This window comes from Phaenicophaeus curvirostris, chromosome 1, assembly GCF_032191515.1.
Source record: "Phaenicophaeus curvirostris isolate KB17595 chromosome 1, BPBGC_Pcur_1.0, whole genome shotgun sequence".
In the NCBI taxonomy this organism is placed as follows: domain Eukaryota; kingdom Metazoa; phylum Chordata; class Aves; order Cuculiformes; family Cuculidae; genus Phaenicophaeus; species Phaenicophaeus curvirostris.
Window position 1 is genome coordinate 206,007,227 of NC_091392.1, and position 60,948 is coordinate 206,068,174.

General features: G+C 43.5%; 2 protein-coding genes and 1 long non-coding RNA gene across 6 annotated transcripts; 2 read left to right on the plus strand and 1 right to left on the minus strand.

Moving 5' to 3' along the window:
- The first annotated feature begins 8,067 nt into the window (after window positions 1–8,067).
- TMEM123 (transmembrane protein 123) lies at window positions 8,068–32,942 on the plus strand. Of its 3 annotated transcripts, XR_011339726.1 has the most exons (7): window positions 8,072–8,165; window positions 15,336–15,407; window positions 19,060–19,125; window positions 23,495–23,686; window positions 25,854–26,007; window positions 27,171–27,260; window positions 32,808–32,942. XR_011339726.1 is itself a non-coding variant. In XM_069883553.1 (6 exons), exons 1-6 carry the CDS (start codon window positions 8,102–8,104, stop codon window positions 27,193–27,195), a joined length of 570 nt encoding a protein of 189 aa, XP_069739654.1. In that variant the 5' UTR covers window positions 8,068–8,101; the 3' UTR covers window positions 27,196–29,145. The 3 variants fall into 3 exon arrangements, 2 of the variants coding, with proteins under 2 accessions (XP_069739654.1, XP_069739653.1); XM_069883553.1 differs by lacking the exon at window positions 32,808–32,942 and having other exon boundaries at window positions 8,068–8,165; window positions 15,339–15,407; window positions 27,171–29,145; XM_069883552.1 differs by lacking the exon at window positions 32,808–32,942 and having other exon boundaries at window positions 8,073–8,165; window positions 27,171–29,145.
- Window positions 32,943–34,951: 2,009 nt separating this feature from the next.
- On the minus strand, window positions 34,952–46,365 carry BIRC2 (baculoviral IAP repeat containing 2). 2 transcript variants are annotated; one of them, XM_069883444.1, is made up of 9 exons: window positions 46,215–46,352; window positions 41,982–44,065; window positions 41,772–41,871; window positions 40,496–40,574; window positions 39,886–39,937; window positions 38,643–38,885; window positions 37,026–37,280; window positions 36,845–36,886; window positions 34,952–35,697 (listed from the first exon to the last, which is right to left on the minus strand). In XM_069883444.1, the coding sequence occupies exons 2-9, from the start codon at window positions 42,910–42,912 to the stop codon at window positions 35,504–35,506; spliced, it is 1,896 nt and encodes a 631-aa protein (XP_069739545.1). In that variant the 5' UTR covers window positions 42,913–44,065; window positions 46,215–46,352; the 3' UTR covers window positions 34,952–35,503. The 2 variants fall into 2 exon arrangements, with proteins under 2 accessions (XP_069739545.1, XP_069739546.1); XM_069883445.1 differs by lacking the exons at window positions 36,845–36,886; window positions 37,026–37,280 and having other exon boundaries at window positions 46,215–46,365.
- LOC138735431 (uncharacterized) lies at window positions 46,313–55,011 on the plus strand. Its single transcript, XR_011339721.1, has 3 exons — window positions 46,313–46,731; window positions 47,687–47,832; window positions 54,751–55,011. It is a non-coding gene; the product is annotated as an uncharacterized lncRNA (long non-coding RNA).
- The last annotated feature ends 5,937 nt before the right edge of the window (window positions 55,012–60,948 follow it).

The window sequence follows — 60,948 nt, forward strand, 5'->3', positions numbered from 1 at the left end:
GACCACCTAGTGTTCTCTTTGAGATAATTTTTCAGACCATTACTCAGTCCTGATATGAAAAGATCCAGTTTTTTTTAGCAGTGAGATATCCTCATGACAATAAGGAAGATATCAATTTGTCTACGAAGTCAGAATGATCAAGGAAGAAATCATTCCTCTTACTTGTGTTTGCTATGGCTACAAAGCAGAATGCTGGTATCATATCACTAGTTCAAACAGCTCAGAGTTCACACATATTGCCAATCATGTTAAGGATGATGGATAAATATTGGTCAATAGTTTCCACTGAGCTATTTGCTCCCACAGTACAATGTCTAGAGCGTAGAAGCACTTTGGATGTGGGATCCTTCGCACATCCTCTGTGTATTTAAGCTGAGGAATGTGGCCACCTATTTAGAAGCCTCTGACAATGATGCAGATCTTTGCTGCTTGCTAGGTCATTTCAACCATTTCTCCAGGTTCTCTCACACAACCTTAAAGCACTGGAAAAGCCCACACAACTTTCACCCCGCATTACATTGCTCATCTTCATTTTTTCACTTAATATTGGGTTTTTACAAAAACACTCAACGGTGCTTAGGGTTCCAACATACCTATGACTTAAAGCACTAATCCTAACCTTTGCATGCCAGCTTCCTGAGATCTTTATTGCCCTGTTACCTCTTCACTTTAAACTGTGCTGTAAATCTTTCAGCCGTTAAGCATGTTTCATCATGTTTGCACAGTATCTCCAATAACTGGCCCTCAGTTCTGTTTGTTTGGCCTCTTTGTTATTACAGGAGAGGTAGCAGTACAAAATAATATTCTCCTCTCTCCTCTAATTTAACCACGTTATAATTTGGGAACACTAACATAAGTGGTAATCTCAGTTACAAGCTACAGACCTTAGATGTCTTAATCAAAATTCTCATGAGCAAAAATGACTAGCAATCTAGATGACAGCCAAGAAAATATCCCAGGTAGTACCTTGGCACTAGATTATTTAACAAGCTAAAAAATCACCTAGCAAGAAGTTCAATATGAATATCCTGGAAGTGGCAAATTAGACCAAACACACTGTTTCAGAGAGGATCCTGTCTCTAGAGTATATTTGCCAGTCTGACATTCCTCCAGGCAGCCTTAACTTCTGCAAGCTAACTTTTCACTTGTAAAATGGTGCCACTATTTTTCTTTAAATGAAATATCTTACAATATAAGCTACTCATTGATTCTGAGAATACCACAGCTCTTTCACACTTTCAATCCCATTTGTTATAATGTGCACTCTTGAGAAGAGTTTTCTTTTACCAAGTAAACTATGCAAAGAAGCTGCATAAAAGTAAATAGTAGTTTAATAAATCAAACCTTAAGTGTCAAAATGCATTTTTCTGAGTAATTTAGAGAGCTGAAACAGAAATTTTGCAGCTATTATAATTTGAACACTGGAAGTTGTAAAGTTTTTATTATAGCTCATTTTCAACAGGCCTGTGCTTAATGTAAGAAAGTTATTTCTGCTTCTAGGATTTGTGCTATTATCCATTCAAACCACATTCTCCCATTGAGACCTTATCTGGAGTATTGTGTCCAGTTCTGGAATCCCCAAAAGAAGAATGATATGGAGCTGTTGGAATGGGTCCAGAGGAGGGCTACAAAGATGATCAGAGGGCCGGAGCACCTTCCATACGAGGACGGGCTAAGAGAGTTGGGGTTGTTCATTGTGGGGAAAAGAAGGGTCCAAGCAGACCTTATAGTGACCTTCCAGTACCTGAAGGGGCCTATAAGAATCACACAGAATCACCAGGTTGGAAAAGATCCACAGGATCATGAAGTCCAACCATTCCTATCAACCACCAAACCATGTCCCTGAGCACCTCAGCAACCCGTCTTTTAAATACCTCCAGGGATGGTGACTCAACCACCTCCCTGGGCAGTCTCTGTCAGTGATTGACGAACCTTTCTGTGAAAACAGTTTTTTCTGATGTCCAGCCTGAACCTCCCCTGGCACAGCTTGAGGCCATTCCCTCTTGTCCTGTCCCCTGTCACTTGGGAGAAGAGGCCAGCACCCTCCTCTCCACAACCTCCTTTCAGGTAGTTGTAGAGAGCAATGAGGTCACCCCTCAGCCTCCTCTTCTCCAGGCTAAACACCCCCAGCTCTCTCAGCCGCTCCTCATGAGACTTGTTCTCCAGTCCCTTCACCAGCTTCGTTGCTCTTCTCTGGACTCGCTCCAGAGCCTCAACATCCTTCCTGTGGTGAGGAGCCCAGAACTGAACACAGGATTCGAGGAGCGGTCTCACCAGTGCTGAGTACAGAGGGAGAAGAACCTCGCTGGACTGATTTATCCCAGCTTGATCCAGTTGTGAATTATTTTATTATTATATTTTGGAAAACTTTGGTTCTTATCTCTCCTATAGGCTCAAGTGTTAACTTTGCATTGCCAAGATGCATGAACTAAAGCTATCCTTGCTAGTGTTTCAGTAAAACATGTTGTATGTTCTTGTATTTTCCTGATTAGAAATCATTGCTGTTAGCTAGCAGTTGATGTCTAGGAATAAAAAATTACATGATTTTTAAAGCAAGGTGTCATCTATTACACATTTGGAATAAGACATTTTGGGGTGGGGAATAAAATCTCTTTTACAAGTTGAATCCATGTACAGCAGACATCAAGCTAAGTACAGGCTGGGAATGACTGTTCCAGGTATACTTTAAATTAATATTACTCAAACACCTTGAGAGAAGACAGTTCATCAAGTATGTTAACTAGGAGAGATGACAGATTATAGAAGTGAACTTCTGTGGGACAGCAATGAGTTAATAGTTGGTGGGTTGATGTGTATGGAAAACTATAGCGGTCATAAAACTTCTACTGTGTAAATACTGAGTCCACAGTTTTCAATACTGAGTGGAATTAGTACTTCTGGTTCCCAGGTTTGCCTTTGTAGGTCTTTCTTGGGGCTCAGGTTTCAGACGTGAATAAAGACTCTTCCTTGTTCCAGGTGTGTGTTTCTGGTTTTTATTGATCATCTTTGTGAGTTAACACTGCCCTGGAGCTGCTGAATGAAGAGTCTTCCTCATTCCAACTGAGTGTTTCTGGGGTTTATTGATTATCTTTATGACTTAACACTTCTCTGGAGACGTTTGGTTTCACCTGCACCATCTCCACAAAGTTGTCTGAACACCTCATGGAAAAGCTACCCTGACTTAAGAGACCTCATTGGGAGAGGTCATTGGGAGACCTCATTGCTCTCTACAACTACCTAAAAGGAGGTTGTAGAGAGGAGGGTGCTGGCCTCTTCTCCCAAGTGACGGGGGACAGGACAAGAGGGAATGGCCTCAAGCTCTGCCAGGGGAGGTTTAGGCTGGACATTAGGAAAAAATTCTTCACAGAAAGGCTCGTTGGGCACTGGAACAGGCTACCCAGGGAGGTGGTTGAGTCACCATCCCTGGAGGTGTTTAAGGCATGGGTGGACGAGGTGCTGAGGGGCATGGTTTAGTGTTTGATAGGAATGGTTGGACTCGATGATCCGGTGGGTCTCTCCCAACCTGGTTATTCTATGATTCTATGATTCTATGATTTAATGATTGGTTTTCCTGGAGGAAACTCAGACTGACAAACGTGGTAGCTTTCTATCCTGTCCCCTACATGATATTGGACCTACACTATAGCCTTGTTTCTGAGATATCTCCTGCTGTTCCCTCCCAGCTGGGCTCCCTGGATCAGGCTCATCGCCTTTCTTCAGTGGACTCTGCCACTATCACCATCCTGCCTTCCTCAGGTCCTGTGGGACTACAACCTGGTTGCTGAGTTCCCGTGCTGACCCTCAGCACCCAGATCTTCGGCACTGTGGGGTAGCCCCATTCTTGCTGCTCCCTGACACTGAATATCATGTACAAAATCAGGAAAAAAAGAAAAAAAAAATGTCATCAGTCCTAGTTTTAGGTTGGAATCTATATGGGAAATCATCAATTACACCACGTACCATAAGGAGATTATAACTTCCACTAAATTTTCCCCTGGATGTTTCTTTGTCAGCATATAAGCAACTCCCAACCACCTCCAGATCCACTACCAGAAATTCACCTCCCACAGAACAATAAAAAACAAATGGAACAAGATCACACCAAAGCAATCAACACGAGACCTTCCAACACCCCTGCTTTTACGCAGTAGAGCTTCTACTATTTTGCAATACATCTCAGTTCCTGTTAACTCATCTCTTCAACAAGTTATGTAGCTACCTCCCACAAGCTTATAACTTTTTGTTCCATGTGTCTAAACTCCTCTCTTCCTGCAGCTACACGAGTTGAGCAATGTTAATTAGGCTATTCCAAAATAAATTGCTTCCAATCTGTTCTAAGCCTGATGTTCACTGGAGTTGTGCAAGAGGACTTACATAATTAATAACTTTATCCTTTAAAGATATACTACTTTAATAAAAAATATTCTTTCTCACTATAATCTTTGCCTCTATAACCAAACAGAGGCATTTATACTTAGCAACATATGGTTTACTAGTATTTCTAAGTTTTACTGGAGTTAGGGTTGCTGTAGATATTGCTCCTCCTGCCATCATAAAGAAAAGTTTTGGAGGATCATCTCAGAGAATTCACAGGAAAAAGATGCATGTTGATCTTCAGGTAGAATCATAGAACAGTTTGGGTTGGAAGGGAGCTTAAAGATCATCCAGTTCCAACACCCCTGCCATGTGCAGGAATACCTCCCACTAGACCCGACTGCCCAAGGCCCCATCCAACCTGGCCTTCAACACCTCCAGGGATAGGGCAGCCACAATTTCCCTGGGCAATCTGTTCCAGGGCCTCCCCACTCTCACTGTGAAGACACTCCTCCTTATGCCTAGTCTAAATCTGCCCCTCTCCAGTTTATAGCTATTGCCCCTTGCCCAGTCACTACAAGCCTTTGTAAACAGTCCCTCCCCAGCTTGGTTACGAGAACCGCACAGGAAGCAATGCAGAACAAAGGCATGAAGATGCCAGAAGTATAACGTACACACCTCTTGTCACCAAACGCAAACTATGGGGCCTAATTAGGCTAAAATAAAAAAATAAATAAAATAAGGCTGGGTTCAACGGGACTTTGAGCAACATGATCTAGTGGAAGGTGTCCCTGACCATGGCATGGGGGTTGGACACAGCCTGCTGGTGAGCTCTCATGCCAGCTGCTTTCCCTCCCTCACTCAGATACATCACGATGAAACGCCATTGTGCAACAGTGAACATAAATGCAGTGACACACATTAAACATTCCACTGTGGCTTTGATGAGGATCCTAAAATTAGCCACACTAAAAGTATTTTTCTCTAACTTACTAGAAAGCAGTCTGTAGCAGCATGTACTTTTCCTTCCTTTGAGAAATAATATTCTACTTGTCATCCTTAAGAACATATTAATAAATTCTCTTTGAAATTTGAATTTTTAACATCAACTTTTTGTTAGAAGTACACAAGAGAGATTTGAAACCATTTAACATGGTTTTTAACTTTCACTTTTCCCTATCACCTTTGTTGCTGGTGTGGCAATTAACGATGTATAAAATTTTTCTAGGTTGACAGGGAAGCTTCAGAATACCACTATGGTGTTAGCTCTGGTGATCTACCAGCTTAAAATACAGCCAGAGCCTGTATGACAAGTGTGAACTCCTTGGGCAGCTGTGTTACATGAGTTTCAGCCCAAGGAAACTATTTCATCTACAGCAAAGATGGGGAGTGACCACTTTATCGAGAAGTCCAGGGATAGGACAAGGGGTAACGGGTTTAGGCTGAAAGAGGGGAGATTTAGATTAGGTATTAGGAAGAAATTTTTTACTGTGACAGTGGTGAGGCACTGGGAAAGGTTGCCCAGAAAAATTGCGGCTGCCCCATCCTCAGTGGTTTTCAAGGCCAGGGTGGGTGAGGCTTTGAGCAACCCGATCTAGTGGAAGGTGTCCCTGCCCATGGCAGGGGAGATGGAACTGGATGATCTTTAAGGTTCCTTCCAAGCAAAACCACTCTATGATTCTATGAGAACACTGATAACTGGGTGTAGCTCAGATATCAACAAAGAGGATAAATCTTCACTGTTGAGGTCTCAGCAGGAGTTGGGGGTGTCTCAGCAGAAGAGAGAGGGACCAGAGAGGAAAGAGGGGTCACCAGCAGCAGAGAAAGGGGAGATGCCAGAGAGGAAAGATGGGATATCAGTGGGAGACGAGGTGGGGTTGGCTAGGAATGATGGGATGATGGCGAGAGATGTGGAGTCCTGAAGGGAGAGAGGGGGAGATGCCAGCAAGAAAAGAGGGGATGCCGGCAGGAGATAGGAGGAGATGGATGGGGAGGAAAGAGGGGGATATCAGTGGGGGAGAAGGGGGAAATGCAGGAGAGGAAAGATGGGACACGGGCGAGAGATGGGGGGGTATCTCAGCGGGAGAGGGGGGACCTGGAGAGGAAAGTAGGGGACATCAGAGAAGAGAAGGCTCCGAGGAGATCTTATAGTGACCTTCCAGTACGTGAAAGGAGCCTACAAGAAAGTTAGAGAGGGACTATTCATAAAGAGTTCTGGTGATTGGATGAGGGGAAACGGGTATAAGCTGGAGAAGGGCAGATTTAGACCAGACATTAGGAAGTCCTCCTCTGATATATACATGAAGGAAAACCGAAAAAGCTTTAGGAAGCTTGACATGAGCCGGCAACATGCACTCGCAGCCCAGAAGGCCAACTGTGTCCTGGGCTGCACCAAAAGAAGAGTGGCCAACAGGGCAAGGGAGGGGATTCTGCCCCTCTATTCCTCTCCTGTGAGACCTCATCTGGAGTATTATGCCCAGTCCTGGAATCCTTAACAGAAGCAGGATATGGAGCTGTTGGAACACGACCAGAGAAGGGCTACAAAGATGATCAGAGGGCTGCAGCACCTTCTGTATGAGGACAGGATGAGGGAGTTGGGCTTGCTGGGCACTGGTGAGACCGCTCCTTGAATCCTGTGTTCAGTTCTGGGCCCCTCACCACAAGAAGGATGTTGAGGCTCTGGAGCGAGTCCAGAGAAGAGCAACAAAGCCGGTGAGGGGGCTGGAGAGCAGGTCTTATGAGGAACGGCTGAGAGAGCTGGGGTTGTTTAGCCTGGAGAAGAGGAGGCTGAGGGGAGACCTCATTGCTCTCTACAACTACCTGAAAGGAGGTTGTGGAGAGGAGGGAGCTGGGCTCTTCTCCCAAGTGACAGGGGACAGGACAAGAGGGAATGGCCTCAAGCTCCGCCAGGGGAGGTTCAGGCTGGACATTAGGAAAAAATTCTTCACAGAAAGGGTCATTGGGCACTGGCAGAGGCTGCCCAGGGAGGTGGTTGAGTCACCTTTCCTGGAGGGGTTTAAGGGACGGGTGGACGAGGTGCTAAGGGGCATGGTTTAGTGTTTGATAGGAACGGTTGTACTCTATGATCCGGTGGGTCTCTTCCAACCTGGTTATTCTATGATTCTATGATTGTTCAGCCTGAAGAAGAGAAGACTCCAAGGAGATCTTGTGGCAATCTTCCAGTACCTGAAAGGGGCCTACAGGAAAGCTGGAGAGGGAATATTCATAAAGGCTTGTGGTGATAGGATGAGGGGGAATGGGTATAAACTGGAGAGGGGCAGATTTAGACTTGATAGAAGGAGGAATTTCTTCATGACGAGGGTGGTGAGGCACTGGCACAGGTTTCCCAGAGAAGCTGTGGCTGCCCCATCCCTGGAGGGGTTCAAGGCCAGGTTGGATGGGGCTTTGAGCAGCCTGATCCAGTGGGAGGTGTCCCTGCCCATGGCAGGGGGGTTAGAACTGGATGATCTTTCAGGTCCCTTCCAACCCAAACTATTCTACGACTCTCTGACCAGAGGGAGAGAAGAGATGCTGGAGAGGAAAGCCGCGACACGAGAGACGGGGAGTCCCGGCGGCAGAGGGCGGGGAGATGCCGGAGAGGGGACGACAGCAACAGATGGTAGCAACCCCAGCGTGACACGAGAGATTGGAGGGGGAGGTCCAGGCCGAGGGGAGGGGACCCGGTTGCCACCGCCCCCGCCGCGGGCGGGACCAGCGGGGCCCCCTCCCCCCCGCGGGACTCGCCGCGTCCCGCCCAGTCCCGGCTCCGGCGGCTCCGCCACCGGCCATGCGGCTCCTCGCGGGCGCTTGGTGCACGGCGGCGGCGCTGCTGCTGCTCGCCCCGGGCTCCCGTGAGTAGCGGGGATGGGGGGAAGGGGAGGGCAGGGCGGTCCCTGGCTCCTGGCCCCTGCTCCGAGCCCCGCGGGGGCTGAGGGACATCCCCGGCCGTGCCTCGCGTCCACGCCTCGTGTGGCGAAGGTGGGAGGGAGAGAGGAGCGAGGGGTAGCCGGGGCTGCGAGGAGATGCGGGGGTTTGCTGGAATTCGGTGGCTTTTTTCCCTCCCCGCTCTCTCAAGTAAGTTCTTGAAGCCCGGCTGCAGCGAAGTTGAAGTTTCTGCTTAGGGAACCGGCTGCCTCCGGCCTGGCCAGGCGCACACTGTCCTGGGTGGAAAACTGGTTGGCTGGAGGGCCCAGAGGGTGGTGGGAAAGGGTGTGAAATCCAGCTGGAGGCCAGTGACAAGTGGGGTTCCCCAGGGCTCAGTGCTGGGTCCAGCCCTGTTCAATGTCTTCATCAATGATCTGGATGAAGGCATCGAGTGCACCCTGAGCAAGTTTGCGGACAACACTAAGCTGGGTGGAAGTGTCGATCTGCTGGAGCGTAGAGAAGCTCTTCAAAGGGATCTGAACAGGCTGGACCGCTGGGCAGAGTCCAATGGCATGAGGTTTAACAAGGCCAAATGCCGGGTCCTGCACTTGGGGCACAACAACCCTATGCAGTGCTACAGACTAGAAGTCTGACTGGAAACTGCCTGGAGGAGAGGGACCTGGGGGTGTTGGTTGACAGCGACTGAACAGGAGCCAGCAGTGGCCCAGGTGGCCAAGAAGGCCAATGGCATCTTGGCTTGTATCAGAAATGGCGTGACCAGCAGGTCCAGGGAGGTTCTTCTCCCTCTGTACTCGGCACTGGTGAGACCGCTCCTCGAATACTGCATTAAGTTCTGGGCCCCTCACTACAAGAAGAATGTTGAGGCTGTGGAGTGTGTCCAGAGAAGAGCGATGAAGTTGATGAAGGGGCTGGAGAATAAGTCTTACATGGAGTGGGTGAGAGAGCTGGGGTTGTTTAGCCTGGAGAAGAGGAGGCTGAGGGGAGACCTCATTGCTCTCTACAACTACCTGAAAGGAGGTTGTGGAGAGGAGGAAGCTGGCCTCTTCTCCCAAGTAACAGGTGATAGGACAAGAGGGAATGGCCTCAAGCTGTGCCAGGGGAGGTTCAGGCTGGATGTCAGAAAAAAAAATTCACAGAAAGTGTCGTTGGCCACTGACAGAGGCTGCCCAGGGAGGTGGTGGAGTCCCCATCTCTGCAGGTATTTAAAAGACGGGTGGCTGAGGTGCTCAGGGACATGGTTTGGTGGTTGATAGAAATGGTTGGACTCATGATCCTGGAGGCCTTTTCCAGCAGTGTGATTCTGTGTAGAGCAAGATAGATATTCATACAGCAGGTAGTGTGTGGGCTGCATCAAGAGAAGTCTGGCTAGCAGGGCGAGGGAGGGGATTCACCCCCTCGCCTCTGCTGTCATCAGACCCCACCTGGAGTCCTGTGTCTGGTCCTGGAATCCCCGATATAAGAAAGAAATGCAGGGGTTTTCTGAAATTCTGTAGCTTCTTTTTCCTTCACACTCTCTCAAACAAGAGCTGAGGTTGCACCCTGCACATGGTCAGATTCTCCAGAGCAGACCCATAACAGAAACAAGGGGTCAGATGCTTCATAGTCAGGGTGGATTTAAAGGAGAAACAATAATTAGAAAACAAAAACAAGGAGTGTTTCAGGTTTGGGGGTGTGGGAGAGTGCTTGTGCAATACAGGGATGCACAATCACACTGCACTGCTGGCATTGCTCACCCCAAAGTTCTCCCGTGGCTCCTCTCTCTTCCATCAGCCTCACCCGTAAGGGTGAGCAGGACACGGGGAGGAGGCGTGAGGCCCTACCAGAGATGCTCCCCAAACCCTGCAAGTGTCCCAGAGCACGGAGCAAAGACCTTCCCCTGGCATGTGTCCAGAGGAGCTACAGAAGCTGTGGTCTCTAGAGGGTTCTGGGCTGGAAAGAAACACTTCCCTTGCCTTTCTTGATGCTGTTTTCTCTGAAGCGTACACTGAATGTGGCTTTTAGTAGCTTTAGGTTCATCATGGCTTTCCTGCTGGGGCAGATGATGTGCTTTGATGTGTTTCTGTCCAGCCCTTGCAGCAATGCCTCCTTTTAATGACCATTTCTAGTGAATATACAGTATCCTGTGTTCTTGTACTTTGCCCCAGCTGGTAGAAGACCAGATGCAGGGGATAGTTGTTGACATGCACTCAAATAAAATGAGGTATGCAAAAGTCTGAGCTGTCGGGGTTGCCTTTTCAGAAGATATAAATGCCCCATAGTGCCCATTTTTCAAAAAGACAGCAGTTAGACACCAAAAAGAAGCTGCCATAAATAATGTTGGGGGATATCAGTCAGTCCAGCAGGGTTGATATGCTGTTGTTTAATCTGATGAAGCTATAATATTGATTTTTTTTAAAAAAAAAAAGTGAAATGAGGAAAATTAACAGCTTTATTGCTAAATTATCGCTAACCGTTACTGCTTTACTAAATAATTATGGCCTCCATTTTACAAGGATTGACGGCCATTTTGTTTGATTTAAGACTGGCCCAATCTGTCTTTTATCATGCTGCTTCCTGTGTGCATAAACTGGTTTAACTCGGCGTAGTCAGTGCTGCCTCCTGGAGCAAGGATGATCTTGTCTAACTTTTGACAGTCAAATGTCATCCTTCCTCTATACGCAAATTTGTTGTCTAGACTCTAATTATAATATGCTGAGAGAAATGCCCTTTTAAGGCTCAGCCTAATGTATCGATTCAAGTATTTCTTTTTTTCTGCCCAGTTGCTCAGAAACTTCCAGGAACTACGGCTGAGATTTGTGCTGGTTTCAGCAAAAGAGCTTCACTAATGAACACTACAGGGAAAGTGTGAAACCTATTAAATACTGTGACTTGAAAAGAGTGAAAGTGGAAGTAGATTTATCGTCACTGATTTTTGGGCAGGCTGGTTATTTTGGTGTAAAGCTCTTCTTTTACTTTGCTGGAAAGTTTAATTATATGTGTCGGTCAATCCAGTGCAAGAAACATCAGCAAAATGTTATGGTTTAGGAAAAATCCTTCCCACTGTTATGTAAAATCCAACTGGCTTCCTGGTATCTGAAAAATAAAGAGAATCCATGCTCCCTGGAAGGAAGCTGCCCCTCTGCTTCCTGCGCTGTTCAGCGAAGATAATAGCTAGGAACATCTTCCAAGAGCTTACCTGTGTACAGAACTACTCAAAATTAAGCACAATGAGCAACAGTAGCCTCCAGACCTGAAAAAAACAAGCCTGGCATTTTGATTTCAATGTATCTCCTTACTTCTCTTGGATTCTTGGATGATGGCAAAAGGATTAGTACTTTTTCTGTCTCAAATTGAGCAGGGTTTGGAATTGGTTATCTGAGTCCATGTTATTTCCTCAATCATCTACATAATGGTGTTTATGCTTTCTTTTGCAGAACTATGCAAGGAGGTAGATTTCACAATGTTAAGGCACGAGGATGTGTCCAAAAATTTGTTGAGATAATCCTGCCTGACCTCTGTCTCAGGATGAAGCAATAACTTTCTTGGTAGCTTACAAATGCCACTTAAAAATAGATACCAGAAGACCTTGTTAGGCCAAGGGGAAAAAAATACAAAGTTTCTAGACAGCAAGATCTTGAATTTATATTCTGTCAAAATTGCCTGGCTAATGTTACAATAGATTTGGGGTCAGGTGGTTTGTTTTGTTTTAATCTGCAGAATTTGAGTTTCATCCATGTCAGCGGAGAAGAACAAGTATCCTGATGATGGAAACTGTCTAGGGGATAGTTATAGTCATGTTGCTGCTCTAACATCTCTGCATTAGCCATTCCAGCACCTCAACTTTTACTCACTGGAGTTGCTGTGCAAGGTGGAGGTCTTTCCATTGGACTGTGTGTTGTCAGTGCCTTTTTACTTTTTGGTTTTTAAATCAACAAAAGCAGAATGACTTGGGTATAAAACTCACCTACTTACCTGCTGTGCATCAAACTTGAGAAGATGCCCAGGCAGAATTCTTTATATGACTTTTGAAATGTCCCCAGAATGAATGTGTAAAACTGTGCTTGGTAAAAATGTGAGTTTATACACTAATATCTTTCTGCAGTATGAGGTTAAGTTAGACTAGATATAAACTCTGCAAGTCCTTAGAGATGTGTTTATCTTAAATATGAATGTGGAAGTGAGCAAATTGACCTTCATTGCATGCAGGGAATTCAGTGATTAGTGCCACTCATAGGTGTATGCACCTTCTACCAGGCTTCATTTACAGAGAATGGTGATTTGGCACGTGGCTGAGCTGGAGACTATAGATTCCTGACATTAAAGGTTCATGAGTATTATCCACTGTGTTGATTTTTGCAGCATCTGGCAACATCGCATCTGTTTAAAATCTTGTTCTCTTTGTTTTCAACAAATATCAGAGCTGTCCCCATCACTTACCTTGCATCTGTGTATGTGTTTAGCATAAAAACAGATCATCGGCTCCTGTGTCAGAATGCTGCTATTTGAAGCAAAGTGGCAGCTGTAGAGCTGGAAGAATTGGACTGATTTTGCCCTTTTGAAGGTTTGCTTATCAAAATTGACTCCAACTCATGACTTCTTACGCACTAGAGCAACAAAACCACATGAGGGCTTGGAAGAGCTCGGCATACTGAACTGTGCTGTAGTATTTCACAGGAAGCACGCTTGCTTACAGATACACCCCAGGCAGCCACAAGCAGTTGTTTTGAGCTGCCTTTGCACCTGACCTTAAACAGAGAAAAACAGCATTGTGTGACAAAAATGCTGTTGATCCCCTCTCCCTGTCCTTTTCCAGTAGGTGGTGCTTTGGTGCGTTGTTTTAAGATGGGTGTTTCCTTGATTCAGTTCTGTTTCGGCATGAAAAATGAGCAGAGAGATCTTCTTTCTTATTTTCATTTGTTCTCCTCTCTTTCCTCTGGATCACAGTGGGACAAGCATCAGTGCAGTTTCTTGACTCAAGATTTGGAGACCCAATATTGCAACTAATCATGTGTCCCAAAATGCTTTGCCTCTGCTTGTGTGCACGACCTTCCACGCTGCAGCTGTTTGGTGGCTTTCTCCTCCCTTCCTTCCTGTGCTCACGCATCCACCTGGGTCAGTGTAGACCTCTCACCCTTGCACTTCTGCTTCCTGGAGAAGGCCAGAAGCCCTCACTGATTTGCTTTGGGCCAGTTGCATTGCACAATCTGTGGTCTCAAATGAGAGTCTCCAGTTGTCAGAGCCGTTGCTGCTTTTCACTTTGTCTTAACTCAGGATGTCATTCCTGCCTCCCTGGCCAAGGTCTTCTGCTGTCCCAGCAGTGATACACATGACCTAAGATTCGAAACCGCAGTTGGAGGATAGAGAACAGTTGAGGAATACTGTCATTTTAAGATTTTCTTTTTCTCACCTGTCCCATTCACTACCATGTATTGAAATGTGGCATGTGCTTCTGCAGTACCTCATATTAGAATCATAGTATGGCTTAGGTTGGAAGGGACCTTAAGGATCATCTAGTTCCAACCCCTGGCATGGGCATACACCTCCCACTAGATCAGGTTGCTCAAACCTCATCCATCCTGGCCTTCAGCACCTGCAGAGATGGGGTATCCACAACTTCTGGGCAACCTGTTCCAGTGCCTCACCACCCTCACAGTAAAAAATTTCTTCCTAGTATCTAACCTAAATCTTCCCCATAGCTAATCTAAATATCCCCAGTATTAGGATGTATTTCTATTCTGGAGCAACTTCTTTTCATCCAAATTAAGAAACTCATCAATGTTTGCAGGGGTTTTTGAGGAGGGGGAAAAAAATTTTTTTCTCTTTTAAGCTGGATGAGGTCCTTGACATCTTTCGAAGTGTACAGTCCGAGCTGATTGCAACTAGGAGTAAGCAGTTCGGTCCTGTCTTCCTTTCCACCTCTGGTTCCTGCCCGTTTCTTTCATCTAATTCTACAGGGAGCCCATTCTGCTGGTTCAGGCAACAAAAACCATTGTGTGATGGTTGGGAGGTGGGGAATGTCAGTTTTCTGTTGGCTTAGCTTCCTCAGTCAGATTATTGTTAAATGGGGGGGCAGGGGCTAGCTCTGATGTAAACCACTTTCTGCAGGATTGGGTCCTTCTTAAGGAAGCTTAGTTTAGCTGTGATCCACCCTCCTTTTTTTGTTTGTTTTCCCTAAGCTCCCTAATTAAACAGTCCAACTGTCTTGCAGCACTGCCCTCAATCTTGATATTGCCAAGGTCAGATATAGTGAGTGGTTTGTCATTTGTGTTTGCAAACTTTAACATTCTGAGATCTGCTCCAAGGTTTTGTAACTACTAAAAAAGTGCCCGATTTCTGTGGTACTTACTTCAGGTTATTTGCTTGCCTTTAGCAGAATATTGTTACAAGCAATCAAAACTAAACTCTGCTTGGCAAAGGCAGAATCCACAACTGATCCTGTTGTGTGCATGTGAATGCCAGAGTTTTCATTCTGTGTGGTGTATCATTGAATTTTGCCACTTATTTGTAGGACTGAGGACAAGAGTAATCAGGCCTCTATTAGTCTTTAGGGTGTGATGATGCTTTACCTGAGGTTTGATCCTTCTCTGTCTCCCACTCTCCACCTGCCAAATGCACAGTGGATGCAGTAACATGCTGTTAGTCCCAAACTAAGCAATGCAATATCTTAGTGGAACTTTTTGTCTTACCATGCTGTCCGTGTAGGGGCAGAACAAGCACTCATCTGCCTGAAAAGGCTTTGCAGATTGCAGAGGAAAAGATTCACGTGAGAAGTTCTTTCCCTTCTGCTGTAGGTGATGCGAGTCGTACGTTAGTACTGAAGGAAGGTGCCCGATTTTCTCCTTCTTACTTCTTTCAGTCTACTTTCATCACAAGGAAGAAAAGAACTTGGGATGGTGATGATCCAAAAGATAAAACTGAGCATGGGAAGGAGTTCCAGTTCATTTGATGGTTGGGTAGTGCAAATATTGTAGATTTTAATGTGCTAAGAGCAGACGGTTGTGGTACCATGTTTCAACATCATCATTATACCAGACTCCTGTCCATGGTAGTTTAGTCATTTATATGTCTAAAGCAAGTTACAGGTGCTGTATAGACCTTTTTTTTTTTTGCTTCTCAGTAACAAAGTGCCTAAATCTACCTTACTTTTGGTTTTTAAGTAGGAAATGAAGAAACAAACAACTCCAGCCAGACTGCACCCTTTTCTACAACTCCAGTCCCTAAGTTGCAAGGTAACAATCTTGGGATTTCTGTTCCTGTTCCTCAGTAACATTGAGAAAAGCAGTATATATTATTTTATGCCATAAACTGTCCTGTAATAGTTTGCACTTTATTTTATTTTATTGTGAACAGCTGTAGGGCAGGAGGGAGGTTCTTCAGTTGTTCCGTCTCTTCCAGGACAACTAAAGATATTTAAGAGGAGCTAATGAACAGCAGAATGCAACTCAGTCCTCATATCCTTAGGTACCCTGGAGCAGCAGAAAGGAGAAATAAAATGGGAACATCTTATGTATAGAACTAGAAATACCTGCCAAAATCAATTTATGTTTAAAAAGAGAACCACCAGCTCAAGAAGTCTGCTAGGCTAGAATTGAGTGCTCTTGAGAGAAAGGCAAGGCACTTTTTCAGTTGATCTTTAATGCTAAAATGGATTCTAAGTCCACCATGTTTGAGCTTATTGCTGAAGTACATGTGTATTCCATAGTGTAATCTCATTTTGACTGTGTTAAGCTGTACACCTCTAAGCATGTGCCATGCAAAGGCATACTCCTTGAGTCATTTTTGCCCCGTACTGCTTCACTCATCTCATTTGCTGTTGGCCAATACGTGGGATGTACAGCAAATATTCTGCTCAGTGACTAACTCTGTCTTGTATTAATTGCATCACTGACTCACACCCAAATTCCAGGCAGAGTATGTGGCTTCTTTTCACCTGTATGAGCATGCAGTCCCCATCGAGATGTGTTCCCACGGTTGTAGAAGTAAGCACTCCAAACTTGGGGAAACCCAAAGCTGTGTTCTGGTTCCAGGATTGGTCCAGTGTGGGAAGGGTTTAGCTCAAGGCATATTCATGGCTTACGCCAGTATAGAAGTCAGCAGTACTCAGTGTTAGGTCCAGCTGTCTATGATTATACCAAAGAAAAAGCAAAGTAGTTTCTTCTGCAGTTTTTCCCCCGTTTTTGGTGGGTGATATGAAGGTGTAAGCTTGTTGCATTTGTTCTTAAACCTGAGCTTGCTCATAGCGGATATGCAGTTGCAAAGAGAGTTAACAAAACTATTTTAAACTAGACTTTTCCAGTGATAAGAACAGCAGACCCATTCAAAGAAAATACATCTACTTTTAGATAATCACAGAATCACACAGAATCACAGAATAACCAGGTTGGAAGAGACCCACCGGATCACCGAGTCCAACCGTTCCTACCAAACACTAAACCATATCCCTCAGCACCTCGTCCACCCGTGCCTTAAACACCTCCAGGGAAGGTGACTCAACCACCTCCCTGGGCAGCCTGTTCCAGTGCCCAATGACCCTTTCTGTAAAGAATTTTTTCCTAACGTCTAGCCTAAACCTCCCCTGTCGGAGCTTGAGGCCATTCCCTCTTGTCCTGTCCCCTGTCACTTGGGAGAAGAGGCCAGCACCCTCCTCTCTACAACGTCCTTTCAGGTAGTTGTAGAGAGCAATGAGGTCACCCCTCAGCCTCCTCTTCTCCAGGCTAAACAACCCCAGCTCTCTCAGCCGCTCCTCATAAGGCCTGTTCTCCAGCCCTTTCACCAGCTTTGTTGCTCTTCTCTGTACTCTCTCCAGAGCCTCAACATCCTTCTTGTGGTGAGGGGCCCAGAACTGAACACAGTATTCGAGGAGCGGTCTCACCAGTGCCGAGTACAGAGGGAGGATAACCTCCCTGGACCTGCTGGTCACGCCGTTTCTGATACAAGCCAAGATGCCATTGGCCTTCTTGGCCACCTGGGCACACTGCTGGCTCATATTCAGTCGGCTGTCAACCAACACCCCCAGGTCCCTCTCCTCCAGGCAGCTTTCTAGACAGACTTCTCCCAGTCTGTAGCACTGCATAGGGTTGTTGTGCCCCAAGTGCAGGACCCGGCATTTGGCCTTGTTAAACCTCATGCCATTGGACTCTGCCCAGCGGTCCAGCCTGTTCAGATCCCTTTGCAGAGCCTCCCGACCCTCCAGCAGATCGACACTTCCACCCAGCTTAGTGTCATCCGCAAACTTGCTAAGGGTGCATTCGATGCCTTCATCCAGGTCATTGATGAAGACATTGAACAGGGCTGGACCCAGCACTGAGCCCTGGGGAACCCCACTTGTCACTGGCCTCCAGCTGGATTTCACACCATTTACCACCACTCTCTGGGCCCGGCCATCCAACCAGTTTTCCACCCAGGAGAGTGTGCGCCTGTCCAGCCCAGAGGCTGACAGTTTCTCAAGCAGAATGCTGTGAGAAACTGTGTCAAAGGCTTTGCTGAAGTCCAGGAAGACCACATCCACAGCCTTTCCCTCATCCAGTAGCCGGGTCACTTTGTCATAGAAGGCGATCAGGTTAGTCTGGCAAGACCTGCCTTTTGTGAACCCATGTTGACTGGGCCTGATCACCCGGTTCTCTTGCATGTGCTTCATGATAGCACTCAAGATCACCTGTTCCATGACTTTCCCTGGCACTGAGGTCAGACTGACAGGCCTGTAGTTTCCTGGGTCCTCCCTGCGGCCCTTTTTGTAGATGGGCACAACATCAGCCAGCCTCCAGTCCAGTGGGACTTCCCCAGTCTTCCAGGACTGTTGGAAGATGATGGAAAGGGGTTTGGCCAGCACATCCGCCAGCTCCTTCAGTACCCTAGGGTGAAATGGCAGCTGCGTTGCTGTTGTCATGTCTGAAGTTTTTACTTTGTTTTACAGCCATGCCAAAAAGTGATAGAGCTGCTGTGAGTCGTGTAGCACTAGCAATGTGAAGAGTAATTCTTCAAAGAAAAGAGTAATCACAGAATGGGTATAGACAACAGTTCAGAACAAAGACAGGGAAGTATAGGTGGTGATGCTTTCAGGAACAGGGATTACTGAACAGATCACTCGATCTTTGCCAGGAGGAAGAGACAACCTGTAAGAAACATTGAAGAGGGATGCACAGTGAGATCAGAAATGAGAGGGAGAGGGTGCCTGAGAATGTACCCTGAGAAGCACCATGAGTAGCAACAGGGGGGAAAAACGGAGAACTGGAAAAGTAGAAATGAAAGAAAGAAGGGAAGGACAAAACCGTTAAGATTGAGACATGATATATATCCTAAATCTTTGGGTACAGGTACATTCTTAGGACTCCTTTTGAGCAGAGACAGCATAAGCCCACAGAAAGCTGTTTTGTGGGGTATTTATGTCCCTGTTTGACACAACTACAGTAGTTTCCTAGTCTGAGCCCAGTTTGTAACAGAGATGCAGCAGAATGAAAGAAAAGATTGAAGGATGGGGAATGGAAATGAAACAGAGGAATAAAAATCAGAAAAAAAAGCCCCATAGTGCTTAAGTAGGTCAGGCAAATCAGTGACAGTATGCCTGAAACAGCAAGGGGAATAGAGCATGACCTAGAAGTGGAAGAGAGCAAAAAGAGGAGATGTGATGAATCCGATGCAGATCATTTGGCCATTGCTGTCCATGCAGTCTAAATTTGTTCTTGCTGCACTGAGATTGGGAAGCATTTTGCAGAGGGATAAAACCATCTGCTTTGGAATGGAATAGTCTCTGCTTTATTCCCACTTGTAGCCTGCAAACATAGGCATCCTGAGGACACTGTTGTGTTATGGGTACTTTAATTATAGTATGTTAAAATGAAAATGAATACTATTTCTTTTCTTGTTTTCTTTTTTTCCATGAAGGCAGTAGCAGTTCATCCAATCTTACTGTTATATCATCCACACAATCTACAACAACATCTGCTGCAGGTATGTATCTGTTCATTTGTCCGTTGCTATGAATCTAGAAGCTAGCTCCAGATCTACTTCAGATTATACCAAATTCTATAGAAATACCCATCAAAAGTGGGTATTTGAGAGAGGCGTTATCATTTTAGGACTGGCAGACAACATATAAAACAACTCTGAAGTGAAGCTGTATTGGTTTTCAAGGTTAGGTAGCACGCTTCATTAGTAGAAGCAATGGCATTTGTGTTGCCATAGAAAAATGGGAATCAAGAGAAAACTTCAAGGAAGAATTGAAATAAGTAGGTCTTTTTAAAGTTCATTCTTTGTCTCTAAGCAAACTTCTTCCATTTTCATGAAGTAGAGAATAGATTGTTGTGCAAACAGCGCATGTCTTCACAATGAATAGATTTAGGGTATAATGGAAATCCTGAGGACTTGAGTTTCAAGAGTAAGACTCTGTTTCCTTTTAGCTAAGATTAATGGCACCTTATACAATAAAAAATATTCCTCAGAGATCATAGAACAAAACAGTGGTGTGCAAGTTGAGACGTGAATGGCAGATCTGGGACAATCTGTGACAGATACTTCTGCATTGTCATAGCACTACTGTCTTTCCTTCACAACTTGGCAAAACAATAACAGGTAAAAATCATTTCCCAAGGCAGCAGTGTTGCAGTCATGATGCTCCAACATAAGTAACTTACAAAACACATCTTTAGAGAAAGAAGAAATAGCTGTATAAGATCAACGAGTAAACTTTGAAAGCAGATATTTAACCTGGGACACAAACAAACAGCTCATCCACTTGTATTTGCAGTGTTCCAACTGTTGGCTGTGTCAATATGAGTCTATTTAAAAAGGAAATTAAAAAATTTATTTTCTGGAGGAACTTGCATAGGCATGTTTCACCACATCAGTGAAGACTGGGTAAGAATTAATGTCATGCAGTTTTTCAGTCTGTGATGCACAGATAAAAGGTTGTATCTCAGAGGGAAAAAAAGCATGCATGAACTGTGTCCCTTTTGTTCTAAGAGCCATGTGAAAGCAGGGCAGAAATTTTGTGCCTACCCTAAGATTTGTGGAGTTACATGCTGATCCCAGCTGTGTCACTCCATTTCCAGTACAACTCTCACTTTGTGTCTCTTTACCTCTGAGCTACCACAGCCAGAAGTTTCTTCTTATTAATTTAAGAATAAAATACTCACCAGGAAAAAAAAAAAAGTCACTGCAAAGACTTTTTTGGTAGCTGGGAAATGGTGCAGTTTCTCATTCCATTGCCTGCAGTATACCAGTTTAAGCATGTCTGACTTGGAAAGTGGAGAGATTTTTGTAATCCCCTTGTTGCCTTAGGGCCTTCCCCATGTGTAAAGCTATTGTTAACCACAGGTGTTTCACCCACCCTGTGCTCCAACCCTGACTTTGGGTTTCTTAGAGAGGTTTGAGTTCTACCGTGTCTAAAAGATAATAGTAAAAAAGAGGCCTGAGCCCTTTACTTGTTGGCACGGGACAGACAGCTAAGCCTTGCTTTGTGTGATTTGTGATTCACATCCTGCTCTTTGTTGTTTCAATTTTTTTTGTTAGAAACTTCATAGATTTTAAGACAGTGTTCATCCATTTTGATTATCGGTCTTGACCTCTTCCTAATAAAGTCTACTGGAAATATGTACTTAATTTTGCTTGAAGTCTCAGCTTTTTTTTTTTTGGAAGTTTTTTAAGCAAAAGTCTCTTTCATTCAAGCAAAATCCATATAAAGGAGAACATTTATTTTAGATAGAATATTCAATAATAATTGCTTTGTATGTTATCACAGTGCTGATGCAATTTGAGTAGTTGTGTTCATTCTTGTTGAGTTGGAACACTAAGGGAATAGTGCATGCTGCTAAGAATTATTGTCTTTACGCTATATATGTAGTTTGATTGATGTTTATACTATAGCTATTTAATTCTTAAACACAGGTAGCATACAAAGTAAAATACCTGTCTCTCTTAAAAATAAAGCATCATAAATCTGAATTATATTGATGGCTTTTGAAGAATAAAAATTAACTCGGGCAGTCTGGGCTTGTTTAGCGTGATATTCAGTTGAGCCCAGCTCATCTTTTGGGGGAAAAGTAATTAGGGAAATAAAAGATAAAAGGGAAAAGTTGCTAGCAAATATTCTTTCATCTTAACTCTGTTGGTAAAGTACTACTTGTGAGATTTTTCAAAGACACAGAAGAACAGATTGGTACCCAATTTATGTCAGCTTCCCAGATTCTCCAGCTTCCCACTGATGTTTTGAAATGACTAGTGCTAAATACATTGTGAAAGATAAATCTGTAGGAGATTAACCAGATTTTACTCTTAATAAAAAAGTTGCATCACCAGGTTCTGTAATCTTGATAAAGTAAGAAAAAAAGATTGCTAGTAGGAAAGAGGAGGAAATAATGTGCAGATTTGCTGAAATTCCTCATGATAGCTGCTTAGATATTTTTTGTCCTGGCTCTGGTTTTCTATGGGGTAATTTAATGTCCATGGACTAAGTATCATCTTTGTGTAATATCGTTTAATAATGTTATGTATAGAATAATTGGCCATTATATTGCTCAGAAACACAAGCCACTATGACGCTTGGAAGTTCTGGCTTATTAAAAAACAACAAACCCAGAAGACTGTATCTGGTTGACACTTCCACTCAGATTTGTCTTTCTTTTCTTTTAGTATCTTTTACATTAGGACTGGAGCAACTAGGGGTGGGTGGTTTCATGTCATAAAACTGTAGGTGGATTCCACGTAGATGTTTCCTTGCTTATTTCCTGCAATGAGAAAACGTTTGATATTTATTGGTCGTTATGCCTTTGGGGAGTTTATGTGTCAGTATTAAAATGTGGCCTGAATTTTATCTGATGTATTTTACACATGCTTCATAGAGGAACTGAATTTCTAATTGTAACAAGGTAAGCACATGAGTGTAGTACTCAAATTGTTTCATCTCAGTGCCAATTTCAGAATCTTTCCTATGGTTGTGGCAAAAAAAAAGATAATGTCAAAGAACAGGAAAATGAAAAACATTTACTATGGGGACTGTATTGGGCTGTCTCAGTGGTTTTAGTGTTAAATATCTCAAAAGAGTGATGTGTAGGCTGGTTCCTTTCTGAATGCTTACAATGTTGTAATTTGGGGTTTTTTTTTCAAATTTTTGGTGTTCACATTCGTACTGGAGGCAGTGAAACTTAAGTCTTGGTATAAAGACATCATTCGCTGTGTGGTTGCTCATGTTTTCAACCACACTTACAGGAAGGTTATAGAAGTATTTTAAGTGCTGTACAAAAAAAACCCAGAAATTGAAGGTCAATTTACTGTGGAATTGAGATGAAACTGCCTGTTCTTCAGTTGTTCTAGTTTTAGGCAATTTCAAGAAAACATAGGTATATTTAGACATTTAGATGTCGTGTTTAAAATTAACACAGCTTGTGTGAAGTTATAGAAATAATACAGAAGTAGACCGCTGTCTAGTTAGTTCCTTGTTAGAAAAATGAGTAATTGTTGTTAAGATCATTCTAGCTGGCTGCCTTCTAATAAGTTTCTAAGGATTTTCTATAAATACCAATCTCTATTATTCTTGAATTTTACTTTGTGGTATTTTTATTCTGAACAGTTCATTCCTGCTTTCTGAGAAAGGAAGAGCAAGAGCTCAGTAAAAGCAGAGTAAAAGTTAGACGTTGAGTGTCAGTTAAACTTGTGAAACGGCATTCCAGGCTTTTTAGCCTTGGCAAGACAGCTTGCTACTATATAAATTATACAAGCCCGCGTATTTACATTAGTCAGGGTTTTATCATGTGTGGAAAACCTTTTGAACCTTATGTTTAACATAGATAAATTCTCACTGGTAATTTTAATATACATGCAGCCTTAGTAAAGACAGTGTTTCATTCAAAAGCAAATTAAAATTAAATAATTACTAAAATTAGACGAGGTGCATTCTCATGCAAATCCATTCTTATGAGAAAAGTTTAATGACAGTTTGAGTGCTTCAGATGGGAATTTACTCTTGATGCAAAGTTTTACCTATCTTAAAATACTGTAACACATGATTCTATTGAATTGTGTTATAAAAAAAGATGACCCTTGTAAAAGTTATCAGATATTATCCAGGTCTTACAGCCTTTCCTTTAAACCATTCCAAACGTCCTTCCCTTGAGCCCCAGAAATCAGAAGTGAGGCATTTCCAAAGGAAATGCATAGAGGAAGAGTTGGTATGCAAGCCTGGATATCCCTGCAGTGGCATTTTCATTGTTCCTCTGTCATTCTGTTTGGGTATGATAAATGCTATCTTGCCGAATTCCGTGAGTACACAGTTGATTGTTTATATGTATTTTTCTGTGTGATCTCGCAAATAAAAATTTCCCAGGTTTATCCACCAGTACTGCTCATCTAGCCAGTACCGGTCAGCCCACCAACACCACTGCGCCTGTTGCCCAAACAACTCAGCCCACAAAGACCAACCAGACAACAAGATCCACTACACCTTCATCTGTTACATCTTCACAACTCAATATTACAGTGGTGACCACTTCCAAGATTTCTTTCACTTCTGTAACAGGTGAGTCCACATTTCAAGAAGCTCATAAAGGTTTGATTGAGAGCAGCCCTGCAGAGAAGGACTTGGGGTTGCTGATTGATGAGAAGCTCAACAAGAGCAGGCAAGGTGCAGTTGCAGCCCGGAAGGCCATCTGTGTCCTGGGCTGCACCAAAAGAAGTGTGGCCAGCAGGTTGAGGGAGGTTATTCTGCCCCTCTGTTCCTCCCTTTGAGACCTCATCTGGAGTATTGTGTCCGGTTCTGGAATCCTCAACGCAAGAAGGATATGGAGCTGTTGGAACAGGTCCAAAGGAGGGCTATGAAGATGATCAGAGGGCTGGAGCACCTCTGCTATGAGGACAGGTTGAGAGAGTTCGGGTTGTTGAGCCTGGACAAGAGAAGGCTCCAGGGAGACCTTATAAGGGCCTTCCAGTACCTGAAGGGGGCTACAAGAAATCTGGGGAGGGACTTCTTACAAGAGCATGGACTGATAGGACAAGGGGGAACAGCTTCAAATTGGAAGGAGGAAAATTTAGATTAGATATTAGGAAGAAATTCTTCACATTGTGGGTGGTGAGGCACTGGCACAGGTTGCCCGGGGAAGCTGTGGCTGCCCCCTCTGTGGAAATATTGAAGGCCAGGTTGGATGGGGCCTTGAGCAGCCTGGTCTGGTGGGAGGTGTCCCTGCCCATGGTAGATGGGTTGGAACTGGATGATCTTTAAGATCCCTTCCAACTCAAACTATTCTATGATACTGTGGTTCTATACCTGTTCACACATGTTGTGCAGTTGTAGAATTGTTAGTTTTACAGTAATATAACAAAGAAAGAAGGTAGCTTCGTGCTGAAAAATGAGAGTATAGTGGGTTCTTTTGTTAAGTTGGCTATAATCATGTTCCTCTGAGCACCCCACTTACTTAAATAAGGCTTCGCTTAAACTGAAAGACTTGACAAGTGTAGGGGAAAAGTAAAAGTAAATTGTGAGTGGTCTGAACCAGCAGACACCAGCAAGGATATTAATAATATTAGGAGAAAGCCTGGCTTTTGAATACAATTTCTGTATTTGGTCATCTCTCCCTTCAACAGCTTGCTTGAACTTATCTCCAATACTTCCATTTTCACAGCTGACCTGTAGCTCAAAATATATTTACTAGCTTGGTAGAAAGACTTGGGAGTTCAGTTAGCCACATTTATAGTAATGTTATGAATTTTTTCCCTGGTGGTTACTAAATACAATTTGACAGTACCCTCAAAGACAAAAATACTAAGTGTAGAATTCGGTATTTCCTTGCAGTTAGCTGCTTGTTCGCACCATTTCACGCTTTTACTTCTAAATGGATCGGGGTTGCCCACAAGATATTGAAGCATTATTGGGTTGGGGAGCTGTAACCATCAGAACTTTTAGTTGACCACGTAAAGCTCCCTTTGGCAAACACAGAGACAGACACAAACTGGATCTTTTGATGGGAATTTGTAGCAGGTAAAAACAGTTTTCATATGGAAACTGCTATGGCTTAGCTGGGAGGTGGTGGAGTCACCTTCCCTGGAGGAGTTTAAGGGACGGGTGGATGAGGTGCTGAGGGACGTGGGTTAGTGTTTGATAGGAATGGTTGGACTCGATGATCCGGTGGGTCTCTTCCAACCTGGTGATTCTATGATTCTATGAGTCATGTTACATGTCAGTGGTTGTGTTGGGCTGCAGAGCTGATCTCAGTTGGAGAGAGGGTACAATTCCGAGACACAAGGTAAAGCGATCCAACTGCTTGTCACCACTAGAAGTATTTTACTCCCACCACGTAGCTGTACTGATGATTTGGTGATTGTTGGACCCTTCTGCAGGCTGATTCAGTGTGCTTATCTGGTTAAAAGCAACTGCCTTTTCTGCTTGGGTTAATTTCAGGCTATTTTAGTGAGTTAAATGGGCTTGTGGAGAGTATGAAAAGCACTAGAACTGGCCTAAGAAGGGCAGGAGCAGCACGTGTAGAAGGAGGAAAGAGCAGGGGAGAGGAGGGGGAGGTGGAAAGAAGGTGGAAAGGGCGCTTAGCCAGTATCTTGCCAGGTGATCTATGTTAAATTTGTCTAGTTGGATCTTTAGATGATATGTCAATGGGGAGGGCAGGATATAGAGCAGTCCCTTGAAACACTGTTTTGCAAGCTCTGTACAAAGTGCCTTTTGTTGCCTTCTTTTTCAGCCACGTCAAAATCTGAGGCTGTCGTTACCAAACCCTCCAGATTTGATTTGGGCAGTTTTGTAGGTGGCATTGTGCTGACACTTGGAGTCCTAGTTGTACTTTACATCGGATGCAAAACTTATCACTCTAGAAGAGGCATTCAGTACAGAACCATGTAAGTTCCCAAGGGGTTACCCCTTGTCATTTCTTTCTCAGGGGGAACAAGGGCAAACAAAACAACAAGAAGGAACTCTAATACATACTTTTCTTTGATGTACGTTATATTAAAAGATGTGACTGTGATATTTTGGCTTTTACCACTTCAGCTATTCCTTATTATTGTTATGTCTCTCTTCTATGTGGGTTTTTTTCTCTGATCTATTATATAAAATCATGTTGTAATTTTACAGGATTTTTGTCCTTCAACTATTCTGTGAATAGCTAACGTTTCCTTGAAAACATTTCCTTGGAATGTTTGCTGCAGTTCATTTGAAGTTCACTTACGCTAATTTTTAAACAAGTCCTACTCATACTAAGCTTTAAGCAAACATACACTTGATTCTGATTTAACCTGTCTCTAAGCAATCACACAATTCATTCTAACATTCTGTAAGTAGACTTATTTTAATCTCTAACAATAATTCAATCAAAATTCAACTGTTGCCATTCATATGCAGCTCTACTCAGTTTTCTTCCTGGCTTCCATACTTGCCTCCTTGTCCCACATTTAGTTTAAGAACCAGAAATTCTTAAAACAGTTGCTTTTCTTTTTCCTATTCAACATCATCCATCTGAGTTGAGAAGCTTGTTTTAGTGAGGTGATGTCATTATACTTGTTGGGGATGCTAGTGTTTAGGCCTTGTATTTTCTCTCCGTCTTTATTCCTGCTTGCTGGTCAAGGAATTCAACCAGTCCCTGCTGCATGTGTTTACCCGTAGTAGTGTTCAATGGATATTGAAGAATTCAGATCAACAGTATATTTAAAATGAAAGAAACCTGTCACTGAGCTTGTAAACTGGCTGCTGCTACTAGATATAGGTAAGATAGATAGGATAAAAAAGCCCAAGCAAAAGCAGACCTAAAAATACTTACTTGAATGAAATGTGAAGGCCAGAAGTTAATAAGGCTAGTGATGCTGGAGGAGTGTTGACAATTAAATTGTTCTGTTTACTTCAAGCTTGTCTCAGAGAGGACTGCAGCTCCCAGATCAGTGTGTCCTTATCCCTTCCCAGCAAGATGTCCCTTGTCCACAAAACAAAACCTTCTTAGTAGCAGCTGGGTGGTGGTTTCTCATGTTGCTTGTACTTCAGAACATTAATTACTGTGTTTCTGTTACAGTGATGAACATGATGCCATCATTTAAAGAGACTTCAGTGAAGAAGAAGTTTTGAAAACCATCCTATCACAGCTGTTGTAACTTAATTCTGAGTGAGTTCCTTTTATACAGATGATCACAGTCTCTAACCCATTCTTGGATGTGATCCTGCAAAATGTTTGGAAGCTCTTTAGACATCCTGATTTTTTTTGCATTGCCATTCATAAGAAGAATAGGAACTCAGCACTTTGTAAAGACAGTATTTTCTTTTTTTCAGTATTTGTAACCAGATTTAAAGAAAGACACCCATTGAATCATTTTAAGGTACACACACAAGTTTCTGAAATAGCAAATTACTAGCACAGTGGATTGCATCATTGCAGTTTTAAGTAACTTCAATTATTTCTCACATATTGTGTAAATCCAGTATGTTCCATGATGGGTACAGTAGCTTAAATAGGATACCTTTGACACCATAGTTTTTTGCAAGTAAAATGTTTTCTTTTCCTAATATTTCACATTAAATGGTGTTCATTTTGAAGTTTGTTGTGAACTTTAGTTTAGAATTTTTTTTATTTTGAACAGTTTGGTTAGTTAATTCTTATTAGGCTATAAAAGGATATGGTTTGCTAACTGTATAGAAAGTGAAAATGACTACTCTAAACTTCAGTCATTAGCTCACCAGGAACCTGCAGAGACTTTCCTGAATGGGCTGTACAATGAGATTGGCTGCATGAAGCATGGACAGACTGGAGATATCCATCCACAACCCTTTTCTCTAAGTGGGTCCTTATAACAAAACAGACTATGTGACCCATAGTTTCTTTTTTGCAGCCTGTCCTAATGAAGTATACGCAATTGAAGATAAAAATGGAAAAAAGTAATTGCGTCATCATAAATATGGTAAAATATGAAAAATGCTTCTGAAAATTGGCTTTTAAGTTGAATGTAGCAATGACTCTTAGTTTTTATTTTGATGGAGCTGTATGCAATGTTTTCGCAGCATTTGGTAAGCGTTGAAAGTTACACAGAGAAGTGGAAAATCTGTAAGACAGCTTTTTAGAAGAATATATTCTGCGTTTTGACAATTATTTTCAGAACTTGGTACAGCTGTGCATGTGTATAGAGGTCAAAAGCCCAGTGAAGGCAATGGGGCATGTCCCAAAAGGCCTTTAGATGAAGGCCGAAATACACTGGGAGTCCTGTGCAAGGTGGCTGATGCTGCTTCTGTATCACTTCTGCATTTACACTGAGGTAAACCTGCTGACTTCAGTAGATGGGCTTGTGATTTACACTGGAGTAAGGAGGAAGAAACACGGGTCTGGATCTCCTTATGTCCTGCTCAGGCCCCACCTGTCGACCTCTCCCAGGTGAAGAAGGTCGGTTTGGTGGGACTTGACCCTCTTAGTTACTGTTAGCATGAGAACATCATGCAGAGCACAGAGGGAACGTGGTGACAGCTGAGCAAGGTCACAGGACAAACGATGTAAGTCTGTCTAGGGGCCGGGGTACAGCGCATCAGGGGAAGGAAGACTACAGCTCTGGCACAGGTTAATTTTTTTAATCGATCAATGATTTATTTTGACATGCACTGTCAACAATAAACTGACTGTATAGATGGTTTTTTTTCCTTTTCACATGGAGTCGTAAAACCCTTGTGTCTGAGGCACAGCCGACTCCAGCAAACAAGGGCTAATGAGGAATCTTAATAGGACCAGCCACACACATAAAACGGGTAGCAGGGATTTTTTTTTTTTTTTTACTGAGACTGAGGCACAGGAAGAAGAGTGACTTAAAGTAGCTTTTGTGTTTTTTCTTAATTGCATTGTTTGGTGGAAAACTTTGTGTTTTGACTTGAGAATTTGGAAACAATTGTTCCATAGAACTGCAGTTCTTTACTTTGTAGAAAGTAAGACAATTAAGTACAAGGCAGTTACTGTGATTGTCTCATCTCTTGTACAAATTAATAAATACAATTAAATCTTGAGAGTTACTGTATCAGTTACGGTTGGATTTTTATTTTATTTGGCAGTTTTATAAATCCCTCAACCCTTTCCACAGTCACAACCACTGAATAAGAAGTGTTCGCTGTCTTTACTTTTACTTTGTAGTATACTGGCCCTGGGGCATTTTTGCTCTGCTCAATCATTTCTAATGTATTTTGTAATCTTATTACTACAATAAAGCAAAATTATGTGCTTAAGCTTTCAGAGGTGACAGTATAAATATAAAACCTGACCTCCTATCAGGTGTTTGGATAGAGGACAAAGTGAAGTGAAATTGCTAAATCTTACCTCTAACTTTACATTTCCTTTCCAACAATAAGTGAAAACCCAGCTTTAAGTTACACACGTATAAAGTGGGATGAACAGGACAGCTTTTCAGTGTATCATCACCACCACTAAGTACATCTTTAGGCCTCAGTCCTTGAGGTCACTCTGCAGCATTTGAACATGTGGTGGACCTGAATTTAGCAATGCTCTACACACACAAAGGGGTTGGCTGTGTTAAATAACTGAAATAGTAATTCAGCATTCAGAAATCCTGAGTATGCTAACTAAACACTGGCACTCAGTTCTGCAAGGAAAGAGTAATTGAAATGGTTTGCCGCACGAGTCTACCAAATTTCAGACCAGTATGAGCTGAAGAAGGAGCAGAGGATAGAAAAAGGTCTCCCATCTCTCAGACTGAAGTCTAGCACTATCCCAAGCAACTGGGGAGGAGAATACAGAATAGTTGAAGGGACCTGCATTAATCATCAGTTTTCCATTTGCCTGACCGCTTCAGGGCTGAGAAAAAGTTAAAGTGTGTTACTAACGGCATTGTCCAAACTCCTCTTAAATACTGACAAGCTTGAAGCATCTATCACCTCTCCAGGAAGCCTTTTCCAGGGTTTGACCATCCTCTCTGTAAAGAAATCATTTCCTCATGGAAATCTCTTCCAAGTCATTTCTCTGGTGATTAGTTGTTCTAAAATCGATCACAAGTTTATGATCTGTTTATAAGGTCGAGGGAGGTGATTCTGCCCCTCTATTCCTCTCTTGTGAGACCTCACCAGGAGTATTGTGTCCAGTTCTGGAATCCTCAACGCAAGAAGGATATGGAGCTGTTGGAGTGGGTTCAGAGGAGGGCTACAAACATGATCCGAGGGCTGGAGCACCTCCTGTACAAGGACAGGCTGAGAGAGTTGGGGTTGTTGAGCCCGGAGAAAAGAAGGCCTCTGAGGAAACCTCATAGCAACTTTCCAGTACCTGAAGGGGGACTCCAAGAAAGCTGGGGAGGGACTGTTTACAAAGGCTTGTAGTGAGAGGACTACAGGCAATGGCTGTAAACTGGAGAGGGGCAGATTTAGACTAGACAGAAGGAGGAATTTCTTCACTACAAGACTGGTGAGGCATTGGAAGAGGTGGACCAGGGAAGCTGTGGCTGCCCCATCCCTCGAGGTGTTGAAGGCCAGGTTGGATGGGGCCTTGGGCAGCCTGATCTAGTGGGAGGTGTCCCTGCCCATCACAGGAGGGTGGGAACTGGATGGTCTTTAAGGCCCCTTCCAACCGAAGCTATTCTATGATATTCATTTTATGCAACAACTTTTTAGTATGTATAGCTCCTCCCCTTCTCTAGGTTTACATGTGCACCTATGGTCTTTCTGCTGTTCCTTAACTGAGTTTATTAATAGTTTAAAGATTATTTGACTGTTTGTAGTTCATTCTCTGAACAGGACTGCATAACTGTTTTCTTAACTAATACTCAGTTCATACTCTTACTAGCCACTCAGTTCACATTCTTCCTTGGTTAGGAACCCCTCTGGTGACACATCACAGAACTGCATGTACAGAGTCATGTCTTAATCCCATCGCCAGCAGACAACTGATTATTAACCCCTATTCTTATTTTTAACCCTTAAAATTCATGGGTTTGTGCTTCCTATTAAAATTTATTTCACTTACAGGCTTGGGAAATCATCCAGTGGTTACAGAGCACAGTCACCTTAGGTCAGATATCATGAATATTCCTTTTGCTCTTCAAAAACATCAAAATCAACCACATAGCTGCTTCTCAGGACTGCAGCATTCTGCCTTCCTCCCACAGGTCTTTCCTTTTCATGCAGCTCTCCCATAGCCTGTATTCTAGTACCAAATTATAGCCCTCCCAGCTTCATTGTTTTGATGGGGCCACGCATGAAATGCTTCAAAGCAATCCCAAAATGCTGCTAATTTGTTTTTTATTAAAAAACTATGAAAACAAGATCATATTGCTGTGATAATAATCAATAATATGAACATTGTCTCTTTGTAAATCTGTTTACATACCTCTTGTTCACAGACTGTTAAATCTCTTACATATTCATGTCCCTCTGTTTTTGCCCTGCAGACATACAGAGCATTCTTAACATGCTTTATTGGGAAAAAAAGATGTAAGCAACAAAATGATAGTATTGCCAAAAGCAAAGTGGACCAACATCAGACTCAGAATTGCCTAGATAACTCAATACCTCAAGAACTTAGCTGTGATATGGAAGCAAATAGAATTAGAATGCACCTGTGCTGGATGTAAATGAGTTCTCCAGACAACACTGAAGGAGTCCTGATTGGCGTAAGACCACGTCTTAAAAAAAACAGGAAAGTTAAATGAATTTAGGAACCTACATTTGGCAGTTCTCATGAGCGGCACATCCACAGGGACTGCCAATTCCTGGTATTGATCCTACAGCATCTAAGCCTTAGCTTGCATTAGAATTTAGTGTTTTCTTTGTTACAAAAGCACTACTTTGAAGACCAGGTCTGTGATAAACTTCATACTTCAGTGTCAGATGACCCACGCACTTCAGAACATCCAATGCAGTAACTCTGAAAACTGAAAGGATGAAAGAGACTCTTAAGTTCTGAAGGCTTTTAAGTGTCCTTTTAGAGGACTAAGAGGAAATGTATTCTCACTCCAGTGTTCAAAACTTAGAGTTTGCATATTGTTTGGTTTTACTTTCTCCATAGCAAGGTGACTGCACTTTGGACACCAAGGTGTTGTACCTGGCTGGCACTGAGTCGGTGGGTGCTTCTAAAGTGTTAGAACAATCATGGAATAGTTTGGTTGGGTTGGATGGGAGCTTAAAAGATCATCCAGTTCCAACCCCCTCTCCATGGGCAGGGACACCTCCCACCAGACAGGCTGCTCAAGACCAATCCAACCTGGCCTTGAACACCTCCAGGGATAGGGCAGCCACAGCTTCCCCGGGCAACCTGTGCCAGTGCCTCACCACCCTCATCATGAAGAAGTTTTTCCTAATGTCTAATCTAAATCTTCCCCCTTCCAATTTAAAGCCATTCTCCCTCGTCCTGTCACTCCGTGCCCTTGTAAACAGTCCCTCCACAACTTTCTTGGAGGCCCCTTTCAGGTACTGGAAGGCTGCTAGAAGGTCTCCCTGGAGCCTTCTCTTCTCCAGGCTGAACAACCCCAACTCTCTCAGCTTGACCTCGCTCCAGCTCTTAAATCCTCTTCGTGGCCCTCCTCTGGACCAGTTCCAACAGTTTCATATCTTTCTTCTTTTGGGGATTCCAAACTGGACACAGGATTCCAGGTGGGGTCTCAAGAGAGCAGAGGAGAAGGGGAGAATCGCCTCCCTCGACCTGCTGGCCCAATACTGGCTTCTTGTCTTCGTCTTACAGGAAGTCCAACTACTGAACTCCACCGGTACCAAAGTTCTCACCCTCTAATCCGTGTGAATGCTCTGCCAGCTCAAGAAAAGCAACTGCCCTGGAACGCTGACATCTGAGAACAGAAACTGCTTGATCAACAGAGCTGCACAGGAAGCTGCGGGGGGAGGCGGGGGGGGTTGTTTATTGCTCTTTCGCCCAGTCAAAGCTCTGGAAAATGCTTTCAAACAAGGAAGTGGACAGAGAACAAAATGTGAACGTGGTCAGCGTGGTCAGCTGGTTCAGCGGTGACGGCAGTCACTTGATCCTCTCCCAGCATGACACTATGCAGACAGCCTCCTCCGCAGCCGAACGTTCTGCTAGCGTTCTATTTGCGATGTGCTTCAGGCAGCTGGTTTTATTATAGAAATATATATATTTCTTGCAGTAGCACTTGGAACACAACTGCTCGCACACGCAGTGCTACAGTTCAGGGCAACCACAGTCGTTACGGTGGGGAGGGGTGGGAAGCCATAACCTAGATTAGCCTTCCTGCCAAAACTAGGTCAAAGAATTTTACCCAGTAGTTTCTAGATCAAGTTCTTCCACTACCCAGAATGCATTTAAGGTTGCTGCAAGCAGTTCAAGATGCAGCAGTGTGAAGTGGCCCAGGACATTTGAAACACTCTCCAAACAGGGCTGACGGGTTAAGTTGCAGGTCCTGAGATACATTCAGACATCACAACTGACATCGAACAACAGAATCACTCAGTTTTTATAGTCCTGCATATCCTGTGATTTGATCTGTATCTAGTAAATCCAGAGTTAACTCCATATGATTGTAAAGAAAAATGCATTGCTTAAAAAGTCTTGCCTGCTACTATCTTTTTCCCAATCCTCTTCATAGAATGGCTTAGTTGGAAAAGATCTTTGAGATCATTGAGTCCAACCGTACCAGTCCACTACTAAATCAGATCCCTGAGCACTTCATCTCCCTGTCTTTTAAACACCTCCAGGGAGGGGGACTCCACCACCTAACAGGGCAGCCTCTGCCAGCACTTGAAAACCTGTTTGGTGAAGAAATTTTTCATAATATCCAATCTGAACCTTCCCCGGTGCAACTTGATGCAATTTCCTCTTGTCCTGTCCCCTGTCACTTGAGAGAAGAGACCAACATGCACCTCTCTACAACCTCCTTTCAGGCAGTTGTAGACAGTGAGAAGGTCTCCCCTCAACCTCCTTTTGTCCAGGCTAAACAGCCCCAGGTCCCTCAGCTGCTCCTCATAAGGCCTGTTCCTCAGCCCCTTCACCAGCTTCATTGCCCTTCTCTGGACACACTCCAGAACCTCAATGTCCTTGTAGTGAGGGGCCCAAAACTAAACACAGGATTCGAGGTGTGGCCTCACCAGTGCCAAGTCCAGGGGCACAATCACCTCCCTGGTCCTGCTGGCCACACCATTGGTCTTCTTGGCCACCTGCGTCACCATTGGCTCATGTTCAGCTACTGTCAACCAACACCCCCAGGTCCTTCTCTGCCAAGCAGCTTCCCAGCCATTTGTCCCACCTGTAGCGCTGAGTGGGGTTGTTGTGTCCCAAGTCTCAGCACTTGGCCTTGTTGAACCTCATCTCATTGGTCACAGCCCATAAATCCAACCTGTCCAGATCTGTCTGTGGAGCCTCCAGCTACCTGTTCAGAAATAGGGCTTCCATACTAACACTCCCACACTTTCCAGATGGGCCTGACCTCCCCAGGTCCCCCTGCAGCCCCATCTTAACCTGCAGAAAGCACACTTGGTGCCAATATTACTAATTTCTGGGTCTGAACATCAAATTTCCAGTCCTACGCTCTGCTCTGTAACAGGTTTTCATAATCTGTCAACTATTTAATTTGCTACAAAAGAGCCTTTAGAAACATTTCAAACACAGAAAAAGCAAAAGCATCTTAATCAAAGCTGTTTAAAACCACACACTAAATTTCACACATATACATTTTTTACATCAAAACTAAAGGGACCCCCTACTTTACCAGAGGGAGACCCCAATGAAAGACACACAGAATCTGGTTTTATTATTTTACAGGCAAACATCCTCCAACTTTTAATAGGAAAAGACTGCATTCTGGCTCCTGCAGCCTACAGAGAAAAGCCAACACAGGGAAGAGAGTAGACAAGCACTCATTTGAGAAGCAGAAATATTTTAATTCGGTCTTCATATAAACTATTAACACACATTACACAAGTATCTACATCTGAACAAAAGTTTACTCCTGCTGTTCCTGCAACAGCCTCTTTTCTCCTCCTCAAGACCACTAGAAAGCCAAAACAACTGAAGGAGTAGCTGAAAGTTAATTAATACTAATTATTAATAAATGGCAATTGTAACGTACATGGAGAAAATTAATGAGAAGAGTTTTGCCAGGCTCTATTTTCAGAACTCATCGAGAAACTTTTTTGTTCCAATTGACACAAGGGAACTGCTTTCCTTACACAGAAAGAAACGCTACAAAACTACAAACCCCACGCTTAAGTATTGAGTTCATTCCATTAACAGAAATATTCTTTGGCAAAGAAGACCTAGGAATAGTGATGAAACAATTTACTATTACCCAACTGTGTTTAGTAGTTGATTAATCATCTACTATATCACAACTTTCCATTCCTAAGACACCGCTGGCTTAAGCTTCAGCGGTTGGAGGATGACAGGAACAGACATTTTGCAAGCTTCCTTCGTTATGAAAGGAAGGTACGAACTGTACCCTTTATTGTCCCCCTGCAAATAGGGCATTTTCTAAGGGATGGTGCACACTCTTTGCATACCACCAAGTGACCACAGGGAATAAAAACAATAGAAACTTCTTTGTCCATGCAAACTTTACACGTCCTTTCCTCTTGCAATCTCCTTAATTGTTCTTCCATAGGTAAACCTGGAAAAATATATTTAAACTTTAAGAAGCCTGAATATACGTGCGTTCAAATTCAAATACAGCCATATTCCATTTCACCTTTTATTTCCCTACCTGCTCATTAAATATAGAGCGCAGAATACAGACAGCAGCAAGAATACGAGTACAACTTCCAGAGCACAAAAAATAACGTGCAAGGAACTAGTTTGTATTTTCCATTTCTGTGAGACAACAAACAGCTAAGGGATTGGAGGCCAACTGTACTTCTCGAGACCAATGTCTACATTTTCACAAACACTGTACTTGTTTTGCTTGGATATCAGAAGCACGGAGCACAGCCTGACAGCTATATTCAGGCCTGTATATTTTCCTGTAGTCTATTAACAGGCTACAAGACTAAGAACCAGAGCAAATTCAATCGCATGTCTGACAGGCTCTTATCTACCCAGGTGCTGGTCAAAATCCCAGTCTGGGAAGGCAGAGATGATACCTGCTCTGCGATGCTAACCTACCATTCACTGTCCAGTCTTTGCCGGATGCCCGAGCGAGAGCTCGTACCAGGATCAAGACTAGCACGTGCTTGAAATGTTAAGCTCCAGAAAGCACTACCTCCTTTCAGGTGCAAAAGCACGTGTAAGGCACAGGATACGGCTCAGAGCAGAAAAAAATCACAGAATCATCATAGAATGGTTTGGGTTGGAAGGAACCTTAAAGATCACCCAGTTCCAACCCCTCTACCATGGGCAGGGACACGTCCTACCAGACCAGGCTGATCAAGGTGTGGTCTTCCACACTTCCAGGGAGGGGACATCCTCATTGCGAAGAATTTCTTCCTAATGTCTAATCTAAATCTCCCCCATTCCAATTTAAAGCCATTCACCCCTGTCCTAGCGCTCCATGCCCTTGTAAGGAGTCCCTCCCCACCTTTCTTGGAGATCCCCTGCACGTACTGGAAGGCCGCTTGAAGGTCTGCCTGGAGCCTCAGATAGACTTGCTTACAAGTCTGCATATGCATTTAACTTTTTCAGGTAAGTCCATCTTACCAAAGCAAAATCTGGGAGAGTAAAGCATAAAATCTATTTCTTAACCTAAGTAATTTTCTTTTTTTACAATGTAAGCTATTTATCTCACAATACCCTTTACAGTAAAAAGGCAGAGTTTAATATACCTGAAATATCTTCTGTGGGAACATACTTCAAGTTCTTCTCAACTAAAATAAGAGAAAAAAAAGAAATCCTAGTCATTTGACTAATCTATATTCAAACAGCATCAGATTTGTTGTATCTTTACACGGCTAGGACAGCACTGGTTAAGACTTCTATAACTTTACATAAAAAGAGACGACATACCAAATAAATCTTTGTACAGTTCAGGATCACAATCTCGTAGACAATTTCTGAATATGCTGGCTGCTTCATTTCCTTTCACTAAAACTGTATCTATCAGTTCTCTTGCTTGCAATGATGTCTGAGTCTTCTGCTTAATAACATCATGCTCGATTTCCGTTATCACTTTCGCTGACAGTAAACTCCCAAGGATTGGAAGTACACATGTTAAATGCTGGAATAAAGCCTTTCGATTCTTCCGGATTAAGGACAAATCATCTGAAATGCAAAAGGGATTAGTGTTTGTTAGAAAATGCTACTCCATTGATACATTCTTCAAACTCTGTTTAAACCGTTGACTTACTACACATCATCACTAGAGATCTCAGTAAATTTTGGTGGTAATTCAAAGAACAAACTTAAGGAAACCATGTACAAGCCGCTTCTGAGCTGAAGCCTTTTCACCAATGAAATCTCCTGCTTCCATCTCTGGGTTAAATTACTTGAGGGGATCTGGTCTAACTCCATGCTAGCAAGACCTACATTCTCTGCAGAACTGCAAAGAGAAAAGATCGTCTCCAAGTAACACCAATGCTAACTCACTGACAACCAACAAGTTGACTTTAGTAAGTGGCAGTCAAAATCATGACTAAGACGTAGACAGAATCAAGATTTCTCAAGATATGTGCAAGAAAACCAGAAGTACATCACAAGCAGACTTGGGAAATTATTTATCTCAAGCAAATAAAACAAATCATTTGCATTAAGATTTAATGGCTGAACCTACCTTCACTTTTTTGAACATGCAAGTAGGAAATAAGCAGACTTAACTTATAATTGAGAAGTTTCCTTATTGTTTCACAGACTCAAAAATAGGGTTGTTTTTAGACTTTGAAATTTATATGGCTTGAAAACAACATGGAATGTTAAAGACTCAAACACTGCTAAATAGCTGACATACATGGTTGAGTCGTACACAGAAAAGCAGACTTTTGGCCATCTAAAATAATCCAGATTTGTAAAGGTTTACTGGCTGCTTCTGGGAGGTGGATCTGGTGGCTGAACAATACAAGTAGCTTAAAGACCAGGCAAATTTGGAAAAAAAAATTAGTAGAGTGTGCCAAGTAAAGTATTTGAGTACCATTTATTTTATTAACAGCTACAGGGTCTGGAGCACATCTGTTATGAGGACAGGCTGAGAGTTGGGGTGGTTCAGCCCAGAGAAGAAAAGACTCTGGGAGACTGTGGAGTAACCTCCCAGTACCTGAAGGGGCTACAAGAAAGCTGGGGAGGGACTGTTTACAAAGGCATGGAGAGGTAGGACAAGGGGGAATGGCTTCAAATTGAAAGGCAGAAGATTTAGACTAGACATTAGGAAGAAATTCACACTGACGGCACTGAGAAACTGGCACAAGTTGCCCAGGGAAGTTGTGGCTGCCCCATCCCTGGAGGCGTTCAAGGTCAGATTGGATGAAACAATTCACAGACCGCTAATTCCATACAGATACCCTGAAAAGGCTCTTACAGAAGCTGATCCTAAGAGCAATTAAATGAAATCACTTGGTGAATAAAACCCTTTATAAAAACTAAACATAATACAAACCACTTCTGCTTTCAATTCTATGCATGCTTTACGCATACCTGATTCTACTTCTTCAAACTGCCTCTCTTTCTCTTCTTCCTTCTTCTCGTCCTCAGCAATAAGCAGATCAGACACAAGATCATTAATTGTCTTGTAGTTTTCTCCAGTGGCCAAGATTTTACTTTGCACTGTTTGCTTTATTAGCCTTCTACTGAACCCCATCTCCAAGGTAGCTTTGACCACAGGCGTGTTCATCATGATTGCATCTTCTGAAGGACTCTCTCCAGGTTCAAAATGAATAACTGATCAAAGGAGAAAATCATCATGTATAATATGAAGAATAAAATACATACACAAACCACAAGTCAGACGCGTCAGCCTTACCTACACAGATGCATATATACATGAGTACCCAGCATTAAAAAGTTTCAATGGTTAAATCCACTTTTTTTAAGTAGTTAGTTTTAAAAACGGAAGCCAGTTATTTAGATTCAATTAGATTGAATCCATGACAAACTTCAATCTATGTCAGGCCTTCACTAAAACCTAAGGATAACCCAGAGAAACCACTGAGAATTCCATTGTGTCATAGCAGCTTTTTTTCTACTTAGTCACTTCTTGCTTCAGCCTTCAAAAATGCCTTGGGCCACAGGGGTATGAGGAATCAAATTTCAAAGTTCACAGCACAAACAATTGTTCTATTCCAGTTCTTGATCAGTATCTTCCATTCAACTTACTAAGCACCAGGCACGTGGAACTCTCCAACCACCAGGGACTACAACAGCATAACCCACTCACCCTCTGGGAGGAGTTTTACTGCCACCATAACAAGAGTTGAGCTCAGAAAGACTTCATTTTATCAGCTTGTCCTACTCTCTCCTTAATCACTGCCGCTCAACTCTGAGCATCTACTTGATAATGCCTAAAAATTGAGTTGCATAATTGCAGTCACGATGCCCTCTAGCAACTGTTCCAAAGTTCAATAGTATAAATCAATTAAACAGACATCAAATGGTCTTGTTTAGTTTAACCCAATCATGAAACCAAGAAGCACAAATGCAGCTGATATCACACATTCAAAACCAAAAATCTTAATGAGGTGCTAGTATGAAAATAAGGAAAACTAAAACCAAGATCTTTTAAAGGTTCTTCCTTGAAGTTAGTCAGTGTAACATTGAAGCTACCTTTTAGTTCAAAAATCCTTACAATATTGTTGTTTCTATGGGAATCTAAGAATTGTTAAGCAAGTTAGCCAGTCATTAAGTTTGCAAAGTGCTTTATAAACATCTTTAATATACATACTTGGGGGATCAATGTTTTCATCTACAGGCATGGTATCAGAGGTTGACAAGAGCTGTGGAACAGAACAGAACTACATTAGTATCATAGTACTGCTTTTCCTCCTACACACCTTTCTAACACATTCTTTCCTCATCAGCCAGGCTAAGCTTTTTATCTCGACCATTGTTTTACATGTGGTTACACAAGTCTGCAAAATTGCGCAACTATGTAAAGTTAGTGCTGATCACTTCCGCAAAAAGTTTGGCTTAGCCTTGCCTGAAGAGTTATAGACAGAAGTAATTCAAGCTGTCCATGACTAATTTCTGAAATAACAATTGCTGATCCACAAAATTCATCAAAACTTACATAATCGGATTTCCCTCATCCCAACAAGAAAGAGCTCACTGCCTCACGCAACATTTTAAGTAATCTTAAACTCTACCAGCCACAGTCCATTAGCTGTGGTTCAGCACTAGTTTCATTTTTGTGCTCGTGAAGAGCATTTAGTGTCAGAAACCTAGTAGAAATATATGCTGAAATGAGGCAGAGGATGGACCACACTCCAAAAAAAAAAAAGAAAATAACACTCTTCAACAAGGAAAAACTAAAGCTACAGAACAGTCGCATTTACCTGTTCAAGAAGATGGGGGAACCTGGCCTGAATTTGACTTACAAACTCTCCTCCTTTTACACGAAGCAGATACTCACACCTGGAACATTGACAGAAGTGACCACATTATACTTTCTACTTGCCAAAGGAAAAAAATACAGAAGAATGAAACAGTTTACAATAACACAGCATAACTTAAATACATGTTTCTGTTCCTTCAGAAGGGAAAGAGTTAATTGGAAGCCTGATGTAGCCTAGTGTCTGTGACACCTTGATAAAGCTTTTCCATGATGCTAAGCAATCAAGTAGGCTTATGTATATAAATGCTGCTACCACTCTAACCAAAATGACACATCGTGAGAAATGACAGCAAGTCAGCATCACTACGAAGTGCAGCAATAACTGTTTCTATCTCACATGTCACCATTCTTACCTCCTACTCAAATCATTCAACTGAAGTTAACAAAATCTAACACCATTATCATAGCTAGATATGCTTCATTAATGTAGTTATAGCTCTTAAATACATTTACTGATAGGCATAACACAAAAGAAAAGAAAGGTGTCACTTAACCCTACGTACATCGTGTAGTCCAACAGTAGCTGGTAAATTGCCCATGAAAGACTAGTTGGAGATCTACCATGTGAAGAATTATTACTAGCTTTCCTGAAATTAAGTGCAGCTTAATTTCCATCATTAACGTAGGTGGAGATTTCCACAAGCACAGAGAGCAATTAGGTACACAATTGCCATTTAATTACAGGGGACCTTGAAAAGTTATTTCCGTCCTCTTTCCAACAGGGATATATTAAACAGTCACTGAAACCTTCTTCAAAAGCCCTTCTGCACCCAAGAAATGAAACTATAGCTGAAACTAAACACGCTGAAAAACTGGTTCAAGAGCATTCAGCATGGGCACAGAACTAAATCAAAGGAGGTACATGTTCCCTGAGCAGCTTTTGCTCTCCTCAGTTTGTTTTCTGACTGCTTCTCTTAGGTAAGGGTATTCATTAGCGATGCAGCCTCACTTACTAGTACTGATTCAGGGATGCATACAGCTTTTAATTATGAAGTGGAAAGCATTAACCATCATGCCTAATGAAGAAACATTTTAATTAAGGCCACCTTAGCACTTCAGAGCTTTTAAGCAGAGGTACACGAAATACTCCTAAATGAAAGAGTGAATTTGTGTATCATATGGTGCGGTTAAACAAACTATTAAGTGGAATATGTATTTGCCAAAATTAGAAGTATTTAAGGATGTGAATAAATTATGATAAAGATCTTGCGAGTTACCTTGGAAACCACTTTGCATGCTCAATCCATGGATCATCTCCAGATTCCCAGCACCTTAACCCACCATCGCAGCAAAAACACTTAACATCATCATTGCGACCTTTGAAAAAAAAACAAAGCAAAGTATCTAGCAAACATTCACACAATCTGCTTCCAAGGAAATGCTGACATAGTGATACAAATAAAACTAGAGACATCAATTTTTCTTACCTACATAGTAAAAGCCAGCATCTGCAAGCTGTTCAGGCTGAACTGGAATTCTAGCTGGCCAATTTATAAATGTTTTAACACGTGCTTCATGGGTTTGCATGCTCACATTTGAAACATTGAAACTTAGCGGGTCTCGGTTAAGTTTTTCCACAAAAGGGCAGTTAGGAAAGTGTCTCCGATGCTCTGATATAGCATTATCTTTTGGTTCCCAGTTACTCAGCTGGCCTCCACAGGTAAAACAAGCAACTTTGTCTGCTGTTCCCAAGTAATAAAGACCAGCCTTTGCCAGATCAGTGGGCGAAAGAAATGTCAATGGCCATGAGTGAAATGTGCGCAGTCTAGCATCTTCTGTACTCATAGAAGGATTGTGAAATTCAGGTCTTAAGGCTGAAAGGTCTTCTACTGCCCTAGTAGTTATTGGGTCTTGAGGAAAACTGGAAAAAGAGCCACTGAAATATCCAACTTGGTCAAAACTTGGAGAAAGGGACATGGAATGTAGAGATGGTGAGAGATTGTTTGTGACCAGAGGCGAAAAAGCAGAACGAGAGGACAGTCCGAGGTTGTTCATTGAAAGCATGTTTTGAACAAAACTGCAGGTAGGATACAGCTGTTTATGTTTTTCCATAGCATTATCTCCTGGTTGCCAGCTGTCCAATGTTAAGCCACAACTGAAGCACTTAACTTTATCTTGCACACCAGTGTAATAAAACCCAGCGCGGGCAAGACTCCGTTCTGACACTGGCACGTTACTGGGGAAAGTAGAAAACGTCGACATTCTGTAGAGTTCACAGGATAATTCATACTTCAGTTCACCACAAAAAGCACTCTGCTTCCTCATGCTAGCCAAGAAAGGGCTATTTTCCATTATGTTCATAATGGACAATTTTGGAAGAATGGGACAAGTCTTCCTCTGGGAGGTAGTTGTGTGCATTAAAGGCAATTCGGAATAACCCCTGCCTGTACAAAAGTAAGAACCTGAAAATGAAATACTTTAATGTGCAACTTTGAATGCGTATGTGAACAGAATTAGCTTCATGATTAGCCTTTAAACATCTGAGAAGTTCTTGTACTTCAGCTTACACAACTACTTTCAGTGCAAACACTGCCCCATCCCATTTTGGCAGCTGAAGAACACATGTCAAAAAGGGACTTTCCCTTAGTCATGTATCCATCACACGCCTTCTTTCTACTGTGTACCTGGGAGGGCAGTATCATTCTGTCAGGCAAGCAGAAGTGGGATCCAGAGAGGAAAACCCTCAAATGGGTTTATCAAACTCCTTTGTCAATAAAGAAACTAAAATGGGGGGCAACTAAGACAACATCATTTTTAACCAGAACATTCATTTAGTGATTTAAGAACTACTTCACCCTAGACAGCTGGTAAATATGCAGCTTACACACACGTAAAGATTTTAGTTTGCAAACTTCATTAAGAGGCCGAAAATAATGGTTTATCAAGCTCAAAACGCATTCAAAAAAAGAGCCTCTAAACTGCTATTACTGAACTGATGTAGTATTTTTGCTACCGCTAGACTTCCAAAACACCCCTCAACTTCTGCAAATCATTGTAATAAAACTAAAGAAGTTAGTTGACACTCGACTTCACGTATATAGAGTACTCAGCTACGATATAAGCAAATCCTATGCACTGTCTCTGACAAGCATGAACTGCCTTAATTAACAAGCCTGGAAGAGCCCCAAGCTTTTCTGTCTATAACACTGTCAACACAAATCGAATAGAGCATTTCAGTTTTAACCTGGTGCCTTAGTTACAAGTAAACAATTATCAAATTTAACATAAATTAATTGTTTTGTGTTGGGACATTCTACTGCTTTATACTGTTGAATTAAGGTTTTCCTGTATGCCATGTTTATGGCACACAGAAGCAAACAGAATCCTGAGATTAATAAAAAGGTTTTGTTAAGCCTTAGTTTCTTTATTTGTGCACAGAACTACCTCCCAGAGTCCAGACTGAAGTCCCTTTTAAGGTGCCTACGCTTCCATATTGATGCTGATTGTTCGCAAGAAGAAACTGGAAGTATCTGTAGTTTCAATCATTTAGTTCTTTTAGGTGGAACAAAACCTGTAAGGAAGAAAGATGGGACTGTTTCAAAATACACAAAATTAAGTGCACGTAATGTCTACACAAGCAGAAACAACACAAATCAAAACACTAAAATCTCAACTTAAGCTTTTTTATAGTGTTAGCCAGGAAGTTCCAGGAATTCTAGTTGACATATTATCACATGGAGTTGACTTCACACTCATATTTCCCCATTCCTGACACATATGCAAAACTTTAATCCACAAGCAGAACTTTTCTGGCAAATGGATTAATCTGGCTGCTTGATCACAAAATAATTTTATGTTTATTCATACATATGGCAGTCTGTTCTACAGTATCGGTTCCTAAAAAGCTCTTCCAGGAAAGATGAAACCCAAAAACACTCGTCATGATGACACAGCCCTACAAAAATCACCTACTGGAAAACAGCAAAGCATTTCCTACTCATATCAGCAGCTCTCAGTAGGTTTGTTCTTAATATGGCCACACTATTACTACGACTAGCTTCTTAATCACTGAGGTCATGAGTTACAAATGCCTTACACCAATCCTTTAACACAGATGGTGGGATTAAGCTATCAACATACATGAACAATACTAGTCCAAGGAATCAAGCCAGTTTCTATACTGGAGAAAGTCAGATACCTCAGAGTAAACGCTAGAAATATCAGCAAACTGAGACCCTGATAATCCTAAAGCATTCAGGATTGCTTAAACCTGAGATCCTGCAGTCATTTAGTCTTCTAATATTATCCTCCACTATAGACCAGAGCAGCCTTGATTTCCAGCCACTCAACTGCTCTGAATTTCACGTCTCCTTCACCAGGAAGTTACTTAAGCCAAAAGAAGCAATATGTCCTTTAAAGAACTGCGAAGCCAAAACTCAATTCAATATCCTTCTGCTTTTGTGTTATAAAACAGGCAAAACATCACCTCCTAACGTCCCTGTGCTCAGTTTACACAGTTGGAGCCTGAACTCCAGCTGGCAGGCTTTGTGCCCTGTCACACATCCTCAGTGATGGGCACTGAGGACAGCACCGTGCCCTCCCCAGCCCCTCCTTCTCACCAGCCACCTCCTTGCCCTTCATTAGCCCTCCTTGCCCCATCACCAGCCCCTGTCCTTTCCCCCTGACAGCCCCCGTCCTTTTTCCCCTTAACAGCTCTCGTCCTTTTCCCCCTAACAGCCCTTGCCTTTCCTCTCTGACAGCCCTCGTCCTTTCCCCCCTATCCTTCCCCTCACCCTTTAACCCCTTTAGCCCCCAACCTTTCCAACCATCCTTTAACCCCATCCTTTTCCCCCTGCCAGCCACCCTTTCCCCCAATCCTTTCCCCCCATTCTTTTCCCCCTGACAGCCCCTATCCCTTACCCCTATCCCTTACCCCCATCCTTTACACCCCATCCTTTCCCCTCATGCTTGCTCCCCATCCTCTCCTCACTTCCTTGCCCCCATCCAGTCCCCTCATCCTTGCCCCCCTCCTTTCCCCTCATCCTTGCCCCCTATCCAGTCCCTTCATCCTTGCCCCCATCCAGTCCCCTCATCCTTGCCCCCTGATTCTTTCCCCTCATCATTGCCCCCCATCCTTTCCCCTCATCCTTGCCCCCATCCAGTCCCCTCATCCTTGCCCCCCATCCAGTCCCCTCATGCTTGCTCCCCATCCTTTCCCCTCATCCTTGCCCCCATCCAGTCCCCTCATCCTTGCCCCCCATCCTTTCCCCTCATCCTTGCCCCCCATCCTTGCTCTCCATCTTTGCCCCCTATCCCTTCCCCTCATCCTTGCCCCCCATCCAGTCCCCCCATCCTTGCTCCCCATCCAGTCCCCTCATCCTTGCCCCCATCCTTGCTCCCCATCCAGTCCCCTCATCCTTGCCCCCCATCCTTTCCTCACTTCCTTGCCCCATCCAGTTCCCTCATCCTTACTCCCCCTATCCCTTACCCCCATCCTTTACACCCCATCTTTTTCCCCTCATCCTTGCCCCCCATCCTTTCCCCCCACTCTTTCCCCCCTGACAGCCCCCATCCTTTCCTCCCATCCTTACCCCCCATCCTTTCCCCCCCATCCTTTATTCCAATACTTCCCCCCCCATCCCTTGCCCCCCCCCCCAGCCCCTGAGCCCCCAGCCTGGGGCAGGTCGCACAGCCCCTCCCCGCCTCATCCCCGCACTCACGGGCTCCGAGCGGCTCCCCCTCAGCCAGCAGCTCTGCTGCGCTCCCCACGCTATATAGGACGCGTGGGAAAGCGGGATGGGATTGGGGGGGCGGGGGGGGAAAGTCCACAGGCTGGAAACTCCGACTCCAGCCCCTGCGCCCCCGGGAAAGCCCCGGCCGGGCCGGGCGCATGCGTGGGGGGACGGGGCGGAGAACAGGCCCTCCCCTTCCCTTTTCCCCTCCTTTCCCTTCCCTCCCCTTCTCTTTCCCTTCCCTCCCCTTCCTTTCCCTTCCCTCCCTCCCGGCTGGGATGCAGGGCTGTGCCTCCTTCTACAAGAACTCCCTAATATTACATAAAAGTGGCATCTTTTTGACTTAAGCCCAAAGCAGGTTGAAGTTTTATGGAAGTAACCGTATTTTTTGGAAGTCGGAACGTCCCTCTGACCGCATGTTTTCTCCCTCCGGTGGCGTGTTTTCTTTAAAACGGGTTTTTCCAGATATTTTTCATTCTTTGGAGGTGCTAACGCCTTGTGTGAGGTATGATCTGTGCTGAGCAGAAGTCTCTGCTTCTTTGTAATCCTCTTTGTTTGGAGTTTAGCTCAAATACGAGGTCAGGCAGAGAGCTGGAGCCACCTCCAAGTTAGCAGAGGTTTGAGTGTTGTGAAGCTCATAATAAGAATAAATGAGTCTTTGGGAAGTAATAGAATCTGTGTAAGCTTTCTGGGGAAAGCACATATGCATGTTGATCCAAGAAGCAGTTGCTGTTATAAAAAGAGTATTTTTTATTGAAGTTAGAGTTAAATTTAATCTAAGCAATTGTATTTTTTGGAAGTTACGACAATGTCTTTCCGATAGCACGTTTTCTTCCCCTGATAGCATTTTTTTTTTCTCTGATATCATGTTTTCTTCCTCTGATAGCATGTTTTAGAATCATAGAATAACCAGGTTGGAAGAGACCCACCGGACCATCGAGTCCAACCACATTTTTCTTTTTCTTTTTTCATTTTTTCTTTTTTTTTTTTCTTTTTTCATTTTTTCATTTTTTCGTTTTTTCATTTTTTCATTTTTTTCATTTTTCTTTCAGACAGTGTTTTTCCAGACACTCTTCATTCTTTGAAGGTGTTAACATCTCACGCAAAGCAGGATCTGTGCTGAGCTGAAATCTCTTCTTCTATAATCTCTGTGTTTCTAGCCCTTTCCTATTTCAAATGCAAGGTCAGGTGGAGAGCTGGAGCCACCTCCAAATTAGCAACAGATTTGATTGTTGTTTAGTTAAATATAGACCTTGGAAAGTAATAGAATCTGCATAAGATTTCTGGGAAAATTTACACACGTGCATGTAAGTGGGAAATATATTCTGTCCCAAGCTTTTGTCTCGCTGCACGTGGTTGATGGAGATGACTCCCTCACGTTGCCCAGGCTTGATGAGTGATACTTGCTTTCAATAACTCCCAAACGAGTCTTAGCGACTTTTATTTGATGGCATTTTCAGATCATCTTCCCTTCGGGCTTGGATGTCCTTCGCACACGGCTTCGTGCAGCGAGAAGGACCGTGGTCCCTACCCTCTCGTCGTTCCAGGGAAAGAAGGGGAAAGGGCAAAGGAAGGGAGGCCCCACCGAGGTCAGCGGGGACGTTAGGTACTTTCCTCCTAGGAGGGGAAACACGCCAGCAGAGCGTGTTTCCCTCCCCCATCCGGTTACGGGTGGGGATTTCCATCCCGTGGGCAGCTTTGTGTTCTCTAGCCCTTGGAATCATAAAATGCAGGGTTGGAAGGGACCAGAGATCATCCGTTCCAAAGATTCGAGATGATAGATAGTTAAAATGAGGTGGAACAGCATCCTGCCAACTAAGCCTTAGGTGTCCAGTGTAGAGGAATCTACTTCCCTGGGGAGATTACTCCAATGTTTACCTGTTCTCATGGTGAAAAAATTTCTGGACTCCCCCCAGGAACAACTTATATGTGTTACTTATTGTCTTTTCTATGTGACTGTTTGTAAAAAGGGAGTCTCTGTCCCCTTGGTAGATGCCCTTTATGTACAGGTACATGGTAATAAGGTCTCTAAGTCGCCTCGTTTCCAGGCTGAACAAAGCCAGTTCTCAAAATTTTTCACAGAAAGGGTCATTGGGTACTGGAACAGGCTGCCCAGGGAGGTGGTTGAGTCACCTTCCCTGGAGGTGTTTAAGTCACGGGTGGACAAGATGCTGAGGGACATGGTTTAGTGATTGATAGGAATGGTTGGGCTTGATGATCCTGGGGGTCTCTTCCAACTTGGTGATTCTATGATTCTATGAAAAGAAACGTGGACAGGAGGTCCAGGGAGGTGATTCTCCCTCTCCATTCTTGAGAGATCCCACCTGGAGTCCTGTATCTGCCTCGGGAATCCTCAACATAAGAAGGATATGGGAACTCTTGGAACAGTCCAGAGGAGGCCACGAAGATGATCAGAAGCATCTCTGCTATGAGGACAGGCTGAGGGAGTTGGGGTCGTTCAGCCTGGAGAAGACTCCAAGGAGACCTTAGAGCAGCTTCCAGTACTTGAAGGAGCTGCAGGAAAGCTGGGGACACACACACATACACACACTTTTTACAAGGGCATGTGGTGATAGGACAATGGAGAATGGCTTTAAATCAGAAGGGAGAAGATTTAGGTTAGACATCAGGAAAAATTTGTTCACTTGGTGAGGTACTGGAACAGGTTGACTTAGGGAAGTTGTGGATGCCCCCTCCCTGGAAGTGTTCTTCTAGCAGCCTTCCAGCACTTAAAGGGCGTCTACAAGGGCGTCTACAGGGAAGCTGGAGAGGAGCTATTTATCAGGGAGTGTAGTGATAGGACAAAGGTTAATGGTTTTAAGCTGACAGAGGGGAGATTTAGATTAGGTATTAGGAAGAATTTTTTTTTACTATGAGGGTGGTGAGACACTGGAATAGGTTGTGCAGAGAAGCTGCAGATACCCCCATCCCTGGAAGTGTTGAAGGCCAGGCTGGATGGGGCCTTGAGCATCCTGCTCTGGTGGGAGGAGTCCCTGCCCATCCAGGGGGGTTGGAACTGGATGATCTTTAAGGTCCCTTCCAATCCAAACCATTCAATGATCCTATGATCTTCTGATACAGGCAACTCTGCAGACTGCAGGAGGGGGAACAACAAGACCAACAAAAGACTTCAGTCATTGAAAGTCACGGGGAAGAACAGGAGGAAGACAAAATAGAATATAATTTTCCACTCGTAGGGTTTAAGGTGGTTTCTCTGCATGTAGAAGTCTGAATGACTTCCACAGCGTGTACTAGAACACTGACCAAAGCTCAAAATCTTCCCAGCACAGTCATGGTCTGTCATTTCCTATAAAGAAACAGCAGATACCAGATTTTAAAAAAGCCCCATTTTGTGACGAAAGAATGGTAGGAGGGTGTTTACACAACTGAGAACTGAAGAATAAGAATAAAGGAAGCATAACTGAGCAGGGCATTATGACACTAGTGGTAATTTTCTGTAGCAGAGTTCCAGTAAGATGAATTTGCAAGAGACTCATTCATATCTTTTCTAAAACTGTTTCAAATTTCCCCTCATGTGTGGTGACATTTATCATGTATAACGATACTGTATGTCAAATTTCAAATATCTAGCTGCTATTGTAAGGCCGTTTTCACTTTGCGTAATTATAAAAGCATTTGCTGTATCTGGAATTGCAAAAAAAAAAAATCCTCTAAGTTTAAAATTATTTTAAGCTACAAATTATTATCAGAGCACTGATGTGCTGAAGACATGGAAGAGACAAAGCTATAGGTTCAAATACTGACTCAGCAATCCAAATACCATATCAGAAGAGTGATGGGGTGTGTGAGTTTTATTGAACATAGAGAACTATGTAATGTCACATAAGGAAACAAGCTGTGTATATCTAAATGTGTGGCTTTAACTGCAACTGCTTCGTTGGTAGTATGGTTAGGCGTGATGATCTCAAAGGTCGTTTTCAACCAAGCAATTCTGTGATCCTATTAAAACTTACAAGATTTACTTTCACAGAAGGAGCTGGGGGTGCTCCCAGTTTGGGGACTTGAAGCAGAAATCCCCAAATGAAGTTAGATTGAATCTATTGTTGCAGATTCTTGACTTTTTAGCACATATTCTCCCACAGCTAATTAATCCAGTGTTCCTCCTTAATTCTCTGCAGCCTGCATCCCTCCCTCCCTTGTGCCACTCCACTCCCAGACACTTATCTGCCCTTTGCCCCTCTCTGCCCTCCTGCCTCCTTCCAGTCTGGCAATAGAAGCTGCTCTTTCCTCCCCTCTCAGGCCTCAAGGCAAACAGTTTCAGGCTCTCCCCTTCTGCTTGGCAACATTACAGAGCAGGGAAGGGAGGGGGAGGAACAAAAAAGCAGGCTAAAATGCTTTTAACAGCAGAAGAGGTGTAGCTGCCCTGAGCTACCAGGCTCTTTTCTGCTTGCTTTGTCTCTTTGTACAGTAGCAGCTCTCCCAGTTCTCCCATTCCCAGCAATTCCTTTGCTTTCCAGAGTCAGAGATGAGGGGACTTTTCCCACCTACTTAGCTGCAAGATGTATAGTCTTTTCCCCAGGGGATATGAAGTAAGAACTGAACTACAGGTTTCTTAGGGCTGAAATTCCCAAGGAACAGTGCATTATCATCAGTGCCCACTAGGATCCAGTCAGTTATTGCTGGCAAGTGCTCACATTTTTTAGCTTCCCAAAGGTATCGGATACCTCCATGAAGCATGATCTTTTGAACTTCGAGTGTAAGCTTCACTGTGAGCACAGACCCCTTTCCAGGAGTAAAGAGAAAGAGTTCTTCTGTCAAACCCACCTAAGGTGGAAATCAGCATTCCACAAAAAATGATTGACCAAATTATTTTTGGAAGATGTGGCTCATCCACTCTATCAGGGTATAAAAATGGATAATGATAAGAGAAATAGGAAAAAAAAAGATATTAAGGAAAACTTGGGAAAAGCCAAGTCGAGACAGAAAATATTAACTGTAGATAAAGTTGTGCCATCTATTTAACTTAAAATGAAGCCAAGTCCCAGGAGCAGAGGAGTTCTGATGTTCTGTAAACATAAGATCAGGCAAACTGCTTTCTGTTTTGTATTGATGAAACACATCAACAGGACTCCTGTGTCTGGACCAGCAGCAACTGTTACTTTTTTTTTTTTTTTCAAATGAGGCTTTTTAAATTGCATTTAGTAAAATGCAATTGTATGGGCGTATAGTAAAAAAGTGGGTAAATAGCTCACAAGGGACAAATACCGTAACTAGACATTACGGGCACTCATGACTTATTGTAGTTTTTGTTGAACTCAAACATTGAACAAAACCCAGAGCGTACATCTTGGTGCTTTCTCGCTGAAGGTCAGTACATTCACAATCTGGAAAGTTTCCATTCCCTTTGCACCCAGACAGAGTTTTGTTTTCCGCATCCTCCACAAATACAAATGTTCAAGTTTACCAACATCAGTTGTGGTTTTCTCACATTTAGTGCTCAGACTCTCCCATAAGCCATAAATAGTCTCTAGAACGTATCAAAGTGACACTGAATGAGTTGAGGCTTTTAAATTTATCAGAAACTCTCTTGCATTTTTTTTTTTGCTTGGAGGATAAAAAGTTCGAGTGAGTTGCAGTAAGATTTGATAATGTTGAGTTCAGTTTCTTTTTTGGATTTGAGAGTCTGCTCACTCTTCTAAGTTTTATTCACTGCTTCTAGGAAGACAGTTTTGTTCTCCTGTTAGCATAATAAACCTTACATTCAGCAGGAGATAGGAACGTGAAGAATGCCAAAACAGAGATGACTGGACTAAAATAAACCACATTTAGGTGGGAAGAGGACCACCTATATATCAAGGAGATCAAAACACTGTTATTCAGCTGCATCAAATTGTTTAAATTCAGAGCTTCACATTCTTGGTTCTTCCAAAGGAGTTGTCTATCTAAACAGCAGATTGTCTACTTTGACTCGAGGTTACTTCCTGCTGTCATAGAACATTTCTCTAGAACTTATTTCTCTCATTTATTCCCCATTATCTCTGAACATTTTAGACCCTTCCTTAGGTGTTCATTTTGCTTTAGTTGAACTGACTGTTTCTATTCACATTCTTGAGGAATCTTTTATGTCAATACCGCTTTGATTGAAAGGGAATCAGATGTGGCACTGTTCGATCTTCTGAGGATTCACTGAAGGTTTACTACTAAGACTGTTGTTAGGTTCAGGAGGATAATTGTGGTGACACTAAATGTGATTGTAGCACATTTTGCCTAGGAACTGGGTCATTGCCATGGTGAAGCGTTCCGTTTAAAAGGCCAATTACCTCAGAAATTAAATCAACCATTCAGAGGTTACGGATAAAAGGTGAAGTCTCCCAAATTATCTACAACACAGTTTCAGATGGCACAGAAGCCTTCAGGAATTCACTAACTTCCAAAAAACAGCATGCAAAGAGGAGCTTAATTCTTGTATTTTCACGTGCACAAGAGGGCCCCAATTCCAGAAACAAAACCAGAAATCTGAGCTCTGTGCCCAAGTTCCCAGTGCAGCTAATGGGGAACTGATATCTGGTTTACTGCAGAACCAAAGAAAACCCCTGTGCACAAAACCCCCTGTGAACAAGTCATCAATCAGTTGTTCTTGAACAATGATGGCACAAACATTTGTAGCAGACACTGGATTCAATGACAGGAGAGGGGGCTGCTTAGGTTACTCCTGATACCAAATGGTAGTAAAACGGCAGCCTGAGAGAACCTTGGCTTTCCCTTTAGCATTCTGCTGCACAATACGGTGCTTAAGGAAGTTTTGAGGAATAAGAGGAATTGGTTGTGCTGAAAACCTTTTGTCTTTTTAGCAGTTTACGGGAGTAAATACATCCAAAGTAATCAAATGAGCGCTACTGAAAATCATAGAATCATAGAATAACCAGGTTGGAAGAGACCCACCGGATCAATAAAAAAGTTCTAAAGAACTTATGTTCAATTTGTAATATTCTCAGGACCGTGTATAGAATCACAGAACCACAGAACCGTTAGGTTGGAAAAGACCCCCAGGATCACTGAGTCCAACCATTCCTATAAACCACTAAACCATGCCCCTCAGCACCTCGTCCACCCGTGCCTTAAACACCTCCAGGGAAAGGGACTCAACCACCTCCCTGGGCAGCCTGTTCCAGTGCCCAATGACCCTTTCTGTGAAGAATTTTTTCCTAACATCCAGCCTAAATCTTCCCTGGTGGAGCTTGAGACCATTCCCTCTCGTCCTGTCCCCTGTCACTTGGGAGAAGAGGCCAGCACCCTCCCCTCTACAACCTCCTTTCAGGTAGTTGTAGAGAGCAATGAGGTCTCCCCTCTGCCTCCTCTTCTCCAGGCTAAACACCCCCAGCTCTCTCAGCCGTTCCTCATAAGGCCTGTTCTCCAGCCCCTTCACCAGCTTTGTTGCTCTTCTCTGGACTCGCTCCAGAGCCTCAACATCCTTCTTGTGGTGAGGGGCCCAGAACTGAACACAGGATTCGAGGAGCGGTCTCACCAGTGCTGAGTACAGAGGGAGGATAACCTCCCTGGACCTGCTGGTCACGCCGTTTCTGATCCAAGCCAAGATGCCATTGGCCTTCTTGGCCACCTGGGCCACTGCTGGCTCATAGTCAGTTGGTTGTCAACCAACACCCCCAGGTCCCTCTCCTCCAGGCAGCTTTCTAGCCAGACTTCTCCCAGTCTGTAGCACTGCACAGGGTTGTTGTGCCCCAAGTGCAGGACCCGGCATTTGGCCTTGTTAAACCTCATGCCATTGGACTCAGCCCAGCGGTCCAGCCTGTTCAGATCCCTTTGCAGAGCCTCCCGACCCTCCAGCAGATCCACACTTCCACCCAACTTATTTAGGGTGCACTCGATGCCTTCATCCAGGTCATTGATAAAGACCTTGAACAGGGCTGGACCCAGCACTGAGCCCTGGGGACACCCCTTCTGACTGGCCTCCAGCTGGAGTTAACTCCATTTCCCACCACTCTCTGAGCCTGGCCATCCAACCAGTTTTCCACCCAGGAGAGTGTGCGCCTATTCAGGCCAGAGGCTGTCCAGGTTGCTCTAAGATCTCCTAGGAGCCTTCTGTTCTCCAGGCTGAACAACCCCAACTCCCTCAGCCTGGATGGGAGGTGCTCCAGCCCTGAGAAAACATCATGAAAACAGGAAGAAGGGTGTTGAGCCTTTGATAAGATGTCAAGCTTTTTTTTTTTTTTTTTGGATAGCAGCAACAAATTAATCACATACCAGTCCCCACTGGATACTTGTAAAGAGGGAGAAGGGAAGAGACAACAAGTTCTAGTTGAGTGAATGTAGATAGCTATTTATTGAAAAAGTTAGAAGACTGGGTTTCCAGCAGCTGGAGTTCGCTGCCAACTTTTGTCAAATTTGCTATTAGATCAGTCAAATGATTGAAATGTGTTTGGGGTAGAGTGGGCAGACAGATACATGCAAAAAATGACTGCATAAATGAGATGCCAAAATCAGGCTGAAAACACGCACAATAGATGTCATGCTGAATATTCTCTTTTTTTTCTTTTTTTTAAAGAGGAATAGGAAGGAAAATCACTCTGTTCCTGGTGTGCTTGTTCAGAAGGACCACCTCAGACTCAGAAGACAAAGAACATGCTGTCAGCTTAATTTATCATCAACCAGTGGCTGCACTGACCTAAAATCCATCTATCCCAGTATCAGCCAGTACCAGGCATTGCAGGTAGCAGATAATCTGTTTATGCAATAGAAGCCATCTGGACCTCTAATAAAATAAACTAGGCCTGTTCTCTGAAGTTCAATGTTATTTATTAATTGTGATAATCCAAAAGGTCACTCAAGTTGAAGTTTCTTGGGGAAAAGAAAAGAAGTCTGCATCCAAATAGAAACATTCTTGGACCAGAAATTCAGACTGCGTCTGGCAAATGAAGCCCCAGCCTCTGAGACTTTAAGAATTCATTACTTTAGAAGATATTCATGTCATAATTAGACACAAGACAGATTTTATCCTACGCTGAAAGTAAGACACATATCTAAAAAAGACAAGACCACCAGTTCTGAGATTCAAGGTGCTTTAGTCTCTTCAGGCTCTGGTAATAGTGCAGATTAAATTACTGACTAAAGGCTGGAACGGAGGAAGTCAGTATCAGGTGATTTGAAGCCTTAAGCACACAACATCATTTCTAGCACCATCTGCATGTTGAGAAGTGTAAATGCAAGGATCTGGGTAAGTACCCACAAGCTGGGGTTTGATACTGGCCTTCTTGCCACTTCCTTATGTCTTCCTTGGTTTTATTTTAGACAAAGTTAACTTTCATCCTATCTTTTAATCTCTTCATAATACGAGTTCGAATGGGTATCTAACTATGAATCTGGTTTGTGTCTGAGCTTTGTCAAACACACGCTGTAGGTCTCCAGAAGACTGTCTCCTTCACTTGGCCACTCAGTTAGGAGCATAAAATAAGCTACTATGAGAACATATCCAAAATTAAGCAGGTTATCTTCCTCTGAAAGAATATACAAGTTTGGCATCAGCCCAGGGCTGCAGGATTTTTTCTGTTTTCTGCGGATCTGTTTTTCTTACTTGGAAACAACAGTGGTTTTCATTCCTAGACAGTTCATGAGGTTGCCGCTTCTGAAGCTGCGTTTCTTAATATGCAGCAATCACTGTAGAAGACACAGCCAGCTTCAGACCTTAACACATTCAGTGTTACCACAGTGAGTTCCCTTCTGCTGGCTTCTATGGAGTAATACTAACCTGATCGCCTTCTATGACGAAGTGACTCACCTACTGGATGAGGGAAAGGCTGCTGGATGTGGTCTTCTTGATCTTCAGTAAAGCCTTTGACACAGTTTCATACAGCATTCTGCTCAGGAAACTGTCAGCCTCTGGCCTGGACAGGCAGACGTTCTCCTGGGTGGAAAACTGGTTGGATGGCCGAGCCCAGAGAGTGGTGGGAAATGGTGTGAGATCCAGCTGGAGGCCAGTGACAAGTGGGGTTCCCCAGGGCTCGGTGCTGGGTCCAGCCCTGTTCAATGTCTTTATCAATGACCTGGATGAAGGCATCAAGTGCACCCTTAGCCAGTTTGCAGACGACGCTAAGCTGGGTGGAAGTGTCGATCTGCTGGAGGGTAGGGAGGCTCTGCAAAGGGATCTGAACAGGCTGGACCGCTGGGCTGAGACCAATGGCATGAGGTTTAACAAGACCAAATGCCGGGTCCCGGATTTGGGACACAACAACCCGATGCAGTGCTACAGACTAGGGGAAGAATGGATGGAAAGCTGCCTGGAGGAGAGGGACCTGGAGGTGTTGGTTGACAGCGACTGAACAGGAGCCAGCAGTGGCCCAGGTGGCCAAGAAGGCCAATGGCATCTTGGCTTGGATCAGAAACGGCGTGACCAGCGGGTCCAGGGAGGTTCTTCTCCCTCTGTACTCGGCACTGGTGAGATCGCACCTCAAATCCTGTGTTCAGTTCTGGGCCCCTCACCACAAGAAGGATGTTGAGGCTCTGGAGCGAGTCCAGAGAAGAGCAACAAAGCTGGTGAAGGGGCTGGAGAACAGGCCTTATGAGGAACAGCTGAGGGAACTGGGGTTGTTTAACCTTGAGAAGAGGAGGCTGAGGGGAGACCTCATTGCTCTCTACAACTACCTGAAAGGAGGTTGTGGAGAGGAGGGTGCTGGCCTCTTCTCCCAAGTGACAGGGGACAGGACAAGAGGGAATGGCCTCAAGCTCCTCCAGGGGAGTTTCAGGCTTGACATCAGGAAAATTTTTTTTCACAGAAAGGGTCACTGGGCACTGGAACAGGCTGCCCAGGGAGGTGGTTGATTCACCTTCCCTTGAGGTGTTTAAGGCGCGGGTGGATGAGGTGCTCAGTGAAATAGTTTAGTGATTAATAGGAATGGCTGGACTCAGTGATCAGTGGGTCCTTTCCAACCTAGTGTTTCTGTGATTCTATGTATTAATCCATTTGGTTTGTAGTGAAATGCTGCATGTACATAGGCAGACACTTAGAACTGCACCCCAATGCTTTGTAGACTGAAATACGTAGACTGGAATACATAGACATTGCGAGTGCTATTCTTTGTTTCTAGCCTTTCAAATCTTTTTCCCGCTCCAGTCAGTTCCTTTTTACTCAATGCTAATCTTCTGCACAGAGAAAATGAGCACATTTATCCAATATACAATTTTTCAAACCTTGTTCTGTACCTTTTGTTATTACATGCAAGTTGTCAGCTACATCATTTGCAGATTGTCAGGCTTCCCACATTATAGTACATTTTTGCAGCTCCAATGAGATACCCTATGGCTTTTTCATAGACAAAGATAAGCTACAAAATTCATTGTAAAACAATTTCTTCTGTCCAATAAATAGTAGAACAAAAGACGAGCCTCTGCAAAGCAGTAAGTGTTTGCCTTCTGTAAAAATAACAGTATGAAAGGCACTCTGGAAAGCCGTAGAAGGCAGGTCTGGAAACAAAAAGATCTGCTAACCAGCAAAACTCTTTGGACACACCAAAAAAAGGTGTAGAGTTTTAACGTCAGGCAAGAGAAGGACAAAGGGCAATTGGCAGGAGAGAACCATCTAGTAAAATGTAGTAGAGCTGTCAGATAGATAACATGCATCTGAGCTGGCCAGTCTTTGTCTTCCAGTGAAAATATAAAGATGCTCTTAGGATGCGTTTTTTATTAAATCCTGACATAGACTTCTAACATTTAAAAACTATCCTGAAGTGCCTTTTTTTCCCTCTGTTAGGCAAGTGTTAAGTCATTAGCAATCCTGCTCCAAGGCTGTTAGGATAGAAAACAAATTTGATTTTAACCTTACATCTTTGTAACATCATAGGAGGCTAATGTAACTAAAATTGGGATAAGGGAAAATGATAAATAAGTCAGTGATTTCCCCAGATCTGCAAGATTTTCAGTGGGTGGTTTATGTATCAAGGGCAGGAACCAAATAGTTGTTCCCATGAACTGGATCTGTGGTTTGGCTCAGGCACTCTGCTGCCAGCAGAAGGTACAAGCAGTTCTTCTGACCAGCAGAAGGTACAAGCAATTCTACAGCAGGATGTTATAGGTAAACACAGCAAACCTTCTAACACATTTGTCTCTGTTTCTGTCCAGTTTCACTTTTGTTTCATCGAGGACAGGGTTTGATAGAACGATGGAGAAATGAAACTGAAATGTTCCCTTCCGGGGCAGGGGAACAGAACCCATGAGCTTGTTTATTTTAAAAAATGCACTATGCTTACGGGTCTTTTTTTCAGACAATAATGAGGAAAAGATCATTTTTTTTTACTGGAATAATTACAGAGAATGAGCTATAACAACAACATATTCCTAGCAGGACACTAAAAACTATCTGTAGATGTCCATTTGGCAGGTCTGAGCTCATAATACACCAGCTCAGAAAGCCCAGGCTGGGTAGCCACATGCACTGGCTCTTCTCAGCAGTGGGCACTTTGACTTGTTTGGGCGGCTCCTACCTGCAGCTCAGGGCACCACAGTCGTCACTGCCGCTTCTGAGTGTGAAAATTCAGGTACCCACCAGTTGTGGCAGCTGCAACTCACGCATTAGCAGCAGTTCTGGAATCATAGAATCATAGAATAGTCCCTCCTCAGCTTTCTTGTAGCCCCCTTTCAGGTACTAGAAGGTCGCCCTAAGGTCTCCTCATAGCCTTCTCTTTTCCAGGCTGAACAAGCCCAATTCTCTCAGCCTGTCCTCATGTGGAAGGTGCTCCAGCCCTTGGATCATCCTTATAGCCCTCCTCTGGACCCGTTCCAACAGCTCCATATCCTCCTTTTTTTTGAGGATTCCAGAACTGGACACAATACTCCAGATGAGGTCTCACAAGAGAAGAGTAGAGAGGCAGAATCACCTCCCTCGACCTTCTGGCCACACTTCTTTTGATGCAGCCCAGGAGACAGTTGGTTTCTGGGCTGCTGGCACACATTACTGGCTCATGTTAAGCTCCTCATCAACCAGCACCTCCAAGTCCTTCTCTGCAGGGCTGCTCTCAATCGCATCATCCCCCATCCTGTATTGAAATCGGGGATTGTCCCGACCCAGGTGTAGGACCTTGCATCTCATCCTCATTCTGTATGGCCAACAGGTAAAATGCAGTAGGTGACTGCTGGTTTGGTGGTCAGAGGGGGAGAGAGGGCAGTGTGATAAACTGTTTATCAAGAGGGTGGTCCTGCAGAAGAGCACAACAGTGTGTTTCCCACGTCAGGATTTTGGAAAGCTGAGCAGTCTGCAGGCGGGTTCAGACACACAGAAACTTTTATCGTTCAACACATTTGCAAAGTGTGGCATGGTGCCAAATTTTACAAGACGAGTAGTCAAGCTAATCAAAATGATCTGGCTCTTCCCACCAAGGGAGAAACACAAGCTGCGTTTTCCAGAGTATGATCTATTATACAGTGTTACAGTGGGATTTTATCGCCAAAGAGGCTTCAGTGGAATCCTCAGTGAGGTTTCTGGGAAACGAACTTCCCAGGGGGCAGGAAATTTGGCAGGATTACCCTCAAAATTTGTAGGAGTCTCCTTTGAGGCTGAAGGGATGTCAGAGGTCATGGGCTGAAGATGGATGTCCCCAGCCCATGGTGCCAAGCATTCAGAGAAGAGAGGCACACCACTGCTGCAGAGCCAGAGTGTTTCTGTGGTGAGTGTCTGCTTTTCCAGCAGAAGTGTATTCAGAAGGAAAGTCCATCCCTGGGGCTCCTCAGGGTAGCTACAGTCATCTTTAATGCTACAGACCTCACACCGCTACAGAAAGCTGCTGTGAAGAGAAGGCACCAACACAGCCAGACACTCTCTCCTTTGACTTTCTCTTGGCGTTCCCCTTGACCCCAGAGTCCTCGCCTCATCATCTCCTGCACCTCTGTGCACCCCACGAGGCCATGAGTCCTCCATCTGTGCCCCAGAGCCACAAACAGCCAGAAAGAGGAGAAGTTACAACGTCTTGTTGACTCGCAGCACAGGAGAAACCAGGATTCAGGTAAATGTGTGTTTCCAGAGCAGCCTGTGAACTGGAAGAGATCCAGCCTTGGCAGAGCACAGGCACTGCCTGACTCACTGTCACCCACATGCATCCGGTGTGGAGAACAACCTGGTCATGTTCCTGACATGCGGCTTCTGGAGCATCAGCTAGTTCTTGGGTCTTTTGCCTGGAGCTTAAACGGTTAAGAGGTCTGTGGTCATCATCAGGTCATAGGCTATAAATTAGGCCATTAACTCCCAACACTGTTTCTGATCACAGGAAGTTAATAAAGTGAAAACTGGTATGAAGAGGGAGAACAAAGTTCAGCATCATCTGTGAGGATTTAACCTCACAGTTAAACCTTAGTTGTTATTTCAAAAAAACAGAGTTCAGAGATACTATTCCAATTGTCCATACAGTTATATTGCAAGAATTAATACGATAAATGTAATCATGTCACATGCTAGGTAGGTTTTTCTCACCGATTTTAACTTCAGAGGATCCTCTCCTTTAGACACATTGAGCCATCTGATACGTTATGTTGACTCTGAGAATTAAGGTTAGGAAACGTTTCTGGGTGTTCAGATCCTCATCCTTCTTGCCACGTGCCACTCCACATGGAACGAGTGCTGTGCTGGATGCTGAGGCTCAGTCTCATCTCGCACACTAGTTTAATTGAACCTGAAGAGAATTGTGTGTCACAGATTAAACTGCCTTTTTCACCCATCGTTCTCTAATCATAGAATCGTAGAATAGTTTGGGTTGGAAGGGAC

Excerpts from the sequence above, each read along its gene's own strand:
- TMEM123 (XM_069883552.1), top strand. The coding sequence starts at position 8,102 with ATGCGGCTCCTCGCGGGCGCTTGGTGCACGGCGGCGGCGCTGCTGCTG. Across the intron at positions 23,687-25,853 it reads TTCTTTCACTTCTGTAACAG|CCACGTCAAAATCTGAGGCT; the intron begins GTGAGTCCACAT and ends CTTCTTTTTCAG. Across the intron at positions 26,008-27,170 it reads GGCATTCAGTACAGAACCAT|TGATGAACATGATGCCATCA; the intron begins GTAAGTTCCCAA and ends TTTCTGTTACAG.
- BIRC2 (XM_069883444.1), bottom strand. The coding sequence starts at position 42,912 with ATGCACACAACTACCTCCCAGAGGAAGACTTGTCCCATTCTTCCAAAA. Across the intron at positions 40,575-41,771 it reads CATGCAAAGTGGTTTCCAAG|GTGTGAGTATCTGCTTCGTG; the intron begins GTAACTCGCAAG and ends TCAATGTTCCAG. Across the intron at positions 35,698-36,844 it reads TCCCACAGAAGATATTTCAG|GTTTACCTATGGAAGAACAA; the intron begins GTATATTAAACT and ends ATATTTTTCCAG.